This window comes from Schistocerca americana, chromosome 1, assembly GCF_021461395.2.
Source record: "Schistocerca americana isolate TAMUIC-IGC-003095 chromosome 1, iqSchAmer2.1, whole genome shotgun sequence".
NCBI lineage: Eukaryota > Metazoa > Arthropoda > Insecta > Orthoptera > Acrididae > Schistocerca > Schistocerca americana.
In genome coordinates this window covers 203,912,359-203,984,447 of record NC_060119.1, presented here as the reverse complement: position 1 = coordinate 203,984,447, position 72,089 = coordinate 203,912,359, and positions in this window count along the sequence as shown.

The window sequence follows — 72,089 nt, the reverse complement described above, 5'->3', positions numbered from 1 at the left end:
TTTGTTGCGAAACGAAACAAATTCGCCTCCTGTATCAAACCACTTTATCTCAGAGCTACACCTGCACCCAATGTCATCAGTTACCTATCGCTTCTATTCCGATCTCTATCTTCCCGTAAAGGTTTTACCTTCTACAGTTCAGTCCCACCAGAGTTATTCCTTCATGTCTTAAAACACTTCTTATCATCCAGGGATTTATCTTTGTCTATGTTTTTTAAATTCTTCTCTCCCTCCAAATTCTGTGTAAAATCTCATTTCTTGGCAGTCCATCTAATATTCGGCATCGTTCTATTGTACTACAACTCATATGCTTCGATTATATCCTTTTCCGATAGCGCCACAGACCGTAATTCAGTTGCATACAAAAGTATTTTCCCGAGAAATTTATTCCTTAAGTTAAGACCGATATTCTTCTGACCAGTAACCCTCTAGTCAGATTTTTACTTACGAGGGGGTACCCAAAAGTCACAGAAGGTTTTTGTGGGCAGGGATGTTGTACTACTGCCTTTCCCGGTTAGGGGCGCATAGAGAGAATATTGCAGGTAGCCAGAAAGACGAGTGGCATCGCTGAATAAGTCAAGACTAGTTTCAACAGTGTTTATAGTGACAACTGTTTTGTGTGATTGTCGTTTCTGCAATGGCTGATTTTCGTGAACGGCGTCCACCAGTGAAATTCTACTTTTTTCTCGTAAAAAGTGAAACAGAAACGCTTGAAACGTTAAAAACGGCATAAAAGAACTATGCTAAGGGGAAATCTGAAGTGTTTGAGTGGTTTTCCTGTTTTGGAAATGGTGAAATGTCAATTTGTGACAAACCTCGTTCTGGTCGTCCTTCCACGACTCGAACCCATGAAAATGTGGAAAACATTCGCGCTATCTTCAACGAAGGCCGACGACGGACCACTCGAAACATCGTCTAGCTGTCTGGAGTGACCTGAAGTTCAGTGCAGCGTACTGTGATATAAAAGTTTGGAATGAAAAGACTGGCTGGAAAATTTTTGCCACGACTGCTGACTGCTGAACAAAAAACAAGGTCGCGTAGGAGCACGCTGTGCTTCGAAATAAGAATCCTGAAATGATCAAAACCTTTTTCAAAAATTATCACAGGTGAAGAAATTTGGCGCTATGCTCATGATCCTGAATCGAAGAAACAATCAAGCCAGTGGAAGACATCAAGTTCGCCTCTCCCCAGTGAAGCTCACCATGTGTAATCAAACATTTACACTGATTTTTTTCGACGTGTCAGGACTCTTCCATTCAGAGTTTCTTCAAAAGGTCACACAGTTAACCATGCTTCCTTCTTGGAAGGTTTGGAGGTTCGAGTGGCCTGATTTATGGCAGTCAGGTGACTGGTATGTCCAGTGAGACAATGCAACTGGCCACACAGCCTTTCTGTACGACCGTTCTTGACCAAAAATGGTATGTCCCCTGAACCTCACCCACTTCCCCCCCTCCCCCCCCCCCCTTACGCAATACTCACCCGACCTTGCCCCGTGTGACTTTCGTTTCTTTCCTGGAATGAAAAGAGGCATGGTAGGTAAGCGTTTTGCTGAAGCTGGTGAGGTGAAGAAAGAAACGAAGGAAGCGCTGACAAGCATCACAAAAGATGAATTTAAAAAATGTTTTGAACAATGGAATAAAAGATTATACAAGTGTATTAGTGCAAGTGGAGAGTACTTTGAGTTGAATTGAAGGTTTCTGTTCAAATTGTGAATAAATAAGTTCAAAAAAGGTAATTTCATGTTCTTTTTGGTACCCACTCGTATGCCTTGCCCATCCATCCCGTGTTATTTTACCTCCGAGGGACCACAATCAGTTCGCTTCGTTTACTTTGTTATTTGCTGGCATCTGTGACGGTTCAGACAGCAGCTGGATACATAAGGGCATACCTGCAGCACTCCACATAGTCACTATACAATTTACCACGAAACTTTTGCCATTCTCTACAATACTATCCTCTACACAGGTCATTACTCAAAGCTGAGGAAAGTATTCAGAGCCGCGCTTTTGCTGAAACTTGATGGAACTACCTTTTCAGACCTTGTCTTATCGACTAGTCAGCCCCGATTCACTTTTCATTAAAATTATTCAAACTATACCTACCCAATGAATCCATCAGCACATTGAAATCCACTTACGCAAACTCAGCGCCCAACCATTCCACTACTCATGTAGTCTCCCGTCATCTAAATAAACCAAAACGAGCTTTGCTTGTCTCCTTCGCATGTTAAAAGCCTTTGATAGTGTATGGCATCCTGGACTGCTCTTCGCTTTACACTCCCAGTTAATTAGATGCGCCTTTCAGCATCCTTCTTTCAGTGTCGTCCCAGTTTTGTCTCACGGCTCTGTTCTGTCAACCGACCTTTACGTCTTGTGCACCGCAGACATTCCGAAACCACGTTGACTTCAACACTGCATCCTTCAACTCTCACATGCCTCGCTACAGTGCCACTTGAATCTCCTGGTTAAATGTTGTCATAGGTGGAAACGTAAAATAAATTCACGGGAAAGCGAAATCACCATCTTTTTGTAGCACCATTCGGGGTTTTCAAATGCGCATTTTTCCATTTACGACCAACATGTAACTCTCACGCAATACAGTATTTACGACTAACTCTCGACGGAAAACTAAATTGTTATGCAAACTGCCTTACCGTCCAACACAAAGCCCGAAACCGACTACAAATACTAACAGGCTTCAACTGCGGTCTACATTTTTCTACCATTATTCTCACCGATAAATCCTTCACCCGACTCACTTCTTACGACAACGCTGTCTGGACCTCTACCTCCCTTATATTCTACAAGTCCCTTGAAATCCTGGAGAGGCATGCACTCTGCCTCGCCTTCCGCTTCCGCTTATCTTCCCAGACTCGCATCCTTTACGAATCATTCATCACCCACACTTTCCTCCTTTCCTAACGCACTTTCGGATCCAATACATTAATCCCACTACTCAATCCCAGCACCCCGTACCCTTCCCAACAGTCAACAATCCAGGTACTCAACTGCGCCAATACATCCGTAATCCACCTTCCGTGTACCTTCAAGCCTTATCCATCCTCCCCGCAGGAATTTTAATCCAGTCCTCAACGATAAAATCGGTGCCGAGAGAAACTGCTATTTCGAACCGTTGTCACAAACCATCATCTCGCACCGTCCTTCCATTTTTCTGTCTCCCCCTTTCTCAACTTTGTCGACTTTTAGTCCTTACTTACAGTTACAGAGAGTGCTATCGTCATACACATCATTCCACTTACACTAAGACATGAGCATTTTCGTGCTTCACTGGCATCGTCATAACATCGTAGCATAGTTCAAAGTTTCATCAGTTGTTATACTTTTAGTGTAACATAAAACGATCTGCAAAGTTTTAAAAGTCATAAATATTGTCCACCAATATATTTTTTAAGGAAACATCATTCATTGTTAGCAGTTTTCGTGAGCTGATCTAAAATATTGCCTCTATATGTGTTTTTTTACAAAAACATTATTTATTGCCATCTGTTTCTACGTATTTTAAACCATTTTTAAAATATATTTCACCTTTGACTGAAAGAAAAGAAATCAACAGTCATTCCTCCTAATTTTAATCACTTTGCACGACTGGAGACCCAGCTCATTTTATCGGACGGTCAATGTTGTTACCTTACAGAAGGTACTTGAGAAATCTAGTTCCAGAAATTGAGTCGGTAAATTATTATAAAGGCGTAAAACAGATCGCTCTGCTTTATAAAATAAACCTAATACGCATTGTCTAACAATAACGTCTATTTTTCCACGGATAATATTTTGAAAATATTCGGAGTAACGACTGCTGTGCTGCTATGAATAAATACCACGTTCTGCTTTCACGACGCCCATACCGAAAGCTTATTCAAGGTCGATGTCTGTTTAAAGATTTGTAACAGTTTTCCTTGTAGTATTAATTTTTCGTATTTCAGATCTCAGTGTTTGTCACTAGCTAAACGAGTTATCCGCAGCAGGTTGTTAGACGCAAGTGGGCACGGGTAGCACAGCACACACTGCGCCCAAATAGCCTCCGCTTTGCTTCCTTTCTGCTTCTTCCCGTAATAGGGAACGATATCGGGCTTAACATCTCGCGTCTTTCCTCTGCACGTAGCGCGTTTATGGTACATCCAACGACTTACCCTTGTAGAACGAACAGGTAACATGTTAACGATTAGAGCGACGTGTCTGGAATTTTTAGTTCACTATCTGACACTGGGTATTCAGTCGACATTTCGCGGTTGTAAAAGAGCACAGTGGAAAAAATTCATCCCCATGCAGCTGCCAAAACGATTTTAACTATGTTTTTCAAGTTTCAGTCTCTTTGGTACAATTTTTCAGTCTCAGGCAGTAACTAAATTTTGTAGCTGTTGTTTTCCACAACAAAGAAAGAAACTGAATATTTTCTCATATTTAGTTCCAACGTTCAAATAATAAAAGTTTTCTACTTATTTTTTAAACAGGAATAACAGGGTGTAGCCATCAGACTTGCCGGGTCGTGTTACGTTGAAATTAGACGTGAATAACACAGTTACTTTTATACATTGTACTTTTACTGAAAGTATCTGCATGGTAGGCTTAACATCTGAGAATGTGAGAGATTTGTCTCATTTGTGAAGAATATTTGAGGTATGAGATTGCGTAAGACTGATTTTATCAGTTTTTTAATAACCATCTCCAACTTTAATAGAAAAATAGCATTTTAACTGGGAAGTCCGCAACTTCACTTGTGATTTGGAAAATATGAAATTTCTCAAATTCAGTAATTGGACTTCATACAATTAAGGTAGTATTCTTCTCAGTTTCGGCAAATTTCAGCTTTTGGCGACTATGACAAGAGACTAGTATTTACAGAAGACTTTGAGATGATGACTCACTGCAAAGTCACCTTGTGTCATTTGTGCAGGCTTGCAAAGCTGTATTTTGTATCCACTGACTGAGAGGAATTTGTAAGAACTTCAGCTGAATAGTACAAACGCACTACCGTAGATACTGTGTCTAATGTTTCTTTCTGAATTGTTTCTAGATACCATCACCATAACTTTTTCACCATAATGTAAAATCGTTATCTTCCATGACGGACAAATGAAACAAAGACAACATCGTTTGTCCAGCATTCAGCGCACAGTCTGCAGTTTTGCTTTATCATGTAATTACCAGAGATGCTTAGTTATCAGTCAGACTTGTGTTTAATTTCAGTAGTTAAACAAGTACGAAATTTTAGCAGTGCTTTTATTCATGTATTATTTTTTTCGTCCTAATGCAAATAAAAGAAAAATATGCCTTTATATCACAAAATGTTTGTAAAAGTTTTTCTTTTACTCGTTCTTTTCATTTTGTATTAAAATTCGGCATTGTTGATAACGTAAGACACATCTTCTAAAACAATTTAAGCACAAATTGATGATGTTGTAAATTAAAAATTCTTGATCGTAACTATCCAAATATCTGCACTGACTACCCCAGGCGATAAGTATGATTTTTTCAGTTCGGCGCACAGTTGCTCGTATTAAGCTGTCTTGTAATTCACCAGGCACAAATGAGAAAGGGTTACCACAAGCTACAGGTATTTCGTTACACATAGATACGAAGGTTTTCATAAAAGAGGCTCGCTTAGAATTTTTCCGAGCAGTAGTATTAAAGATTTTTACTGGCTTCTTTGTTGTTACCACTTGAAACTTCTAAGTTTTTTTACTGAAACTGCTGAATGCTTACTGAATGTTCTTAACCTGCTGAGTGCAACTCAACGTATTGTCTCGTTACTTATATTTTATCATTTCAACATTGATCTATAGAATTTTCCCTGACAAGAAAGACTGAAGCTAAACCTATTCATTTATTACCCACAATATACAAACGCAACGCAATCTGACTGCAAATAATTAACACAAAAGAATGGTCCTGAATTAGAAGATATCATAACAATAACCCACACATTCCATAACTCACTTACCTCACAGAAAATATTCATGACACGAACTACGGCATATACAGCAGGCAGCATGTACAGCCAGCTAAATAAAAAGTTTCTACCTACTATAGGTTCTAACTGCTGATAGGCATGTGGTTAGCAAAGGAAAGATTTTGTTGCAGAGCAAACAACGTATTTAGAGGATTTTACTCTAATCGAAAATGATATGATTGTCGGAAGGACAAACTCAGCATACAGGAGAGTCAAAACAACCTTTGGTGACATTAAAAGCAAATGTGGTAACATTAAGAGTGCAACGGGAATTCCACTGTTAAATGCAGAGGAGAGAGCAGATAGGTGGAAAGAATACATTGAAAGCCTCTATGAGGGTGAAGATTTGTCTGATGTGATAGAAGAAGAAACAGGAGTCGATTTAGAAGAGATAGGAGATCCAGTATTATAATCGGAATTTAAAAGAGCTTTGGAGGACTTACGGTCAAATAAGGCAGAAGGGATAGATAATATTCCATCAGAATTTCTAAAATCATTGGGGGAAGTGGCAACAAAACGACTGTTCACGTTGGTGTGTAGAATATATGAGTCTGACGATATACCATCTGACTTTCGGAAAAGCATCATCCACACAATTCCGAAGACGGCAAGAGCTGACAAGTGCGAGAATTATCGCACAATCAGCTTAACAGCTCATGCATCGAAGCTGCTTACAAGAATAATATACAGAAGAATGGAAAAAGAAAATTGAGAATGCGCTAGGTGACGATCAGTTTGGCTTTAGGAAAAGTAAAGGGACGAGATAGGCAATTCTGACGTTACGGCTAATAATGGAAGCAAGGCTAAAGAAAAATCAAGACACTTTCATAGGATTTGTCGACCTGGAAAAAGCGTTCGACAGTATATAATGGTGCAAGCTGTTCGAGATTCTGAAAAAAGTAGGGGTAAGCTATAGGGAGAGACGGGTCATATAAAATATGTACAACAACCAAGAGGGAATAATAAGAGTGAAGCGGTGGTCTCGCGGTTCTAGGCGCGCAGTCCGGAACCGTGCGACTGCTACGGTCGCAGATTCGAATCCTGCCTCGGGCATGGATGTGTGTGATGTCCATAGGTTGGTTAGGTTTAAGTAGTTCTAAGTTCTAGGGGACTGATGACCACAGCAGTTGAGTCCCATAGTGCTCAGAGCCATTTGAACCATTTTTTAGCCAATAAGAGTGGACGATCAAGAACGAAGTGCTCGTATTAAGAAGGGTGTAAAACAAGGCTGTAGCCTTTCGCCCCTACTCTTCAATCTGTACATCGAGGAAGCAATGGTGGAAATAAAAGAAAAGTTCAGAAGTGGAATTAAAACACAAGGTGATACGATATCAATGATACGATTCGCTGATGACATTGATATCCTGAGTGAAAGTGTACAAGAATTAAATGATCTGCTGAACGGAATGAACAGTCTAATGAGTACACAGTATGGTTTGAGAGTAAATCGGAGAAAGACGAAGGTAATGAGAAGTAGTAGAAATGAGAATAGCGAGAAACTTAACATGAGGATTGATGGTCACGAAGTCAATGAAGTTAAGGAATTCTGCTACCTAGGCAGCAAAATAACCAATGACGGACGGAGCAAGGAGGACATCAAAAGCAGACTCGCTATGGCAAAAAAGGCATTTCTGGCCAAGAGAAGTCTACTAATATCAAATACACGCCTTAATTTGAGGAAGAAATTTCTGAGGCTGTACGTCTGGAGTACAGCATTGTATGGTAGTGAAACATGGACTGTGGGAAAACCGGAACAGAAGAGAATCGAAGCATTTGAGATGTGGTGGTATAGACGAATGTTGAAAATTACGTGGACTGATAAGGTAAGGAATGCGGAGGTTCTAATCGGAGAGGAAAGGAATATGTGGAAAACACTGATAAGGAGACGGGACAGGATGATAGGACATCTGCTAAGACATGAGGGAATGACTTCCATGGTACTAGAGGGAGCTGTAGAGGGCAAAAACTGTATAGGAAGACAGAGATTGGAATACGTGAAGCAAATAATTGAGGACGGAGGTTGCAAGTGCTACTCTGAGATGAAGAGGTTAGCACAGGAAAGGAATTCGTGGCGGGCCGCATCAAACCAGTCAGTAGACCGTTGGGAAAAAAAAAAAAAAAAAAAAAAAAAAAAAAAAAAAAAAAAAAAAAAAAAAATGTTTTCTGATTTCCTGAACACAAAGGCACGCTATCACACCCTGCCTAGGCTGCAAACTCACTCTTTGCTAATGCCACAGAAAATACCTGGAACTACAATACTGGCCATTGTAATTGATACACCAAGAAGAAATGCAGCTGATAAACGGATATTCATTGGACAAATATATTATACTAGAACTGACATGTGATTACATTTTCACGCAATTTTGATGCATAGATCGTGAGAAATCAGTACCCAGAACAACCACCTCTGGCCGTAATAACGGCCTTGATACGCCTGGGCATTGAGTCAAACAGAGCTTGGATGGCGTGTACATGTACAGCTGCCCATGCAGCTTCGACACGATGCCAACGATACAGTTCATCAAGAGTAGTGACTGGCGTACTGTGACGTGCCAGTTGCTCGGCCACCATTGGCCAGACGTTTCAAACTAGGATCTGGAGAATGTGCTGGCCAGGGCAGTAGTCGCACATTTTCTGTATCCAGAAAGGCCCGTACAGGACCTGCAACATGCGGCCGCGCATTATCCTGCTGAAATGTACGGTTTCGCAGGGATCGAATGAAGGTTACAGCCACGGGTCGTAACACATCTGGAATGTAACGTCCACTGTTCAAAGTGCCGTCAATGCGAACAAGAGGTGACCGATACGTGTAACCAATGGCACTCCGTACCATCACGCCGGGTGAGACGCCAGTATGGCAATGACGAATACACGCTTCTAATGTGCGTTCACCGCGATGTCGCCAAACACGGATGCGACCATCATGATGCTGTAAACAGAACCTGCGTTCATCCGCAAAAATGACATTTTGCCATTCATGCACCCACGTTCGTCGTTGAGTACACCATCGCAGGCGCTCCTGTCTGTGATGCAGCGTCAAGGGAACCGCAGCCATGGTCTCCGAGCTGATAGTCCATGCCGCTGCATGGGATCCAGCACGGCGTTCCGTATTACCCTCCTGAACCCACCGATCCCATATTCTGCTAACAGTCATTGGAGCTCGACCAACGCGAGCAGCAATGTCGCGATACGATAAACCGCAATCGCGATAGGCTACAATCCGACCTTTATCAAAGTCGGAAACGTGATGGTACTCATTTCTCCTCCTTACACGAGACTTCACAATAACGTTTCACCAGGCAACGCCGGTCAACTGCTGTTTGTGTATGAGGAATCGGTTGGAAACTTTCCTCATGTGAGTCGTAGTAGGTGTCGTCACCGGCGCCAACCTTGTGTGAATGCACTGAAAAGCTAATCATTTGCATGTCACAGCATCTTTTTCCTGTCGGTTAAATTTCGCGTCTGTAGCATGTCATCTTCGTGGTGTATCACTTTTAATGGCCAGTAGTGTATTTGTATGAGCGCGTGAAATTTAGCAGCCCTTTAATTTTTCAGGTCTACGTGATCTACTGAATACGGCATACGTGAAGAAAATTGTGATTCTCTTCGTTGCTTGACAGGACAGGAGCGTCACAGCAGAGTAGAAAAATTCTCACAAAAATCACGATTTTAGACCAACTGGCCATTTAATTAAAGTCAATTATAATTAATTATCCTGGTAATTGCAGACACTTTGGTAGGATGGAGGGTGAGGGATGTATCCTTGCACGAATAACATGTCCATACAAACGGAAGCCTATATGTGCTATGCTTTTAGATTAACGGTGGAAAAACTTCTTACAAAGTTATCGAATCAGAAACTCGTACCCCATTTTTCAAAGTACCCGCACTTACTTCTAAGTCCTCATGCATTTGTTGAATCGTTGACGGCTGTGACCTTCCAAATACCGCATGACGTCTACCGCAGGGCCTGTAATTGTTTTAGATAGACTCACAAAAAATATTCCCAAAAATTACGGTTGTTAAATCTGAAATTTACCTAAGAGTTTTCATCCGCCCAAAAATGTTACAGGATAGAGTGCATGTCTAGCTACAAGCTCAAGATATTTTAAAAATTTGTTATATGTGTCTGACTAATTTTTTTGAAAAATCTTGCTTAGGTTGTGCTCCAAAATTCGTACAAAGTACCTATTAAAGTATACCACAAAGCTGCTAAAAATGCGACAGCTAGTTTCGAGCAGATATCATTATCTGGCAGGCAGTATTATTTTAAAACAGAGTATGCCATTTCTTCGTAATTTTAAAACATGTTACAAATCTATTTAGTGGTATGAAAGATATTCTTTCATTAATAACCCGAAAACGAAGGATACTTGAACATTTATATTGTATTTGTATACCTCTAATATTCGAAAAACTATGGCACTCTCTGCACACTGGACGTTTCTACATCACACGCCCACCTATTGTGCAGGAATAGTATAATATTGCACACAGCAAACCTTTGTGGGCCGATAATTTTATGAAACGTGTATCAGTGGCCATTATAATAGCGACAGAGTAAAGCACCCTGCTCAGCATTTACGTATCTCATCTGTTATTACCTGAATGACAAGTCAAAATTGCCTCGTTTCCCAAACGGTGTTCAAAACAAGTGCCCGAGCGCGCCCACACTAGACATAAATTAAGCTGATACTGCTGATGTGACACCCGTTTAACAGAGCAGCGTTTTACGCGACCACTTTAACGGCGAGCCGAAATTTACGGACAAACATAATCATATCAATGGAAGGAAATTAAATTTCCGGCGTGGCACCGCGGTTAGTGCGTCACTGCTGATTCTGCATTAAGCGCGTCCATCTTCGTGTAGTCGTGGTTCATTCACACCACATGCCGGCGCCAGAGAACTTGTCTTCTGTTGGTATTCTCTTGTAATAATGTCACCAGAACTACGGAATTTCCGGGGTAAAGTCAAATAATTTACACACATACTGCCAACTCTTTCTACAATAATTTACTAAAATCGCCATTGGGCGCACTGATGGTGTATGTGAGGGGCCAGTATTTCTCTTTCACATTTCTGCAGTTCCTTTTGGTGGCCTTAATATTGCGGAAGACACGTCTAACAAGCTATGGCCTTGTACAAAACATTGTACGAAAAAATTAACAACCTTTTATATGTTTGTGATTCAGCTAATTTATGATGTAATTGAGGTTTGCCTCGGTGCTTGACGCAGCACCATAATGTTGAAAAGGATACACCTTCCTAGTGTTCTGAAAAATTACTTGAAATCACCAGGAAATTATTTTATGTTTACGATTGTTTTCGTTGATATCACTGAGCACGTAATGGTGCCTAAGTGTGATCCGTGCATAGTTTATTTTCATGAGCTCTATGTAAGCCGTCTGAAGACGGATGAACTGAGAATTCAAGGATTTTATTGGCACTAACATCGGCAACAATTAGAGTTCACTATGGGAAGTGAGAGGACGCCAACAAATACCAGCAAGTTAGCGAAACAGAAATAAATGAGAAAGATGTATCATCGAGTCTCCAAAGGACAGTGTACAGTTCGCATATTATGGTTTAAGCACGAACCAGCGAAAGACAGAAATGTGGATAATAATGAAAGTTCACGTACTTTCCACAGGCTAGGATTATCTCAGCACTAACAATAAGCATAGCGTACTGCACATGTTAGTAACGTTACAGAACTCACACTAGGATTTGTGATGTAACAAAATAAAAGTGATGTTGTTATTCAATGGGAAAGTTGGAATTTGAGATTTCGCTTACTGTTTTATCAATCACAACTGGCGTAAGAATCATGGATTGACCATTGTCATAAAATATTGCATTATGAAATGTGAATAGTCTTTACTTGCAGTTTCGCGTGGCTTGAAGCAGTCACAGCTAGCGTGCTATTGATTAAGAAATTGCATTATCGTCTTTCTAATTACTTCATGATCGTAGATACGATCGTACCCGGTCGTGAAGTTATTGTTATGATTAAAGAATTTCCTAGGGGACCAGAAAGTTCTTAAGGGCACAAAAACAACTGTAACATCTCACAAAACGGAAATTCAATATTAAAGCTGATGCAAGAATACGATAAAACAGTTTTCTTTTTGTCAGTGTAACACTGCTGATCTTGGTGTGTGTAATCCTGGCAAAATGCATAATTAAAATGAAAATAATACTGAGGAGATGATAGGAATGAGCACTGCTAAATGATACAATATTTCCAGAACAAGTATTTACTATAAGTAACACATATATCGTACCTTATGCTTAATACTACAATGACGGTAGATTTTTATGATCGTTTCCTGTCCATTGAGCGCTCTTTTTTATAGCCACTGTCCTCTTGAGTCGCTCGTGCGTCGTCACGATAAGTTATAACAGTTCTTCTTTTTACACTTCACTCAAACTTAAACAGAACACGTTTTTATTTATTTAGTAAAAAGATCAGACCGCCACAAATCTGCGTCCGTCTTACTTAAGAAAAACAGTACAAGTGTTTAGCGCTCAAGGCTTCATTTGTTCTCCTGCGAACAAAATAGTGAAGGACCGCATATGTATCCGTATTCTTCAGTTTATGTTGCCGCCCAAAGACGACGAATTGCATTATTTAGGAAATTTCACCATCGCCATGCGACGACTTATTATACAGGGTGATTCAAAAAGAATACCACAACTTTAGGAATTTAAAACTCTGCAACGACAATAGGCAGAGCTAAGCACTATCTGTCGGCGAATTAAGGGAGCTATAAAGTTTCATTTAGTTGTACATTTGTTCGCCATTTCAGCCAATAAAGTTTTTGGTCCCTTTTTCTTCGAAGGTGCTACTGTAACTGGACTACAGTATCTGGAAATGTTAGAGAATTGGCTGTTCCCTCAGCTCGAACAAGAAGCACAACAATTCATATTTCAGCAGGATGGAGCGCCACCACATTGGCACTTATCTGTCCGTAACTACCTGAACGTCAACTACCCGAGGCGATGGATCGGCCGCCAGGCAGCCCGTGACAGAGCACGTCATCACTGGCCTCCAAGAAGCCCTGATCTTACCCCCTGTGATTTTTTCTTATGGGGGTATGTTAAGGATATGGTGATTCGGCCACCTCTCCCAGCCACCATTGATGATTTGAAACGAGAAATAACAGCAGCTATTCAAACTGTTACGCCTGATATGCTACAGAGAGTGTGGAACGAGTTGGAGTATCGGGTTGATATTGCTCGTGTGTCTGGAGGGGGCCATATTGAACATCTCTGAACTTGTTTTTGAGTGAAAAAAAAACCTTTTTAAATACTCTTTGTAATGATGTATAACAGAAGGTTATATTATGTTTCTTTCATTAAATACACATTTTTAAAGTTGTGGTATTTTTTTTGAATCACCCTGTATATTAATCATACTTTATAAACAAGTATTTTCCTTCTGCCTGAAAGTATTAACTATTTGCTGTTTTAATGAAGCCAAAAATAGCGAATATCACAGATTGTCACGGAACTTTTGTATGATATTGTTGGTTTACATTTTGGACTAAGACCAGAACTTTACCATTACACTAATTTGCCTAGGTGTTACACATTTATTTATTATAAACAGCAATGGAAAATAATAGTTTCATCAACCGATGCTTATTGAAATATGAAAGAACGAAAAGTGACTTTTCATATACGAGAACTACAAACATATGAGGCCTCGCTGAAAAGTAATACCTCCGACTTTTTAATGTGAAGAGTCTTAAAGATTTTAAAATTCTTCATGTCTACAAGTATGCAGCCGTCTGCCGCCGTAAGGCTCCGAACTGTAACGTGCAGCATTGCGGCGTGGAACGCAAACATGTTGGTCGTGAGAAACAGCGTTCTATAATCGAGTTTCGAATTCTAAGAGTTCATCTACACATGGAACACCCCCTCCTTCAGCATCACAATGCCAATCTACACACGAGCGCTGCGACATCTTCAGAAATCTCACACCATGAGTTCATTGTCATCGATCATCATCCAAAACGGTCCGGCTTAGCCCCATCGGATTTTCATCTGTTTCCAGAACGTAAAGAACACCATCGAGGACTTTGATAGTGACGAAGCGGTGCAAGTAGAGGTGCGGCTGTGTCTCCGTCAGCAAAGTCAAGCATTCTAGAGTGATGGATCCACAAACTGGTCTGTCGTTCCGAGAGTGTGTTCGTCGCCAGGGTAACTATGTTTAGAAATAAATATGTAGGCATGAAGAATAAAGCTATATAATGTTAATAACAGCCGCACGGGGTAGATGCACGGTCTCAGCCGTTTGTCACGGTCCGAGTGGCTCCCCACACCGTCGGAGGTTCGAGTCCTCCCTCGGGCATGGGTGAATGTGTCGACCATAGCGTAAGTTAAAGTTAGATTAAATAGTGTGACCTCAGCAGTTTGGTCCCATAAGACCTTACCAAAAATTTCTAATGTTAACAACGCTTGTGTTATTGAAAAAGCCTTAAGAATTTTTCATTTCTCAGTTACACTACTGGCCATTAAAATCGCTACACCAAGAATAAATGCAGATGAATACCCGTTTATTGGACAAATATATTATACTAGAACTGACATGTGATTACATTTTCACGCAATTTTGATGCATAGATCGTGAGAAATCAGTACCCAGAACAACCGCCTCTGGCCGTAATAACGGCCTTGATACGCCTGGGCATTGAGTCAAACAGAGCTTGGATGGCGTGTACAGGTACAGCTGCCCATGCAGCTTCAACACGATGCCACAGTTCATTAAGAGTAGTGACTGGCGTATTGTGACGAGCCAGTCGCTAGGCCACCATTGATCAGACGTTTCCAATTGGTGAGAGATCTGGAGAATGCACGGGCCAGGGCAGCAGTCGAACATTTTCTGTAACCAGAAAGGCCCGTACAAGATCTCCAACATGCGGTCGTGCTGAAATGTAGGGTTTCACAGGGATCGAATGAACGGTAGAGCCACGGGTCGTAACACATCTCAAACGGAAAATCCACTGTTCAAAGTGCCGTCAATGCGAACAAGAGGTGACCGAGACGTGTAACCAATGGCACCCATCACGCCGAGTGATACGCTAGAATGGCGATGAAGAAAACACGCTTCCAATGTGCCTTCACCGCGATGCTCCAAACACGGATGCGACCATCATGATAATGTAAACAGAACCTGGATTCATCCGAAAAAATGACGTTTTGCTATTCGTGCACCTATGTTCGTCGTTGAGTACACCATCGCAGGCGTTCCTGACTGTGATGCAGCGTGAAGGGTAACCACCGCCATGGTCTCCAAGCTGAGAGTCCATGCTGCTGCAAACGTCGTCGAACTGTTCGTGCAGATGCTTGTTGTCTTGCAAACGTCACCATCTGTTGACTCAGGGATCGAGACGTGGCTGCACGATTCGTTACAGCTATGCGGATAAGATGCCTGTCATCTCGACTGCTAGTGATACGAGGCCGTTGGGATCCAGCACGGCGTTCCGTATTACCCTCCTGAACCCACAGATTCCATATTCTGCTAACAGTCATTGGATCTCGACCAAAGCGAGCAGCAATGTCGCGATACGGTAAACCGCAATCGCGGTAGGCTACAATCCGACCATTATCAAATTCGGAAACGTGATGATACGCGTTTCACCTCCTTACACGAGGCATCACAACAATGTTTCACCAGGCAATGCCGGTCAATTGCTGTTTGTGTACGAGAAATCGGTTGGACACTTTCCTCATGTGAGCACGTTGTAGGTGTCACCACCTTGTGTGAATGTTCTGAAAAGCTAATCATTTGCATATCACAGCATCTTCTTCCTGTCGGTTAAATTTCGCGCCTGTAGCACGTCATCTTCGTGGTGTAGCATTTTTAATGGCCAGTAGTGTATTCAACTTTGCATATTTTACCGTCTGCCTACACAGTTATACGACTACTAGCTTGTGTACCCAGCTTCGCTCAGGGAGTTGATATGAGACAGTGTGGTTGTTGGATTAAGAGTTTAAGCTTTAAACCTATTGAAAATATATTCTAACTGTTTACAATACCTGTTTATGAACAACATTTTTCATTTTGTTATTCGAGGTATAAATGTCCAAAAATTTTCGAAATTTCTACTCCAGAGCATGCTACGTGCAGTTGACCGTGAAAGAAGCAGGAATCTTTGAGCTTCGTGCCGCAATGTTTTAATGTTTGTCCTTGCGGTTTGTTAATTGTAAAACTGTAAGATAATTTGATTGAAAACTGCAATATTTTATATTGGAATGGCAGTTCAATAGCAATCAGTGGTATTCTGGTGACAAATAGTGTGTGTCCTTTGTACTTTCAAGTCATAAGTTCGGCTTCGATGATATTAATCGATACCTGTTTGACGATAGTCCTTGTTCCATTACACAGTTTTGGTGACTTGAGGTTTCTGAGTAGTATGATCACACATTCAATTTTAGGTCGAAGCCAGGGTAATGGCATTCCTTTTACTTGCTAAGAGTTCACAAATTCTGTGGGGAAGTTCACGCTTTCTTTAACATTTACCGTCATGTCGATCGATTTGTACAATCTCCCTTCACCGGGAATTTTCGTTTGAAAAGTTGATACTCTCGACAATATTATTTTTAGTTGCCAAAATTGTCATTTCTAATAGCCAGTCCGGATTGGTATAGTTGCGAATAATGTTTGGCTAATTTTGGCCGATGATTTCGTTTTCAGAAGTGGCTATGTGGCGGAAATCACTGTCGAGTTTGATGAGGGAGGTAGTCTGGTCAGTAGGACATATGTATTCATCTATTAGTAAAAGTTGTTGAGCAAAATGTGCTGCTGTGTCTTATTTTGATAGTCCAGCTTGCACACTTTTTGTTAGTCGCAGCATTTGTATGTGTGACCAGAGATGTGATTTTGTTAAACGTTCATTGATGTCCGCTGTTGGTGTTGACTTGGAGATAAACTATGTGATCAAAAGTATCTGGACACCCCCAAACACACACGTTTTTCGTATTAGGTGCATTGCGCTGCTACCCGCTGCCAGGTATTCCATGCCAGTGACCTTAGTAGCCATTAGACATCGTGAGAAAGCAGAATGGGTCACTCCACGGAACTCACGGACTTCGAACGTGGTCGGGTGTTTGGGTGTCATTTTTGTCATACGTATGTACGCTTTGATTTCCACACTCCTTAACCAAAAGAATACTGTGTGAGGTCACCAAAACCCTGGACCATCTGAGACAAGCATGTGAAACCGAGGTCGACAACCTAGAAACACGAGTAAAGGCGACGATAACTGACATCCAAGTGCGAATAGACGAGCAAGGTAAATCTTCTAAGGAAAGACAAACAAGAGTGTCGGGCCTCTAGGCAGAAAATGTCTCCGATACGACAATATGATGTCCCTCCAACCCACGTCAGGTTAACGAACTTGTGGGCCGCATTCCCGATGCTCGGGGTGGACTTACTACAGTCTAAGTTCGGTCGAACGTGCAGTACCCACCCGAACGCATACCAGAAGAATTAAGACGCGTATCTGCCTGAAAGAGGAGTAGCGGAACGTAATGCCTTACTTGTTGCTCGGAAAACACTCGAGCAGGAAAAGGCAGCTTAGTTCGACCGAACGTAGGCAGTGGTAAGTCCACGTCGTGCTTCGGGAATGCTGTTCGTCGGCGTGACCTGCGTTCGAAGGACATTACATTGTCGTAGTGCACACTTTCAAGCCACAGTCCTGACGCTCTTGTTTGCGTTTCCTTAGACGAATTACTTTGCTCGTCCATGAGCGCGGAGATGTCAGTTTCCATAGTGTTTACTGCACAAATTTACAAATCAGACAGGAGTAACGTCATCTACATTTTGTATATTAGGCAGTATTATGTTGCCGATTTCTCATTCAAAAGTCGCTTTTGATATCGTTTGTTCGTGGCAAAATCGTGTTGTGCTTGATGTAAGGAGAAAACTCTACCAACAAATGTCGGAATGGACAGCGGGAGGATAGAGGCCTTCCGAGAGTACGGTCCGTCGTTTCGCGTTGGTTTTAATTTGGTAAGTATCATAAGAATGTAGAATATATGGATTCACGAAGGATATATTGAGCGCCATGTTGGATCTCAATGGCCACACGTGACACTCATCTTGAGGACAGACATGTTGTTCAGATAGCTCTGAGCACTATGGGACTTAACAACTGAGGTCATCGTCCCCTAGACTTAGATCTACTTAAACCTAAGGACATCACACACATCCATGCGCGAGGCAGGATTGAAACCTGCAACCGTAGAAGTACCGCGATTCCGGACTGAAGTGCCTAGAACCGCTCGGTCACTGCGGCCGCCTCGTCGTATACCTTGACCTAGGTAATGGGTTTCTCTGCAATAATACTAGACGAATACATACAGAGAGTGTTTCACTATTTCCATATCCAGCAAATTCTCCAAAACAACCACTGAAAACATCTGATCACGAGTTGCCAAAGGACTGGCACGTAACCACTCTCCAGTCACTACAATTGGGGAATGCTGGTCTAGAGTTTACGCACCATGACGTACCCATGTCTATCATCCGATCGCAGTTGAACTCTATGTGCAAAAGACTGAGAGTCAGAGCCCTGTACAGAACGAAATCACGTATAAATTCAATGACGTTTTCCTTCTCCTACACTCTATACGGAAAAGTTAAGTTTCACTATTTGTCATTATTCGTGATGTTACAATTTTAATGGGCAGAAGTTTAGTTAACTTTTTACATATTTTGCGAATAAAACGACCTAGATCGCTTATTAATATTTCTTTATTTTACTACTTTTCAGCTACTGCCACCATCAGGCATCTGCAGTTAAGCTGAAAAGAACACAGAGACACAGGTGGTTGTTATACAGTAAAATGCCAATAAAAGATAATAAGTTAAACGGCAGAATTCTTTAAAAATATATTTACCAATAGGGTAAGAACTTATAAAAGAAGGTTCTGTGTGACTAATAAAACCAATGCATAACGATTCTTAGTCGAAAGTGTCGCTAATCTTGGGTACGTTGATTTCAGATTTTATTTTGGAATTTTGTGGTAAGTTCCTATGGGATCAATCTAGGCTTACGCACTACTTAAACTAACTTACGCTAGCAACAACAAACACACATATTTTATTTTATTATTTATATTTTTACGTTTCTTCAAACGTACGAAACGACAGATCGTCATTAAAATATGAGTATGAATATACAAATAATTTGAAGAAAACTTCCCTCATTCTAGCGACAGCTGTCGACTGCGGCTCAGACCTTTGTAACATTTTGTAAACCAGGTTGTTATTTGACGTTCCCAATTAGGTATAGGTGTTAGCAACTGACGTTAACTCCACAGGCCTTGATCGCTAGAAAAGCATTTTATTGGATTATTGGTTTCGACAGAGCTACGCTGTCATCACGAGATCTTATGCTACTGAATTTTTACAACATATTATTCGTCAGTGTTAAAAATCACTTCATGTGGCATAAGCACTTCGCTCTACCAATGACATCACCACACATCGGCATGTATTAAGCCCAAAAATAAGCATAACCATATTGCGGCGATTGCAAATGGTCATGGTGCCTACCAGCTGTCGCACGCAGCTCGCTTGAGCGTTTCTCCTCAGCCCCTGGCGTCAGCGTTCCCCAGGGCGGGCGCCGCAACCAACTACAGGACTGTGCAGGCAACCAGCTTTCCTCAGCGTCTCCACACCCGTTGTATACAGCAGAGCGTTTTACTACCGATAAAGTGCCTTCACTAATAAAATTTACGTTTAATCAAAAATGTTTTCACATTGATATGTTGAACGGTTGCCACTGCTCCTGTCACCCCGCCCAGGGTGGTGAACTATTAGCTACTGACACTAACAAATCGGCCCAACCACTCGTTGCAGTGGCCATGCACTGCCAGCTATTACTGTCTCAATTGATGGCGATTTCTACGGTGCTATTGCACGGTGTGAGGATGTCTACGACACACTAAGCTAATTACCGTCAGGCAATACTACATGACTTTTCACGGGCAATTCAAAATGGAGACAAGCACTTACAATAGTGTGGTAGGACTGATACATATTAACTACAATGTATGTTATATCTTTATGTGTTTGATGTAATTACTGACTCTACAAATCTAGAGATGCCAATTATCATGTCTTCCTCTGACTGACGGAACGTTACATGCTAATTTTCATTGTTTCCTTGTCTTTTTTGTGTGCATCTGATGGTCCAGTGCTAAAGCGCATGCCTGGAAACCGTGAAGCCACGGCATCGAATGTGTGACATAGCACGGAATGTTTCCGTCTGCCTTTAACCCAGCCCTCACTAGGAACAGTGATGTGAAAATTCACCAGGAACGGCTCGCGCTTCGTATTCTACACTAAACTGTAGGTTCCCCTTCCGCAGTGGAATCACTGGGGCAGGCTAGGGACATGCACGTCGCCTACGTGGAGGCTGATTTAAAGACTTTCACAACGATACTGAGCCACACGGAATTATTATTATCAGCTTAATTGTAGGTAATGTACTTTTTAGGGCAGCGCAAGAAATATCGTAAGAAATCGTTTCACAGTATTGTGCAAAGTGCCATTGTGCGCTTGACTATGAAAAAGTATGCTCCTGGTAGCTCAGTGGTAAAAAAAAATTTAAAAAATAAAAAAAAGTGGTCAGCGCGACGGAATGTCATATCTAATGGCCCAGGTTCGATTACCGGCTGGGTCGTAGATTTTCTCGGCTCAGGGACTGGGTGTTGTGTTGTCCTTATTATCATCGTTTCATCCCCATCGACACGCAAGTCGCCGGAGTGGCGTGAACTCGAAAGACTTGCACCAGGCGAACGGTTTACCCGCCGGGAGACCCTAGCAGTTCCGCATTTCCATTTCACTATGAAAAAGACTTTTCTTCTGTGTACAAGATTCATGTTAAGTGAGAACACGTACTTAAGTATTTACCATGATATTAAAAATGATTAGAATCATTTTCTTGGTAGCATTATGATCCCAACATCAGCGTGCATGTTTCCATGCAACGTACATATTTATTTTTAACGTTTCTATAGATTAAAATGAAATATTTCTGTAGTAAGAACGTTTATTTCATAGGTGTACGGTGGCGGTAACGCCTATAAAACAAAGTGCGTGGAGACAGGCAGGAGATAAAAGTATTACATATCTATGGGGATGTGGAGGTTAGCGTACATCACAACGCGCGGTATTGAAGCCTTCCCTGTTAACTAGACTTAGCATGAATCCTGGTTGTGGTCTGTGAAGACTTATACAAACATTGTTCGTAATGTGTGACATCAGTAATTAGGAAATTTGTGGGAGAAAATTACCAGAGTTTTACTATTTGGATCAACGTACAGTATGACGATTTGGAATAGCTTGGACCGGCCTGGACTGTCATGAATAGAGCTGGAATGAAGTTTTGAGTTCCACTTTGATATTTTATCATTAATCGTGCATTGTGTTCTGCACTCATAATTTGGTTCATGGGAACTACTTTTGACTAAAATATTCAGGAAAATCACCTGCAGACTTAATGGCATTCGACTAAGTTGCAAATATGAATGCTGCTTAATTTCAAGGATATCTTAAGTGTATAGTGAGAAGCCTTTAGGGTGCAAATGTGACCTCTCATATTACGTCCTCAGTTCATCTTTTCCATCTTGAATGAATGAAATGACAGACTGTTGCCAGAGATATCCGCATATCACTGACAACTTATTACAGAAAGGTGTACTGTAGCATTGGATTTAGCAATGATTGCAAAATATTTTTCTGTAGTATGTACGTTCTATCTACAACGAGTATGTACTTGCATACAAGCAACTATTCCAACACTAATTTCATTGAATACCTATGTATTTTATGTAAATAAGCCCTGTACGTGTGGTGCACGCTGAATACCAATAAACTCAGTTAATAATCTGAATTAATTAGCTGACAGACACTTGCTTGCTAATATATTTGACTCGTATTCAGAACAAAGGTGACTGAAACTACTATCCAGCTATCTCTAAATCGTGTAACGTAAATGCCGCAATGGTTCCTTTGAAAATTATTTCCTTCCCAGTCCATCCCCAGAATGAGCATAGCATCTAATGGCCACTTTAAATGTAAATTTAATCTTCCTGTCATTTCATTCATTGCGTACAAACGTCTGTAATAATGTGCTGCTAACAAAGCCATCACGCAGTTTGGCAACGGGCGACCAAGTTACAGAAGTTTTTGTAAAAGCATTGTAGTACCTCCAAGCAGTCTAGGCCACCCAAAAAAAAAGTTATCTGCGTCCTCGTCTTCTTTATAAGAGCAGGAAGTAGTCTCTATGATTTACAGCCTGTGTAGATGTTTACGGAAACACCCGTGGTTAAATTTGGGTCTAGATATTAGATAAGCGAGGGGACAAGCCACTGAACTTGTAAGAGATTTCTTGGAATAGGGAACCGACCGGTGAATTGCTGCGTATTTTTTGTCTTTGTCTTGTTATTTCCTCCCGTCCAGTCTGGTATCATGAAACTGTCAACAACTAAAATATTCATTCAGTTGTAGTTGACCTTGAAACCTATACAGTCGCCAGTGAACATATGTTTACGGGATAAATTAGTTGGTAGAACGTCCATATCTGTGACTTCCCTGGATTGTAATTAAAACGTTATATCACGGAGCAACTAATGCGTCTACGAACATGATCAAAATTCTCCTCTCCTAAACTTCAAATAATCCTCTCTGTTTTTCATTACTTCCCACACCGTCCGTTCCTACATATTTCCTCATTTTCCTGTATTCACTGAGTTCTTTTATTTTATTGAAATGTCTAGTTTCAACTATTAACGCTTTATTTTGACTGGTAGTTGTATTAATTTCCAGGTTTAACACCTCTTGTAGCTGTCTCATCAAGTATTGTTTTTATTTTACTTGGTTCATTTATTTAATGCAAACTGTTGCTTAGGGACAGTTTTGAGGGTAGTGTTAATATTTTCTCTGTTTGCTCCTTTTTTGTTTGTGTATTGTTCAGTCTTCTTTACCTTTTAAAATGCAGCACCACCATACTCTCAAAGATTGCATTAACTGCATTTCCCCTTACACTCCTCCATTTTCCTGCATTTATTCATTTCTATTTATCTTATGAATATTGTTTGAGTCCCCTATATTTTGTAGTTACCTTGATAATTCTTTCTTCTTTTAATTGATTTGTGTATGTGCACTCTCCATGTTTTATAAGTCCTGAAGTAGCCTTGTCAAGTAATAATTTTATTTTATTTTATTGTTTTTGTTTGGTAATATTAACTGTTATGTGGGCTTGGTGTTCCTCTTTTCTATTAAAGTTTTTTCCTATTTACTCCGTTTTTGTTTATTCACTGTACAACTTTTTACTTTTTACATTTAATTACCACCACAATGTCAAAGATGTTATTTACTATACGTTTCTGCTTCAACCTAGACGTGTAACTTCTCTTCCAATGTTGTTTACAAACAATGTAACTTCTTTCGTGACAATACTCAGTAAACGTCTGAAGGTGGACTTGTAAGCCGGAAACTGGTTAATACAACAAAATTAATATTGTACAACTAAAGCAAACTAACGCTTTTATGATCAAAATACTTCATAGTGATGTGACATGAAAATCCCATTGTTTTAATTTAGAAAATCTTCATATATTCTGCAGCAATTTTGGATGTGTCGAACTTTGCATATTGTAATTTAAAAGCCCATTATAGCCCACGCAAATGCGCATTTCTCTCAAGTACCACGCACTGAAAGTCTTTTGCAAGCCCACTGAAACCCTGAAGAAGAAACTGTGCGTCGAAATATACAGTGATGTATAAACTACGCTACCAAAGCGATGTACAGAGACCTTAGTAAACTTTGTTATCATGTCTGATTTTAAGCTCTCAGTTTTTCTCCACATTCCCACTACAGCTACTACAGAAAATTTAAAAAAAAATGGCTGTGTGACACCACAACACTTCTTTATAGTGAACTATACTTTTGTTTCAGTGTAATGCACGTCGCTATCCGCCGAATCTTCAGGAGTAAGAGCTTTGTCCGTACATCAGTGCTTGAAGAGCACAGGTAAAACTTTCAGTTTTCCTATAGATTCCAGAAGCGATAAAACGGGAAGTGATGGCGTCGGAGGTCACTTATTTTATGACAGCCACAAAACTTTACTGCGCCCTCATCTCAGCGACTTTACGACTCGCCCTTCGTGACGCTCTTCGGCAGCGTCATCCCAGGAGTCCAGCGATGCACTGCGATTATAACGGGATTGCAGGATGGATGACGCTCCAGGGAAGCGAGAAGCCAGATTTTCTACCCTAATTGCAACTCAGTTCTTGATATATGACTTAATCTCTGTAATCAAGGAGCCATACTCCGTCAGTTGCCGTACTTCATGGTGAAGCCTCTGGCATTCACAGATGTAAAGCTGAGAGCGCTGATGTTTCCTACAGCATGTGTGGGAGCATTGCAGTTGTGGATTCCTCATTATACTCATACGTCAGTGTCTCTATGGTTACAGGTAGTGACAAGCATGATAATTATTAGTGCGTGGAATCAACGTTTTGCCAGGTGAAAGACACGAAAACATGTGCGGCGGCGGGTAAAATTATTATAAAGAGAGTTGGTTCGTTGCACGCCATCTTTTTTCACGCGAGCCTGACAATTAATTTTGTGGCCAGCCAGAAAGCGATGGAGGCGGCCGCTGTGACTGAGCAGTTCTAGGCACTTCAGTCCGGAACCGCGCTGCTGCTACGGTCGCTGGTTCGAATCCTACCTCGGGCATGGATGTTAATGATGACCTTAGGTTGGTTAGGTTTAAGTCTAGGGGACTGATGACCTCAGAAGTTAAGTCCCATAGTGCTTAGAGCTATTTGAACCATTTGAACCGGAAAGCGATGGGGAACATACTGACCTTAGTTTCCAGTCTGTATGGACACATTTTGGTCCAGCCCACTGTAAGAAATATTTCCATTCTCCTTCTACTTAGCGGGATCAGGACTATGAGTTTAAATGAAAGTATAAAGTTCTAGTTCATACATATATTGAGTAAAGTCGCTCACGTACAACATTTTGAAAATTCACAATGTTTAATTGACAGTAAATCTTTCGATCACAAATAGCACAACAAGCAGCTCAGAGGAGACTAAATGAAAAATAATATTCACAAGTTGCCACGCGGATTTGTAATTACCACAGACGACACACTAGGAGTTACTTTAGCGAATTCCAAGCGATCCAGGACGGCGTACAGTCCTCACGAGCTCACTATCCGTTTTTATCGCAAATACACGATTAGTAACAGTCCGTCTCTAACGTCATCCGAGGCAGAGCACGATCCGACGTTTAACAGACGTGGACCTTACATTGGCTGAATGCGAAGTGAACCTTCTTCCTGCCTCTCGGACTGTATTTATATAGATGCAGCAGCGGACGGCCGAGGGAACATCTGTTGTCTACTGACTTATCACATGGCAGCAGCCTCAGATGACAGCTTCCTCGGACACATAATATTTAATAACATAGTTATGAATTAATTTAGAACCTTCTTAATTTTTAAATGTATTTAGGTAAGTTGTTTGAAAGCACAGAAAAAGTTTGAGCTTGCTTGAATAAAAACTTTGACTCCCAGAATTTTTATATTGGAACTAACGATGGATCGTTACGTCTGAACCATACCCTTACTACAACTTGTATTGAATGTTATTGTTATTAAAGTTCTAAATTTTGGTATAGCTCTATTGTTGAGTAGGGATTACCATGTGCTGTAACCGAAAATCTCTACCAGGTACTTATCCTACAAACGGATATATTTTAGTTACAAATCTAGCTTTTATTAAATTACTCAATAACTACAACAGGTAGCTTAACGTGGTCTCTCAGTTATTATTTTTAGGGTGAACAGAAGCATAAAACAATTTTTTACGTTTGTAAGTCCAATTTTTAGCGCTTTTCATTTTTCTTCAACACGTGGATTCCGGTCGTAATCTTCATTCTTTAGCTTTGAAACTTGGTCCACGTATTTATGAGCTCTATAGGCACCTTCTGGCCGAATTCTGGATTTCTAGCTTTATGCTTCTTCTTTCGTTTAACCATCTTTGGGGTACGCGGGATCCATCATTTCTTTGTGCGTTGTTCTTTTCTTAGGGCCCAGTATTTCTTCATTCTTTCTCATCTTCATTTCCTCTCTTCTTCCGAAATGAAGGGTTTGGACTTTTGTGTAGATGTTTTCATCTTTAGTAATTAATTTAGCTATTCCATCAATAAGTGAATTTTCTGAAATCTTTAATTTTACTAGGCCTTTCTCAGTTTCTTTAAACCATTTGGGTTTCGTTATGCGGTTACGGAAAAAGTCAAAGATTTCTTTAGTTAATCTGTTGGAATTCATTCTGAGAAGATGACCATAAAAAATTTATTCTCCTTTTTCGCATAGTATCTGAAAGTTTTTCAATTTTCTTGTAGAGTTTCATTTTTGATGTATACAATCTTATTGTCTTGAAATTTTGGCCCTATGATTTTTCCTAAAATTTTTCTATCCATTAGCTCAAGTTTCTCCATTTGGCCTTTGAAATTCATGCTGCGTACAGTGATTCTGGCTTAATCACTGTCTTGTAATGTGTAATTTTGGACCCCCCATGAAAGGAATTTTTTGTTGTCTGTATTTTTTCTTAGTTGGAAGGCCACTTATTTTTTTCTTAAAACGGCATTTTTACGTGAACTATCAACTCTAGGTACATAAAGAGTTGATAGTTGAAACGTTATTACAATAAAATATATCTTAACGAAGTTTTAAACGTAAATATTGACTTTTAATTTTATACTTAACTGTGGTCCAACGCTTGTGCGCTACGCGCAGACGCGTGAAAGTGATGTGGCGCTACTGGCAGTGGACTGGGGTAAATCCCAGCACACACGCTGGACTCTGTATCTCACACACGATACGGCGCTTATTTTGCTTCAAACAAACCGACAGTGTTTACGAAAATTCATATCATTTCAGTTTACCTCTTACCTTACGCCGACGAAAGTGGTAAGCGTTACAGCTTCAACACCTTCACCGAATGGCTCTAAACTAATACTAGAGTATATTTATGCCTGTAGGATATGATGATTAACATTTCGTCCATGTGTGAGCTTCTTTTGATATTTCAAATACATATCCGCATATGAAGAATGATGTGAGTGTATGATGACCATTCAGTGAGACTAAGGCTGCTGAAATTTTTCAGCTCGAGACAAATATACTGCATGCCCAGAAAATGTGTGCGTGCTTCTTAGCGCCATCTTTCGAATTTTGAGGAGGGACGAATCATTGGAGTGATGGATGTGAGAACATCATACCGACAGATCGCCCGTGTAGTCTGCAGTAATGTATTGAGTTCAAAACGGTTGCTTTCGCGGTGCGCTCAGGGCGACAGTAAGGCACTAATGATGGACACGAGAAGATCGTAGAACTGGTTTATATATTGATCGGATACAGAATCAGAGGAACGGTGTATGCTCTTATCCACACGACAATCTGATACGTGAAGAATACTAGCGAACCATGTGCACAAGTTCCTGTTCAAAGACGTACCGACAACTGAAACGAATCGGTGTGGTTGCTATAAAAACAGAAGACATACCTCACACGCTGGATTCATGAATTCTCAGATGGCATATTTATGAAAGTTACGTAAACTCTTCGAGCATAACATTTGCAAACTCCTTCCTAATAACTTGTAACGTCTCCTCGAACCTTGACAACAACAACAACCATTCCATCTGGAATACATGGAATTAGTTTATTTTAGGATCATCAGTGTTTTGCTTGTTTTCATGTAGCCCGCCACAATTTCCTCTCCTGTGCAACCTGTTCATCTCACAATAGGATTTAGATCAAGCCATTTCAATTTTTACATATTCCGGTCTCTGTTTTTGCCCTGTAGGGCTCCCTCTAGTACTATCAAACTTATTACATGATGTCTTCAAATGGTTCAAATGGCTCTGAGCACTGTGGGACTTAACATCTGAGGTCATCAGTCCCCTAGAACTTAGAACTATTTAAACTTAACCTAAGGACATCACATACATCCATGCCCGAGGCAGGATTCGAACCTGCGACCGTAGCAGTCGCGCGGTTCCAGACTGAAGCGCCTAGAACCGCTCGCCTACTGCGGCCGCCTCATGATGTCTTCATCCATTCATTCATTATGTTACGTTCAGTCAAGAATGAATCTTCACAGATGTGGAACGAGTCTAAATATGCATTACCAAATGACAGCGAAGACTAAAAGACATATTTGTATGCTGTATTAACTATAAACTCTCACTATGTTACTTAATGCTACTCGCAATTTTGGCAGCTAAATTTTATGAATCAGAAATAAAACTTTTTCTTTAAAAAAAGGTTCTGCCTCTTCAGTTATAAACAGAACTGTCATTTTAGTAACTTAATTTTTACTTGTTTACAATGGTGTTTCAGAAGGGACATATTTGACAACGTTATTCTGCTTACAATACATTATTGTGATTCTGTCTCTTCTTATTGTTAGTGTTTCCCACGTTTTCGCTTCCACTAAACTTCTCCTCATCAACATCATAAGTCCTACGCGCATTTGAGGTTCAGTACCCATCGCAATCTGTGCCTATATCTGATTCTGGACACGACTTGCTACCAAATGTATTACTTCTGCATCTCTGTCGCACAGCGATCTAATCTAGTATCTTCCGGCCTTTTCCAAGTATACTTTCCCTGATATGATTTATGTTTGCTGTTACTGGCCGAAATTTACTGCAGGTGTCAAGGAGACATTCTCCAGTGTAGTTCCTATTGCAGAGCTCATGTCTTCCAGTTACTCTGCCTTCTATCCCTCATCCTAGTAAAACATTCCAAAGCTTCTTGAGCATTAGCTTTTCGCTTCCCTGCATGTTCTGATTTGCCCATTCAGTCTCCTCATACGTGATCTTTATCTTCAGCTTGTGTCGTGTCCTAGAACTACATTTGCTTGCGTTGGTTGGCTTTCAATGCTGCTTAAAATAACATTATCACTAAACTGTTCACAGTAACTAACATTTTCCACTACGTTACTATTCATGACGAATCATAATCCCGTTAATCTATTTCCTCATGTCTGTTATATTAATATATTAATCCATATTTTCTTTCCATTTCATTTCACTGGCCCGGCCCAATATCTAGACTCAGTCATTGCCTTTTCCTTTTCATTTCGGGTTCTCTGCCACATTCAGATATCTGATATTCTTTACTCCCACTCGTACAGTTGTTAATTCATTAGTTAGTTATTTATTCATCCATAGATCATTTACAAAATTATATTAGAAACGTCATTTTCGTTGACAAAGGAAACTATTTTTACATTAACTAATTCATGCAGACGATAATATTACCTTTCATACTGTATATTAGTATCGTATCACAAACACACACACACACACACACACACACACACACACACACACACACACACACAAACACATACACACACACATAAATCTTGGAGTTACTGCAGCTTGAGACCACAACGTTTCACACGGAAAGCGAACGCACTGACAACGAAACTACGCACTATTGTTCCATACGTTTAAAAAGTTCTTACATTACATATGTTTCTGAACGTTAGTCACGACTGTTTAAACTATCATCTTTTAAATTTTAATCCTTTTCAACTCATGCTGGTAAAGATGACTTAATTTCCCCTTAAGAATGTTACGTTCCAGGGCCTCAGTAAATCGCCCGTAGGCACACACACATTAGTAATACATTTATTGTGTGTTGTTTGCATCGGAACGTTTTCCCAGCGTTATGGTGGGCACTAGGATGCTGATAGGTAGACATCCATCGAAACGTTATGATATTTCTGGGCTTACTCCTGTGTCCGGTAAAGCGAGGTGACGCAGAGATTCGACGCTGAATTCACATCCTGGAGGACCGCGGTTCAAATCCGCTTCCGGCCATCAAGATTTGGCTTTTCCGTGATCTCCCTACGTGGCTTAAGGGAAATGGCAGAAGGAATTCTTATAAAAGGACGTATCCGATTTCTGGTCCCATCTTTCTTCAGTCGAAGCTTGCACTGCGTCCCATTATAATGTGAAACTCTAGTATTTCTTCGTTCCTTCCCGGCTGAAAACGCTCGAGGCTTTTATCACATAAACACCTCGGTAAAGAATAATCTATTGCTTCCTACGAATGCAGAAAATTAAAGTCAGAGAAATAAAGTAATCGAACACATGTTACTCAGAAGTTGCTGAGTCTCTAACGAGAAAGGTGTGTGGAATTACTGTACCGCAGTGAAGTTTTCTAATTACCTAAACCTGCGCCCCTTTGCGATCTCAATTTTGCTTTCAGCAAGTAATTTGGCAGAATTACGCTCCGTATGAATTAGTACTGCATTCCCACTTTCCTGCGAACTACAGACAGCCGTCTGATTTACGGCGAACAAGGCTGTGTGCGCAGATGCAGTCCCGGAGTTGTTAAACTCTGCAGACGGCCTGTTGGCAAGGTGAATGTTCCAGAAAATACGGTCCGTTATCAAAGTTGTTTGGTTTCCGCATATGCTCTGTGTGTATTGGTGATTTTCTTTGTAGCGTCGAAATACTGTAAACTAATTTCCGCTTTCTTTTGTCGACTAGAAATCCATGTGTGACAGCGTCTGTCTGTAAAGATAGTCTGTACTGCAAAGACATTTTACTGTCACATCTAAAAATATCTGATACACTCTAATAATCACAGTAACGTAATCTAAAATACGGATGTGGATCATTACCACTTATTCTGTGAAGACGATTCTACTGCTGAAAAGCTTGATTTCTAAATGTGAAGCAACTGCATTCTCCTACTGAAAATGAGCTCTACATTTTCCGATTTCTATAAGTACTTAGAAACTTCAACATTCTCCATTTTTGTTGACATTCCTCAAAGATCACAATGGCTAAACGAATTAGGTAAAACAAAATCACAGTTTGTGTAAACACAAGAGACCATCATCATCATCATCTTCAGCCAATTCAGTCAATAAATGATGTGGCCTCTTCGAGTCGTGGATTCAGGTATGCTTTCAGCATTCCTCTCCAAGTGGAACGGTCTTGGGCAGTTCTCTGCCAGGTGCTACGAGCGATCTTCTTGATATCTTTGTCCCATCTGTCCGGTGGTCTTCCTTTAGGTCTCCGATGCTCTCCCAGACTCCACTCCAGTACTAGCTTCGTCCATCTGTTGTCTTTTCTTCTCGCGACGCGGCCAGCCCACTGCCATTTCAAGAAGCCTACTATCTCTAAGATGTCCTTAACCTTCGTCACAGACCGGATGTCATCTGCCCTTTTCGTATCCTTTCTTCTATAGCCCAGCATTGATCTTTCCATGGTTCTCTGTGCTGTCTTAAGTTTCCCTTTTGTAAATGAGTTCAGCGTCCACCTCTCGCATCCATACGTCAGCGCAGGAAGAATGCATTGATGAAATACTGTTTTCTTCAGATTTACTGGCATTTTTGATATGAAGACTGTTGAATTCCTCCCAAATGCTTGTCAGCCAAGCATGATGCGCCGATAGATTTCTGGACTTACATCTCGCTTCATTTTTATAATCTGGCCAAGGTAGATATATTCACTGACCTCTTCTAATGGACCGTCCTTCACTTTCACATCTCCATCTGGGACCCATTTCTTGGACATTACTTTTGTTTTGGAAAGGTTCATGTTCAAGTCAACCAACTGACATTCCGATGCAAGATCTGTAACTAAGTTTTGGAGCTCTGCGAAGTCGTTGGCCAGTAAGGCAATATCATCAGCATATCTCAAGTTGATACGCCTTCTTCCATTAATTCTAATTCCCTTACCTTCCCTGCTCAGCTTTGACATAGCCATTTCCAGTACAGCCGAGAACAGTTATGGAGAGATGGGATCGCCTTGCTTGACACGCCTCATGATGCGGAATTCTTGAGTTGATTCCACGATATTAACATAAGCTGAAGAAGTCTCGTAGATATTGCTGAGCACTTCAGTGTACGTTGCTTCCACTCCTTGTTCACTCAAAGCTTGGAGGACAGCTGTATGGCTAACGGAGTCAAACGCCTTTCCTAAATCAACAAATGCAATGCAGAGAGGCAGCTGGTATTCATTTGCTCTGCTTATTAATTCACTAACAGTCAGAATGCGGTTGATAGTGCTAAAATTGGGGTATAAGAGAAAAATTATATGAGTGGGTAGGATGCTGATAATCATAGAGACAAACAGCATACTTTAACTACGAAACGCTGTTACACATTTGTGTCACACACCCGACAGCGTTACATATTAAGATACCATTTTTGTTGGCGTAAATTATAATAATTTCATGAAGTAACTTGCTATATTTGAGGGGACTAACAGCCGGAATAGGACAGTGAATTTTCGGCAGGGGAAAACAAGAAACAAGAAACTGCAATCGACATCATTTAGACACAAACCTGTGGATACTTCACATTAAATGTAACCCTACCTTGCAGAAAAGAATTATTTTCAAACCCACTTGCTGCCTCTTGTTTCCCCTACTTAATAGAGCTGTTAGATTATAATTTGGAAAAAAACTAATTCACCTGTAGGAAGTCTGAATTTGCCCAGAATTAAACAAATTTCTAAATGTGAATATTCATGCAGACAGAAGATTTGAAGTTTGCTATTTTCGGACGAAAGAGCAGGAACTACTTGGGTGAAACTGCATCCTGATATTCGATACGCATAACATCGAGGTTAACTAGAGATACATCTTACATTCTTCAGCAATGAAATGACAGACTTTATATAATGTTACGGATCGCAAAATAAGCTGACCATATTCTTATGGTGTTTTGGAAATTGATTCCAGGAATAAATTTATATCCCTTCATAGCTAACTGCTTTATCACAGTACCAAGTACATCTTCTCTGGGGACCCTGAAAGTGAATATTCGTTATAACATGTTAACCTCTCATTATTTCCGCTGTTTCTCCCAGTTAAACGTTGCAGTACTGAATATCAGATTTTTATCCCTCTTCTCGTCCATTATCATTTCTTCGAATTCAGCAAACATAGCTTCTATTTCATTGCCACAATTTCTTAGTGTACAAAAAGTGGTTCAAATGCCTCTGAGCACTATGGGACTTAACCTCTGAGGTAATCAGTCCCCTGGAACTTAGAACTACTTAAACCTAACTAACCTAAGGACATCACACACTTCCATGCCCGAGGCAGGATTAGAACCTGCGACAGTAGCGGTTGCGCAGTCCAGACTGTAGCGCCTAGAACCGCCTGGCCACCACGGCCGGGTCTTGGCGTACGGTAACTGTCTATTTCAGTTGCATTTAACAACTGACTGGATAATTACGTACGTATACAGTCCACCGTAACTCACTTTCATCATGTCGTACTATCCAAAACTATGCTATCGCCAATTATAACCGTTAGTAGCCAGTCTTGTAGTTTCCTTTCTACGTAACTAATCCCTACTGAGTAAGTTTAGCTTGAGACTGTCCTGTTTCTGCCTACTCTCTCTCTCTCTCTCTCTCTCTCTTTCTCTCTCTGGATTTTTCAGCTGCTCACAGCATACCAACTTTAAATATTTCATGTTCCGATTGTCAGAACGTTATTTTAACTTGTCGTCCGTACTTGAGCAATCCTCTCCAGGAGATCCGAACGCCGAGTATTTTAACTATTTATTTTCGAAGGACATCATCGCTTGAATATCTGCACTGGTGTATGTGCACTGTGTGCTTTGATAATAGTAGAGAACTGAACTGAGAAATAGAAAAATAGCGATGTATTAAAAAATCTGGATGTCGAAAAAGCCGAGCAACTTTAATAGTATGTGCTACATGCTTTATTACTAAACTATCAACTAATGCTAATTTCTATATACCTAAAACATCAACATCCGTCTCCATAACTACTCCATTACTCTTCAGATGTACTCTAACCACTAATCTGAGGTGAGCCGATTTCGTTTTGTAGTGAGTAGTCCACGGGTGACATACGACTATAGCTGAACGGAATAATATAGCCGACCAAGTGAACGGAAATTATAGACATAAGAAGCCGATGGCACGTATCAGCACTGTGAAACTGTCTGACAAGTGGATACAAGAGGGTGTTGTCTGAAGCAACAAGACAACAACAACAAACAAGTTCCGTTTGAACTTGCGCCGGGGCATCAGCTATCTGTTTAATAACGTGTCGGGAACTGAGGTCTCTGAAGCAGGCATGGGTCAGACGGCTGATGATAGCGGAACTGAGAATTTGTGGAACGGGATCAAACGGCGGAAGACCGAACCGCGCAGCCCAACTCTAGAGAGCCTATTAAGCATTCTGCGAGCTGAAACAACAGAGCCGTAAGCTGGATTACCCAAACAGTTGCATCGGCTAACTAAGTTACAAGCTGCGTAGCAAGGAGGGCTATACGCGCGTTTGGAAGCAGTCCAAGAAATCACTGTACAGAATTCATGGAGGAGAAGATTGTCTATGATAGAGAAACACAGGTGACTTCATTAAATGACTTGCGAAGAAGAATTTCATGATCAGGAATTGAGAGAGATTCTGCGAAAACGTAGGCTTTTAGAAGCAATGTCCTCTGTTGGTTCCTTATAATACGGAAAAGATAAGAAATACGGTGTGTGCTCCACCTCCTGGTTCCGGTTCTTGGTCTGATTCGGTGAACATCAAGGTACAGTCGCTCTGAACAGGCAGTGTGCACTTTTGTGTTAACCGTCTTGCCACCCACACTTCTCAGGATTCAGAACCAGCCACAGAAGTGTAACGTGAATTGCTTAAATTTCGCTATAACAGTTCACATAGTCAACCATTATTCTTAGAGGAAATAAAAGCTTCCTGTTTACATAAATCGCCCTGCAGCACGCCGAAAATAACCAAGTAACGGCAAGCTAGTTCCACAAGATGTATAGATTCAATATGTCTTTCGGTCGTTCCCGTTATTCATCTCTTTTTCCGAAGGGACAATATTTAATTCCATTGATTTCCCATGTGCTGTATTCCTGCCCACCCAACGGTTTCAATGAAAACACAAGGGAATATTTGACTCTAACATAGTGTACAGAATGTTTCACGTACGCTGCAAGCATTATGCCCATAGTCATGAGACAAGAGAATGGTTTTAACAACTTAATTAACCAGTAAATTATTTTTTCTTTGAGACCAGTTTTTCAGTCTAATGAAATAGCCGAATGAAAATAGTCACTGCGGCCACGTCGGCTATATAAATGTTTTTCACTCTCTCTCCGTGTTTGAGTGGTTTCATTTAACGTGAGACAACCGTCTTACGTAAGTCTCTGACTGTTACGTCAGTTGAACGAATGTTTCCACTCTGTCTCTGGGATTGAGTGGTTTCTATTACGCACTTGTACAGCCTATCTGGTGATATATGATACACAACTAAGTTGCTAAACTTTTCAAACACAAATAACGTATCGTACATCAAGGTGAAATAAAAAATCTATACTGCCGAAAATGAAATCTTCTCACAGTTCATGTATTTACTTAATTTAAAAAAAATTGTCTTACTTATGGCTTTAAATATCAAATTTTACTTAGCTTTCAAAGTTTAATAACTGATACTAGATTCTAAATTAATGTTTATATAAATGGAATATTACTTTTTATTTTAATTTATTGAAGGTTTGCCTTTCTCACTCCACTGGTTGGCAATCTTCACCGATAACTTTTTTTAAATGCTGAGGTGACGTGAACAGAAATGGTATATGATACGACATTTTCTAAGTACTATATATACTGCCACTTACCACAAGTTTTTTTGTGAACTATCTTTTTTTGTGAACAATCCTTCGTACCAATCATTAATTTTCTTTGAATATCGTTAAAATATGATTCAGGGTCTTATAAGAATACGTAATTACCCTCTACCACATCTTGCAGAATTAAAATGTGGCGAAGGTTCTTTCATCATAGATTTGTGGAGTGGTATATTCGATGTACGTCGAAAAGATGAGTAGTAATCTTGAAGTTGAATTCAGAGACAATTTCTCATAACTGAATTGGGTTTATTCAACAATATAGCTCTGTTGCGAATCTGTAACATTACTACGTCCCTGATGATAATCTGTGAGTGAATAGAAAAGTAGCAATCTATTGTAATTTTTGTGATACATAAAATGAAAATATAATGCAAAATGTGGTGAGTTTTACTTGGTCAAGTGTTTTAAATCCTGCAGTGTTGAAAAAAATTCAAATTTCCACAAAGTTTACTTCTATGAAGTGCAGTGAATAACGGGAAGTCATGAAGATATAGGCAGGGTTAGTCAGGAGGAAAGGTACATGCTTTGAGGGGTAATATATGTTAGAATTCTGAACAAAAACATACAGACAAACATATGTCCTTTTCTTAACCGTACCTGACATACAGCTGCCCGAAAATCATTGCCAGCCGCTGCGGCAGAGCGGTTCTATGCGCTTCAGTCTGGAACCGCGCTGCAGCTACTGTCGCAGGTTTGAATCCTGCCTCGGGCATGGATGTGTGTGATGTCCTTATGTTAGTTTGGTTTTAAGAAGTTCTAAGTCTAAGGGGACTGATGACCTCAGATCTTAAGTCCCATAGTGCTTAGAGCCATTTGAACCACTTGAAAATCATTGAAAATCACGGGCGTCAATCTCTCATATCCTTCTTCACGGGCACTCACATGCCAGTACAACCAATGGGACGTGGGCTACGTAGTGACGACTGTACTGACCGTTTCAGTGCCACTTGACTGAAACGCACCCCACTGAAACGTATCCTGCTCGTTGAATCGGTCGCCGCGGTGTCGTTTTTCGGTCAGCGAGGTCACCCGGTCTTACTCCATTAGACTATTGTTTGTAAAGTTGGCAAGAGCGAAGCGGACAAGCGCAGAGTGGACGCGAAGGAGGAACTTCTCGCTCGTATTTTACCTGCTTGTGCTAAAGTAAAGAAAGGACCGTACGAATGAGCTCAGATCAGCAGCTCAGCAGCTGCCTACAAAATCTGCAAAACGCACTGCAGTTGACAGTGGAATTTCTTAACATCTTTAGTGGGGGGAAATGCACTCGATTAAACAAAGCATTAGGTCCCAATGTTCGGTTACTGTCAACTGAATTTGTCCTGTTCCACGCTGTTTTCATTCGTTTCCTCTGAATCTCTTAAGAACAGGACATATGAAGAGCTTATTTCAATAGTGGTACAAGTCCATTACCTCCTTTTCTGCCTATAATGCTTCTGAAATTAATGATCCAAACAAACAGAGAGAAAGGTTCATCTCTAGCAAGAAGCCATATGCTTGAATATTTCTGGTATCTCAAATGCAGATTTTTCAGCTTTCATTTACCTTAAGGACCCTGTTTCTCAAAAGGAACAAAAATGGACTTGTACCACTATTGAAATAAGCCCTTCATATGCTCATATGATGTTTTTTGTTCATAATTAGTAATACCTGATACCATCAACCCGCAATGCATGATCCTTCGCTCCTGATTCATCTTGTATTCACCAAACAGTGGTTTTATACAATAAAAATGGGTTGCTCTACGTCCTATGCAACGTATCTTACGTGTGACGGAGGCACGACAGCCATGGTAGAATCATGCATTATTACTTAAAAATAAAGTAAATGTGCTTGGTGAAAATTACTACTCGAATTTACTATCATTGATTTTATCATAGTACTTATTACTGTTATAATTTAAAGACAATTATGTCAACACTCTTCAGTAATAACCGTTTGAAAAACAGCAGAACGAGATAGTCACTTTTGTAAGCTCGTACTTCAAGTAAGGAACGTGGCACGTTACTCATCCGTGCTTAAGTTCCAGCGCTATAGCTATAAGATACGATGTTGTTGAAAAACGACTCAGTGAATTCTCAGATGATAGAGAACGATAATGGCGATATTTAGTGATCACGTCACTACATCGAACCAGTAAACTGAAAATGTTGAAAATGTTATAGTCGATGACGATGGAGGAGCTTATTTCTTTGCTAGGAACAGAATTTTCCGATGGAAAAAGGAGCATCCGCCACTTAGCATAAAAATAAGGCAACACGACATCGTCTTGCAGCTGCCTAGACTGTGACAGAAGGTGAGAAGTCTCTGAAAAGATCCTGCTGTTTTGGAAGTTTGGACTCGGTTCCTTATCCAAGGTAATCTAGGCGAAATCATTCCGTGGAAAAATCTGAAAATAGAGCACAGTACGCTAATGATTGTTTATCCTCTCTACAACATGTCTGCGCCATTGAATTCGAGGCACAACTTGGACTTTTACTGTATTCAGCTATTTCATGCTCAGGGAAATAGTCGGTTTACAGATTATTTGCAACCGATGCAACAGGGAGAGATGATTTCAGATTCAATGTTAGTAAAGAAAGATTTTTGTTTTTGTTCTCTGTATTACAATCTGACAACCAGGACATGATCAGGAGGAATGAAAAGAAGTAGACAGGTCTGCCACAATTTCACAAATCTTTTTGCGCTTCATTGAAAATAGTCAGCTTTGCTACTCAGTATGCGCAACAGTGTGTGTCGATGAAATGCTTGTACCTTTCGGTGGAAGGTGTGGATCTAGAAGGTATATGCCGAACAAATAGGCAAAACATAGCTTGAAAACTGAAAGCTTGACCAACGCGTATACATATTACTTGTATAATGCGTACATTTCTTTTGGAAAGTATAGCGATGATCACACCCTTTTGGACCATGAGAAAGGTCACAGTGTTCCCAGACAGGATGTTGTCCAGGGTCGTGTTGAAACCTCAACAAGTATACTGCGACTGGACAGGTGTGTGAGACTATGAATCACGATGACTGATCACAACACCTGGTGGCCATAGTTGGAACTGGACGGTGGCGCTGTGAGGTGTGGAAATCATGCACCCCATAATCTAGACATCAATGCTACCAAGTTTGGTACTCGTACGGTGATTAGTTCCCGTGTTATAACGTCTTATATCTTTCTAGACCATATCTAGATAAACAGTTATATGTCGAATGTGCAATGACTTTATTAGGGCAGCTTTTTCCAGTCTTAGTTACCTTCACACGGCATCATGGAGAAACGCAGCCTCTTTTCATGTTGGCAGTCGGTTGTTACAGCGCCTCCTGGGCTGCGCTGAAGTGACCCACGTGGCTATCCACCATTAGTCTTGCATATGCAGCCACGTTATCTCTTGCCTTGCCTTACATCAACATCGACTTGTTCTGCAGTACCGGTATGACTCTCCCCTGGCGTTCTGTTAAAATTTGGCACTAGGTGTGTACTGATATCTGGTTAGTCGCTTCCAATTATTCATTAACAACATCGATGCCTGTTTCGTTTTTTCCCTTGTTGATAGAATTTCTGTTTGGAACTATCTCTGCGTAACGTTGAGTAATCTTTAGCTGATATCTACTAAAATCAATGTCCAGGTCATTAATTTTATTGTTTCGACGGTCAAAAAATGGTTCAAATGGCTCTGAGCACTATGCGACTTAACTTCTGAGGTCATCAGTCGCCTAGAACTTAGAACTACTTAAACCCAACTAACCTAAGGACATCACATACATCCATGCCCGAGGCAGGATTCGAACCTGCGACCGTAGCGGTCACTCGGTTCGACACTGTAGCGCCTAGAACCGCACGGCCACTCCGGCCGGCTTTCGAAGCTTATCTGTTGGAAAGTACAGAGTAACAAGACTTGAGCTGTATCACTCGGACATGCAGATACGATCTCCTGTATTTAATAGCCGCACTGTTGTACTAGTTTAGGAAACATGTTGTTTAATTGCGACTGTCATAAGAGTTATCTGAAGCTTATCATGCATTCGGAAAATTTAGTCAAAGTTTCCATAAAAAATTCTCAGTTATTTATTTTTTTATAATGAAAAGTGAATTTTCATTGATGCCTCATTTGATACTGAATAACGGTTTAAAAAACTTTGTGACCAAAAAGCATCAATAGGGGCTGGAATAAATGAAAATAGACACCCATTAATGTATAAACGCAAAACTTTGCACAAAACTGACTTACGTAAGCACTTTCGTAAGATACAGCACTGCTTCAAAACATTAACCTGGAAAAAATTACTGTGATGGTAGTGCATTCTACTTCTTTTTTTCTGGTTCTTGAAAAATTTCTGTTCTAATTAACTATTACCGATTTTATGAAAGTATTGACCATTGTTATAACGCAAAGATAATTGGATCAACACCTTACAGTAATAATATTTTGCAAATAGTAGAACTAAATAAACTCTGTTGTAATGTCAGAGATAAAATAAGGAACGACGCACGTTACGCGCTCTTGCTTCATCACTGTATTTATAAGATAGTGTTGCCTTTCTCCCGGAGACGTTTCTTACAAGAGTAATTACAAAATATAAATACTATGTTATTTCCTTTTAAACAGTATTAATATTGAGCACTATGAGGCGACATTGCGACGCAAATTTTATGTTTAAAATCTGGAAACAGTTAAGTCAACATGAAGTTGAAACTACGCCTGGGAGTCGTATTGGGAAAAGATGAACTGATTTAAGTTCGTACCTTCCATGGTCAGTGTCACCTTGGTTAAAATTATTTTGTTTATTAGGACGCCTCATTAAGAAAGAGGAAAACAAATATAATGCCGACGTCTCCACCGACTTTATTTCTGAGCGACTGAAGATGGACACCGAAAAATTGGTCACAATATCGGCATTTTGGTTATTTTAATGTTTCATAATGACGCGGGCTAATACGCAAAGTGGTTTCACTCAAACTAAATTAATGTATTCTAATGGCAAAACAATTTTCAGTGCGTTTGATATTTAATGAATTGAGAAATACTGAACATAAGTGCTACTTATACTTTGTATAGATTTAATATTGTCGTGAATATAAACTTTTCAGTCGATGCTCTGAATAAAGACTAAACTTTCTGAGTAGAAATGAAATGTATTTTACAACAAGCATGCTTTCAGTAACAGTCCACGTAGATCAGTCAAAATCCTATGCTCTGTGTAACTTCTTGTAAAAAGTGAACGTTGTACAACAAAAAATGGTTCAAATGGTTCTGAGCACTACAGGACTTAAATTCTGAGGTCATCAGTTCCCTATAACTTAGAACTACTTAAACCTAACTAACCTAAGGACATCACGCACATCCATGCCCGAGGCAGGAGTCGAACCTGCGACCGATGCGGTCGCGCGGTTCCAGACTGCAGCGCCTAGAACCGCTCGGCCACACCGGCCGGCGTTGCACAACAGCTTGATAAGTTTTACTAAATAGTACAAGCTAGTATTTCATGTGTGTCCGCCGATTTCGCGAACCAGTAACGTACGAAGACATTACTTGGCAAATCCTTAATCTCGCACTTCTGTTCTGCTCTACAGTACACTGGATAATCTTTTTCTATTGTATGCGCATACTTTAATTGCATAAAGGCAGTTCATACTTCGAGTTCGTTCATCCTTCTAGAACGTTATAAAAGCGCGTACTTTCAGAGTAAAAAATTTCACGAACTGTTGCTTCTACTTTACTATACAAAGAGCTTATTGCTATTACAATGCTCTCAACAGAAAAATGATATACAGAATTAACAAAATTTTGGTACAAAATCTATATAGTCACGACAATACATAATACTCAGATCCAGCCTCATAGATGCACAAAGTATGATTAAAAGAAACTGCGAGGTGTGACGTCGTCCGACCATATGTTACTGAGGCTGCATAGCAAATGAGTTAGCGCTGTTTCCTTTCTCAAGCACTAAAGATCACAACTTTCCTAATTTCAGGTGTCCTTCTGTAACAGAAACATGTAGGACAGTTCTACCAAAAAGAATATTTATCGGCAGTATCTAGCCGCTAAACTATAGAATTATTGTAAAATTGATATGAAAAGTTAGTGGCATTCCCACGTTATGAGCATCGTGGCAAGTGTTTAGTATGAGTTGCGACAAGAAATATAATTAGTAGGAAAGAGTAACATAAAAATCTGATTAAATGTTTTACTGTTTGTTGGATGAAAACATCTGATTAAATACCCAGTTTTAACCACAGTGCTCCACCATATTAACAACCCGCGTGACACATTCATTATCTCGGACCTTCAAAGCATCGCCATCTGCAAAGGCACTAGCGCTGAATTTGTAGATAAAGCGAACTGACGACAGCTAGGGGATGCGCATTGATCGCTACGTAGAGGTACACTATGTGCTCAAAAGTATCCGGACACCTGGCTGAAAATGACTTACAAGTTCGTGGCGCTCTCCATTGTTAATGCAGCAATTCAGTATGGTGTTGGCCCACCCTTAGCCTTGATGACAGCTTCCACTCTCGCAGGCATACCGTCAATCACGTGCTGGAAGGTTTGTTGGGGAATGGCAGCCCATTCTTCATGGAGTGCTGCACTGAGGAGAGGTATCTATGTCGGTCCGTGATGCATGGCTCGAAGTCGGTGTTCCAAAACCTCCCAAAGGTGTTCTATAGGATTCAGATCATGACTCTGTCCAGGCCAGTCCATTACAAGAATGTTAATGTCATGTAACCATTCCGCCACAGGCTGTGCATTATGAACAGTTGCAGGCGCCATCCCCGAATTGCTCTTCAAGAGTGGGTAGCAAGAAGGTGCTTAAAACATCAGTGTAGGCTTGTGCTGTGATAGTGCCACGCAAAACAACAACAGGTGCAAGCCCCTTCCATAACACCACCGCCTCCGAATTTTACTGTTGGCGCTACTCACTCTGGCAGATGACGTTCACCGTGCATTCGTGATACCCACACCCTGCCATCGGATCGCTACTTTGTGGACTGCGATTCGTCACTCCATATAACGTTTTTCCACAGTTCAATTGTCCTATGTTTACGCTCCTTGCACCAAGCGAGGCGAAGTTTGACATTTACCTGCGTGATGTGTGGCTTATGAGCAGCAGCTCGACCATGAAATCCAAGGTTTATCACCTCCCGGCAGACTGTCAAAGTATTTGCAGTGGATCCTGATGCAGTTTGTAATTCCTATGTGATGGTCTGGATAGATTTCCGCCTATTACACATTACTTCTCTCTTCAACTGTCGGTGGCCTCTGTTAGTCAAAAGACGAGGTCGGCTTGTCCGCTTTTGTGCTGTACGTGTCCCTTCACGTTTCCACTTCACAATGACGTCGGAAACAGTGCACCTAGGGATATTTAGGAGTGCAGAAATCTAGTGCACAGACGTATGACACAAGTGACACCCAGTTGCCTGACCACGTCAGCGCACCAGTCTGCTCTCTCATGATGTCTAATGACTACTGAGGCCGCTCATATGGAGTACCTTGGAGTAGGTGTCAGCACAATGCGCCTAATTTGAAAATGATATGTTTTTGGGGGTGTCCGGATAGTTTTGATCACATAGTGTATGTCTGTCACAGACTTAACCTGACAAGTTCTAAGTTCACACCAACATTTGACATAAAAATCATTAAGGTCAACAGTGATAGCAATGCGACATCTACTACATGAGACGCAAACATTAAACATTTTCCTGGCTTGTGCAGACAGCCACCATTGATCAGAAAATGCAGTAACGTCCTGTGATTACAAAGGGGCTCTATATTTGTAGGGTATTATAAATCTCTTTACAGACCCTCTTGATGCAATATGCTCAATCGGAAGGGATGAACAAAGACCGACGACGTAATGAAGTGTGTAGAAATGATATTAGAAAGCCGGCCGTTGTGGCCGAGTGGTTCTAGGCGCTTCAGTCTGGAACCGCGCAACCGCTACGGTCGCAGGTTCGAATCCTGCCTCGGGCATTGATGTGTGTGATGTCCTTAGGTTAGTTAGGTTTAAGTAGCTCTAAGTTCTAGGGGACTAATGACCTCAGATATAAAGTCCCATAGTGCTCAGAGCCATTTGAACCATTTTTTTAATATTAGAAAGCAATGCGAATCCGAAGGCAGTAACGCAGTGTGAATTCCGGATGTGACACAAGAAACTTCTGGAGGCTGGAAATTCAAGGACACATGTACTGTTATTGAACAAGTAATATGTGCGCTACTGAAGCAGATACAGCGTCTTCTGACAATGCCAGAATTAATACTGAGAGTACAAAAAGGGTAACGAAATCTTTGACTCATCTGTGGGCCGGTATAGTTAATTAATTAAAAATTAATGTACTAGTCACTAAAATGTGCTTAATGTGTGCCGAGTTTTAAACTACGCTTTCTGAGGCATTCTGCGTTCTATCATATTACTTTAATCTCTTTTGTGCGCTACACTTGTTAGTAACTAATTTATTTCAATTGTTGATACAACAGCGTCTTTTCTATGTGAACAGTAGTACGCAAAATAAAAGATCGACAAATGAAATGAACACGCAAGGTACATAAAGAAACTGGGGGAACACACATTATTGGACAGTGGCTTGTGGTTCAAATAGAAAGCTTCTGAAATTGAAGTTGTGCATCAAGTACATAACATTTTGCGAAACTGAATTGTGTGCAGTTAGAAAAAGAAAACAGTAAACTTCTGAAACGCGCTGTAAAAGATATGTGTAGACGCTTTATTGCGAATGCAGTTTTATTCAAGTAAAGAACAAAACTTATAATTGTTACTTTGCAACGTACGAGTATGTGAGACGAGTAACAGATCAAAATGACAGTTTCAGATACTGCTTCTCATTAGAAAGAGTCGCTTTTCCAGTTTCAATACATTCTATTGTTGAGCTGTTTTCTAGCACTAGTTGATGGGGCGAACATGGGTCGGTAGGGATATAATAATTATTATTGATGCTGTTAGGTACAACAGCACGATTCATATACACTTCGTAACTGTGTATTTTGGCCAAGATGGAGGTTGCGAGGCAGGACCACTCACGCAAAGTTTAAATGTGGGACCATTAGCCGAAGTTACTGGGAGCAAGTGCGAAACTTGGAAGCCAATGTTGGCGGGAAATTCACCTCTTGGCGCCATCCTCGCCCGAAGCCCACCTACGGGAAGTTTGGAACGCAGTTCTGAGGCTATCTCAGATGGCAGAGATCGTTTACACATCAACATGACACTTATTGTTTTACAGCTTAATTGGGCAATGTTCCTATTTTAATCACGCATAGAACTTTTTTCCTGGAGAAGATAATGGAGTCTACTGGGGTACACTTGCATGCCGCACCCGAATATTGTAATGATACTAATGTAAACCAAAATGAAATTTTTATATTGTAAACGATGTATGTCTTTGATGGACTCTATAAAGCGAATTGCTGACTTTGCACGACCGCAGCTTAGAGATACTTTTTCTGGTCTGAGACTTGTACCGGAGTGAGTATGTAGCAGTCTGTGAGCGAAAAGGATGCAGTAGACAGTTTTTGTAGTGTGCTCTGTAAAGCCACCAAGTGTTAGGGTAGACAATATATAAGTTGCTCGAACAGTCCACGGGTATACTGCCGGTTCATAGTGTCCAACGGGCACAATATTTCGGCGATCAGACATGTCGCCATCGTCAGGTGCGCTGAACTCAGTTCGTCAGCGCATGTCTGATCGCCGAAATATTGTGCCCGTTGGACACTATGAACCGGCAGTATACCCGTGCACTGTTCGAGCAACAAATACGCCGGGAGAAAGTGAAGAATCACAATATATAAGTTTTCTCATACCAATATTTTGTGTTACAGAGCATGTAAAATAGGTACTTAAAACTGATGAGTGATTTTATAATCGAATGTTAAGTTAAACGTTGAAATCTAAATTTAATTGTGACAAGAAAGGATTACTCGATTGATATTACAAAGAAGCTTTACGGGTATAAGTATTATTCAAAATATCATTGTGGAAGCTGAAGTCTTCTCGCCGTTGAGGTAACAAAATTATTTTTTTTATTACTTTCCTTTTACCAGCGATTAGTGCAAATGAGTTGGCTGATAATTTGTAACAGTGAGTTCTATGTTGAGTAACCCTAGAATATACGTAAACTGACTTGATGTATAGGCTAGTTAGATATTTCGCTTCTGTAACGTTTGTAAGATTTGTATGTAATTTATACGTATGTATGTAATTTATATGTAATTTGATGATTTGTCTTTATGCTTTTTAGTGATGTTAGACAATACTTGCTTCAAAAGTGTCGCTGTTTGTCGCTGAGTCAGCAAAGATAGGTGATTATTTAGCAAAAAGGATGTAATTTTCCCGATGTTTTGAAAAGCCAAAGTTAACTCCAGATACAACTTTAGTATTGAAAAATCAGTGTTAGTGATTCACCCAAATCATATCGCCTCCCTGTCGAGGTCAAACGTTTTTCAAAGACATCGAGTTTTTCTTAAATGTTTTCATTTATCAGCCAAAAGAATTTCATGTATATTTCAAAGCATTACGGTCAGCATTGCACACCGCTGAGGCTGTAGCTTCTTCATGAGAGAGCAGGATATAACGCGATCCACCGTTGCTGCGTTAGAGGTAAGACAATTTTGTTTACTTGTTATATGCACAGGGACCAAAGTTATCAGTTTTGTACGGTGACAGAGGATTCAGTACCTAAGGGACTGAATGTATTTTGGAGTGACTGTATTTCTGATCGGTACTGGGAATTGCATTGCCCAATCAGTTCGTATGAATTTGCTAACGATAACACAAAGTGAGCACACCACTTTTACTTACAAAACGCGACACGAGAGTTCCAGTTTTGTATTCATTCCCTGTTTAGGCATTCATTCAAGTATTTCACTAAAAACAGATAACGTTACACTTAAATATAGGAATATAATTTTTAAAGAACGTTACATTTAAGTATTTCACTAAAATTTTTAATGAACATTATAAAAATCGTCCTATTTTGAAGGGTTTATGGGTTTATGGGTTAGTATTTGCAACGTTCGGCTACTTTTTACAGTTTAGGTTAGGACAAAAGTTTTAATCTATCGTTCACAAATGTCCGACATGCCCTCTTCATGAAGCACGACAAACTTCAAGATTGTAATCGAACTCGTTTCATACCTTTGCGAGCATTTCTGCATTTGGTGCATTCACTGCTATTGAAACGTCCCCTTTCAACAATTATACATGACTGTGCTTAAACTGACACACAATATTTTGTTAGCGCAACGCGATCTGACTTTCAAAATTCCCTACAAAAGAATGGCCCTGACTAACATTAAACTATACCTTTCACAAATCACTTACTTCACAAAAATCTTCGCTGCCCAAGCTACTGCAATACAGCGAGCGCAACTACTGCCAGCTAAATAAAAGATTCAAACTATGGAAGGCACTAACTACTGATAGGGATAGTTAGCAAATGAAAGATGTTAATAGAGAACAAACAATGTATTTACCTTGATATTATCATATATAAATATAGCAGTTCATGACAAATTTCAAAACTCCGCCATCTCTCTCCCCACATCCACCACTGCTGGCGGCTCACCTCCAACTGCGCAACGCTACGCGCTGTTCACATCCAGCTGTCGCTGCCCAACACTACAATGGCAGACAACAATGCAAACCAGCCACAGACCGCACACAGCACAGCCAGTGATTTTCATATTGAGCGCTACGTAACGTTGCCAATAAGAAAACATAAACAGCCTACTTACATAGAGAAAACATAAACAGCCTACTTACATAGAGAAAACATAAACAGCCTACTTACATAGAGAAAACATAAACAGCCTACTTACATAGCCCCCATGCTCCCCACAAAAATTTTTACAAATGGTGTTGGGCACTGGCCAATACAGATTTGACAAAAATTTTTCACAATTACAGTAACAAAGATATAAAATGCACTCACTTATTGATACATTGTTGGCCAAAAGCTAAAAATTTCTCACAGTCCATAAAGACAGTCCACATTGTTCATCACAGTGAAACTGCCGTTTCTTTTCTCAAAGTCTGAACAGTAAAAGACAATGCACACAGAAGTAGTGGATTTCCATGCAGTCTTGAAGAAGTAGTGTTGTCCTTCCAATGGAAAGACAGTGCTGACGCTTGACATGCTGACAGGTAATGGGCCACAATGGAGCAAACCCACAGCAGAGTCATTCGACGTTTTGAAGAATATTGGTAGGTAGATCATCACAGAGCAGACCCACTGGAGTCCTGGTAGAGATTACGGTATTGGTGCAGACCCACTGCAGTCCTTGTAGAAATAATGGTATTGATGGATCATCAAAGATGTAGACCCACTGTAGTCCTTGTAGAGATAATGGTATTGGTGGGCCACCAGAGGTGCAGACCCACTGTAGTCCTTGTAGAGATGGCCAGCAGCCATCTGTTGTGACTGTGCAGGTGCACAATCACCATTGAAGAGTCTTGCGGATAATATAGCAAGTCCATAAACCACCACTTGTGCACTCACAAAGTTTTTGGAATTGTCCTTAGAACCAGCAATGCTGTTATCCAGTCCCTTGCAGAATTAGTAACACACGTGCAAACACTAACAGTCCCTACTTCTCACATATTGTCCATATACTATGACCAACAGAAACGAGTGCAGTGAAATGTAACTTACAAGTTAATAATATCATGAACTGATGACAATTACAATTTTATAACAGAAGAATACAATAACAAAGGTACAAAATACATCATTAAAGAACATAACAATACAGATAACATTTGTAGTAAAACAGGTGTTACAAAAGAATAGAAATAGACATATACGTCAGTGTTACAGGAATTATGACATGAGTACATACATAAAAGATCACAATAACTTTTGAAACATCAACTTCACACATTAGCATTAACACAAAATAGAGTAAATAATGTCTAAACATCTTTACAAAGTAAATAACATATTATTAATGCCAATTATATTCGAGGATAACAGTATTCCTCATCATAGTGAATGTAGCTTAATATTAAAAGAAGAAAAAAATTCTATGAAACTGTACACAGAGACAGGAAGAAAACAAATACACAAGGGTACACAAACATATAGTGGGATAACACAAAAGGGAAAGGACAGGGTTCATTTTCAGTGTAACATGTGGTACTGCAGTCCAACCCAAAACTTCATATATCTTTCCTCTTATTTCATCCTTTGTTTCCACCCAAAAAATTCTATCTAAGCATGCTTTCTGTATTTATATGTTCATACATTTCTTACCTCAACATTTATTTCCAAGAAAATCCTACCTAAACCTGTTTTCTCAATGCATTTCTTAACCTATTCTCCATAGTCAGTTTCTTACATAGTCTACCCCCTCTTAAGCTAACTTAAATCTACTGAGCTCAGATGCTAAACTAAGGGACGAGGCAATGCAGCAGCACAAAACAATTAACACAAGCAGCAATGACAAAAAATACAGATTGGCAAAGCTAGCAGCATAAATGAGCAAAAGTCAAATTCAATAACACTATGCCTGGCAAACAGCAGCAACTTATACCTAAACATGACATAGCGAAAGCAGAAAAAATATTACACTAAAATGGCCATGTCTAATACCTATGTCACATCTTAACATTAGAGTGATGCATCACAATTTATTCTACAAAAGAAATTACCAAGTACTTGAAAAGAAAATTATAGATGCAGTTACTGGTATTAGTCCCTTCTTATTGTTCTCTCCATTCCAAGTGCTCCTTTTTTAAAGAATGTGGATCATAAAATAATTATTTAATAGATCTGTTGACAGAAAGTGTTCACATTAGCAAATGCATTTCATTTTATAAAAGCAATGCTGCAACACAGCTGGAAACCAGATATCAAATGAAATAAGCAACTATGAAAAGCAAAGCATAAAAATATCATTCAGTAGTCATGTGACATTTCATAAGTTAGTAGAAATTCTCTCAACTCTCATAGAAAGACGCTTGTCATAATCAGGTGTGCAGATGTACGAATATTTCCCATCAATTCATAAGCATTTCAGTAATTAGCACAAAGTGCGAGTAATCATATGTTTTCAAGTAACGAGGGTGTCGCATTAGCGATGAAAGGCACACCCTAATGGCTTGTTCTCCAGGTGTTTGACACGTCCCACGTCCCCTTTTTTTTTCTACCTGTGCCGCTGAAAAGGGCTCGCAATAATGGCTTTTTCTCCAGGCGTCTGACACAGCTGGGTGCCCGCGACGCATTACGTGCAGGTGGTCACTTAACTTTCGTACGGAAATATTTACGACAGGAGATTCTGCTACCGTTGCAGTCTCATTTAAAAATATTTCACAGGTCAAGAATTAGCGTTGCAAATCTGTAGAAACAAAATCCTATAAATATAAGTGTCCAAAAAAAAATATTCGTCAGCATTGTGATACAGTCACACATTTCATAACTCTTAAAGTACGTTTCTTGGTTTCCAACATCCTTTTCATAAATCAGAGTCCCTAAACACTAATCATTATTCCTTACCTCATTATACATATACATATTCGTCGACACTTCTTCAATATTTCATCGTGAGAAATACGTAGCATAATAAACATTCCTCAACAACATAATACACATCGTCGTCGTAATAATAACATCATAACACTTCAGTCAAATCTCAAAATCGTCGTAACTTCCTCCAATAATTAAAAAAATTCTCTGCTCATTTCAATAGTGTCATCTACTTCAAACGTACTTTAAAATCATGAATCCATACCAAATACATCATTCAAAGCTCTCATAGTATCACAATGGTTCCAAAAAAAAATATGAACAGTTTACAAAGTACAGACAAAATACAGTTTCATAAGTGTGAAGTTATCCAACTGTGTAATTACGTAAACATCTGTCACTGATATAGTAAAAAGAATGTTTGTTTCTCTGTCAAATAATCAGATAGCTGTGTAATTCTGTGTTAGAGAAATATGGTACCGACGTGTAAAGTTGTATAAGCAAATACCATATTAGCTAGGGTTCCTTGTGGTTGCCACACACATGGTACACAAAGTAAGCGTGTACCCCCCTGAGGATTAATGTAATTATACCCTCAGGTGTTACAGATTACAGCAATGGAATGAAATGTATCACGCAAAACTTTCTTTGTAATTCAAAAATCTTTAAAAATAAATGTTTTAAGTATAAAATTGATCACTCAAATACGTGTACTGTAGCGCTAAACTGTGCGTCTTGTAACATAATCTCTGTGGAAGTGTCGTAGTTATCGTCCTCCGAAAGCTAAGTTGTGCAGAAGTCAATGTACTTACCTCATGATAAACAAAAGTGAAATGCTTTGCGTATAGATATCATAGTTATTATGGTTATTGGCGTGATGAAGAAAGTACTGTACAGTAACGTATTGTTGTGCCACAAAAAAGGCTGTCTCATTGTTGCTATACCACAAAAGTTACTACTAAAACCTGTTTTACTTTCCAGAAGAATTCAGAAAAACTGTGCAGATATAAAACAGATACACCGCAAAAGCAACATTGTAAATTGTCACTCATTAGTAGCGTCGTGATAAAACCGTGTAGTTGTCACTTAAACTAACCACTGTGCCGTCTGGTATCTCACAGAAAGTACATTAAACCCAGAATGTATTTTCAAGTAAACCAAAATGTTGCATTAAAATCTCATTAGCAGTACTGGTATAGGTTCTTAGTATGTAAGCCTGATAGTCGTTACGTAATCGTGCAACTAACAAGCAAGAATGTACAAATACAATAACACTGTGACGTCTGTTCACTATAACAATGCAATCGTAATTCCTGTTTAAAAATGTTCCCTAGGTTCTAGACTGGATATTTAACTTCAAACATTGTTGCATGTTAACAGTTTCTTAAGTCTGACAAAGCATACTAGTAATGTGAAGTGAAAAGTTTTATGGCAAAGACAAAGTTAAAAAGCAGATTATCTTTCAATAAACGGTTTTACATGTGAAACGTGGTGTAAACCTTTACTCTTCATAGTACTCAGAGTTTGAACTTGAATGCAATTGTCATGCGGTATACGTCGGCAAAGAATAGTGGAATTTTTCTCAAGGTTAGCGTCTATGTTATTTTTCTCTGAGCCAGCCGTCGCACGTGGGTGCCTGCGGCGCGAGTCATTGTCTGTTCCTTTGTTGGCGCGCGTCGTTATTGGGATTAGGAGACCTAACTTCTACAAATTCACCGTGACGAGAGGGCCCTGCCCTGTTTAAATCCCGCCAGTTCTGATGCAATTCAGGTCTGTCGTTACGATCACATCGTCTGTCGTCATGTCGATAGTTCCTGTAGTTTCTTTCTTGTCCGTTAAGTGGTGGAGAATTTCTCCCTGAATCGTAACTGCGCGCTGGACCGTTGCGTCTAAAGTTATTCTGTCTCCCTTGATAATGATTGTTTTGGTTCCCATATTGTCTGTTTCTCTGATTGTCTCTGTGATAGTCATTACCACAGAGAGGTGATCTTTCCCTGTAGTTATTACTACTCTGCCAACGGTTGTCGTACGGGTGGTGTCTATTTTGGTCACGATTTGCGTTGTAAGAATAGACCAGTCGTGTCCGGTTATTGTTTCTGTCGTCACGGAATTGTGACGGATGTGACCTGTAATTGTTGTGTCCTTGTTTTCGCGTTCCGCGATTATCAGTGTCAATTTCTAGTTCTTGTAACAGTCGCTGAAAAGCTTCAATGTCGTCTTTGCAACGTCCTGCTAAAATAATATGCCGTAAATGTTCAGGTAATTTGATTAAGCAAATGCTGATGAGTTCTGAGGGGCTGTATGGGTTTGAAAGATACTGATTCTTATGCAACATGTCTTCAAAATATTTCATAAGACTGGAGAATTCAGATTGTTCGAAATGTTTCATCATTATGATACCATGTTTTACGCGGTCTTGTGTGGCTTGAGACCAATACGCTGAGAGGAAGGCATGATAAAATTCTCCTTCACTGTGACAATCGTGAATGACCGATCGCATTCTTACAGCTGGTTCATTCTCCAAGTAGCCACACATAAATTCTAATCTGTGTTCTAACGACCAGTTGGGAGGAAAACAATGAGAGAATTGATGGAGCCATGCTTGTGGATGAATGTCGTTGCCAGAATTTTTAAATGTTTTGAATTTACGTGTAGTAATGAACAGCTTATAGTCAAAATCGTCATGTCGGCGTGTCGCATATCGGTCATTGTTAGGTCGTGTCGGCCGTTCCATCTCAAAATTCGGTGCACATTGCCAATTTCTTTCATAACTTCCGAAATGCCCTGTGTTATTATTTTGCGGCTTTTCCGTGTTTCTAAGTCCCTCTTCCCGTGTTGGAGCGCGAGTGTCCTCTGAAATACGTAATTCTTGTATTACCTGTGTCAGCTGATCTTGTACTTCCCGGATTTCTCTTTGGTGTTGTGTATTAATTTGATTCTGATTTTGTTTGAATTTTCTTATTTGTTCATACTCTTCTGTGTCAGTGAAGGCTACGGGTCTTGTGTCATTCAGATCATCATCTACCTTTGTAGATAAGTTAGTGACCTGATCCGAAAGTTCGGCTACTTTCTCCGATAGTGTACTTATTTCTTCAGTGTGTTTTTCTGAACCAAGTTTCAGAGTATCTACTGTGTCCTTAAAGTTTTCCTGAGTTTTTGCAAGTTGCGTAACCGAATCGGTAGATGCAACTGAGTCAAATTTAGCTTGCAAGGTCTCATGATTTTCATGAACAATAATTTGCAGTTCTTTTATGGCTGCTTCGTGATTCTGTAATGCATTTTCATGCCGCGAAAAAATAGGTTGAAAATGCTCACAAATTTGTGTTTTTACGTCATTACAGACTTTTTGACATTTCGATTCAATGTGATGTAACTCAGTAGTTAAATCTTCACGTGTTTGTTCAAGTGTTTGTTCCAATGAGTCTAACTTTTTAAGATTTTGTTCCACTGTGTCTAACTTTTTGAGATTTTGTTCCACTGTGTCTAACTGTTGCTGTGTTTGTCTCTGATTTTGTTCCATTTGTTGCATTAATTGCAATAATAATGTATTAGTGTCTGGAATCTGTTTCTCTACGCTTTTCGGCAGTGCATTTGCACCGACAACATTCACATTTTGACAAGCAGAAAATGTGTCTTGACTTATTTGAGAAAACGGTGATGACCCAAAACCTGAATCTACAGTATTTGCGAAATTGTGTCCTGTCATTTCGGATTCCTGAGGCGAGCTGTTGCCGACCGATCGATCGATAATGCGTCCCTCTTCCCTAATTGTTTCACTGTCCACGCCATTGTTTGCCGCCTGCTCCATTTCCCTATGAACAGTTACCAAATTACTACTTTGAACATCAGTTAATTCATTACTCGGTGGCGCTAACACACTGCTTTCATTTTCACTGTCATTTCTCAGTTTACTTTGGAGCCTAGTATTACGTTTTTCACACGCCATTATTGTCACAGTATTTCACACGACAACACAGAAAAACACAATTTGAAGATCAAAAATAAGAGAACACATTAACATAGCACTGAAAATAATATCTAGTTAATTGCAAGCGCAGCTGCGAAATACTTGGTGCAAATCTACATGCATGCCACAACTGTTTTACTGTACAACAATGAAAAACTACAACTACAAAGGAAATTCTCTCTATGATTACGCGCTACCAATAAACAAAATCTACACTAATTACACAAACTACAACAAAAATCAGAAGATTCCAGTGAGGTATCCTAGGCTAAGGGTCGACATATGAAACGTCCCCTTTGAACAATTTATACAAGACTGTGCTTAAACTGACACACAATATTTTGTTAGCGCAACGCGATCTGACTTTCAAAATTCCCTACAAAAGAATGGCCCTGACTAACATTAAACTATACCTTTCACAAATCACTTACTTCACAAAAATCTTCGCTGCCCAAGCTACTGCAATACAGCGAGCGCAACTACTGCCAGCTAAATAAAAGATTCAAACTATGGAAGGCACTAACTACTGATAGGGATAGTTAGCAAATGAAAGATGTTAATAGAGAACAAACAATGTATTTACCTTGATATTATCATATATAAATATAGCAGTTCATGACAAATTTCAAAACTCCGCCATCTCTCTCCCCACATCCACCACTGCTGGCGGCTCACCTCCAACTGCGCAACGCTACGCGCTGTTCACATCCAGCTGTCGCTGCCCAACACTACAATGGCAGACAACAATGCAAACCAGCCACAGACCGCACACAGCACAGCCAGTGATTTTCATATTGAGCGCTACGTAACGTTGCCAATAAGAAAACATAAACAGCCTACTTACATAGAGAAAACATAAACAGCCTACTTACATAGAGAAAACATAAACAGCCTACTTACATAGAGAAAACATAAACAGCCTACTTACACTATTCATACCCGCCGCAGGAGTGTATCCAAATTTTTTTAAAGGACGGGCACTTAAATGGAGTCTTTCACAACACTTAAGAGAAGCCATAAATCGTGAGATCTGGAGAAGTTGTAGGCCAATGGTGTGGTGTGAGACTCACAGGAGCCATTATTGAGGCATTTCGACACAAAGAAATCATCTTACACGTAGGTGCCAGTGCCACCGTGCTTCGTACTGTTCAAACATGAAATTTTAGGGATATTCTAACTGTTCTGGAAGAATACAGACGTTCGCTATATCCGAGTATATGATTGCTGCAAGTGTCTTTGCTGGAAAAGATATTTTCCTCCATTACGACGCCACATGAAACATAAAAGACTCTCTCTCATGATCGAATGTGCAATGTGGCTACAGTGCCCCACATTTAGCGATGCGGCGGGTTCCTTTTCAACTTATGTCCAACTTAGTCTCATTACTGAACACTAAATTGAAATAAAATTACCCTCCTCTCCAAACCCTCAATTAATTCACGAAAATTTTTATCACAGTCATGAATATTTTGAAACAAACACATCGCTGCAAAAAACGTCAGACAGACTTATGAGCAAACTGTGACTACGTAGGCTTTCCCGGCGTAATAAGTGGGCGCTATCAGATTGGACACATAGGAGCGCCGTTATCAGACAATCCTCGAAATTTGAACGGCTTCTTTCTCGTTCTACAGCATCAGAAGTGGATAAACGTCGGCGTACTGTGATTAATCTCTCTAACAAGGCGTTGGATGGGCCCACAGTGCCGATATTGGAGAAAGGTTTAAATTTTTCGCCCACTCCCAAGAGACTTCCTATCACAGAGTTCATTTGCTCTGTAGAACAAGCAGTACACAGCCTACCCGAGGATCATGCAGAGGAAATAAGGCAAGAAGTGTCACACACATTACGTCGGGCTCGACCACCGCGGGATAACATCTCTTCCGCAGAGAGAGCAGCCATTCGTTCCCTTAAGAATGATGACGAAGTAGTAGTTTTACCAGCTGACAAGGGGAATGCCACGGTTGTAATGACGCGGGATGATTATGTCCTAAAAATGGATTTACTTCTCAACGACCCGGCGTACAGAAGACTATCTAATGACCCCACAGAAAGGATCAAACGTACGACACTTTCACTGCTGAAAAAGAGTTCGTTGTCGGATGATTTACGTAAGAAACTTCATCCTGGTGCTGCCGTTCCGCCTAGATTGTATGGTTTGCCTAAGTTGCATAAGGAAGGGGTTCCTCTACGTCCTATTGTTAGTAATTTGGGTGCACCGACCTATAACCTGGCAAAGTATTTATCATCTGCTCTCAGTCCATTTGTTGGCAAATGTGAACACCATATATCCAGTTCGGTGGATTTTATTCGACGATTGGGATCTTTGAAGTTGAGTCCTTCAGATCTGTTAGTGAGTTTCGATGTGGTATCCCTATTTACACGAGTTCCTCTGGAAGAGTCCCTTAGTTTGATCAGTGAAAAACTGGATGAAGAGCGGGTGAAGCTTTGTCGTCATGTGCTGACCTCCACATATTTTTTATTTAACGGTAACATTTTTGAACAGAATGACGGAGTGGCTATGGGTAGTCCTTTGTCACCCATAGTCGCCAATTTATTTATGGAGGACTTTGAGGCTATGGCACTGAGGACTTCAGCTTTGCAACCAACGTGCTTCTGGAGATACGTGGACGATACCTTCTTCGTATGGCCCCATGGACGTGATGCTCTTAACAGGTTTTTGGACCACTTCAACTGTCTTCATCCCCGTATCAAATTTACTATGGAGGTTGAAAATGATGGGATGCTTCCATTTTTAGACGTAATGGTTTATAAAAAACCAGATGGAACTTTGGGACACAGCGTTCACCGAAAGCCGACACACAGAGATTTGTATCTGCACCCTAAGAGTTGTCATCCACCACACCAACGTAGTGGCGTCCTTAGGACTTTGGTACGGAGAGCATATGCCATTTCCGACGCAGACAGCTTAACCCAAGAACTTGAGCATTTGATGACTGTTTTTAAGGAAAATGGATACACAGAGAAACAGATTCGTCGGGCTATGGAATTTGGACCATCTCCGGAGATGTCCGAAGAGGAACATAGATCTGTGGCCTTTCTTCCTTATGCTGTAGGCTTATCGTTTAAGATTGGACGAATTTTAAGGAGTTTTAACATTAAGAGTGTGTTCCGTCCACCCTCTAAGATTAGGGCTCTGCTCGGCTCTGTGAAGGATGATTTGGGACTTAAGAAACCCGGGGTGTACAAAATCCCTTGTCAATGTGGGAAAGCTTACGTTGGCCGTTCTATTCGCACAGTGAATGACAGGTGTGTGGAACATCGCCGTCACACGAGGCTACAACAGCCGGTAAAATCGGCCGTAGCAGAACACTGCCTGAATGAGAGACACAAAATGAAATTTGAGGAAACTGTTGTAATTGCCAATATTTCCGGTTTTTGGAATAGTGTGTATAAAGAGGAGATCGAAATTAGGTTGGCTGATAATTTAATCAACAGGGACAATGGGTTTCCTCTTAGCAAAACGTGGAAACCTGTATTATCTCGCATCAAAACTGAACGTTCTTCGGTGCGGCCTTGATTGCGATATATCGTTGCCAGCAGTGTTTCACTAAGGGCGGCGCCACCTCCCTGTTTTGGAAGTCAGAAACCGTGATGGGCGGCGCATGCGCCGGGTACTGAACGGTGGCCTATATAGGACGTCGAATTGCAATCTTGCGTCAGTTCTCAGCGGGACTCATCAGCAGAAGCAGCATTTCCTGAAGATGGCGAACAGTTGGATCGCCGAAATATCGAGTCAAGTTGATTTTAGGATCCGGCAGCAAACCCGAAAAGACTTTTATGAGCAAACTCCCTGGTGGAACGACAGGCAGACTTCGGGTAGGCTACATGCAGTCTCTCGTGAATGCGATTTACTTCTAGAAGGTTCACACGGAAGAGACCTCTTCGCTGTTCCTGATATAAAAAACTGGTGCTTTGAAACAGCTGGTGTCATCGTCGAATGGTTCGAGTTGCAAAAAATGCAATGCCGTAGGTCAGAGCAAAATAGCGAGTACTTTTGTAACTAAACTGCACATGCTGAAACGCAGGACCTAACAGTCACTTCGGCGTTATATTGTCATCTCGATCTGACGTATAATGCGTAACGATACAGCGTGCGACTCAAGACTTAAGAACAATCAAGTCACTTTCATAGGACTTTGACCTAGAATAAGCGTCTGACTACGGAAAAAGAAGCAAAATGTGTGAAATTCTTTCGAAATCAATTATACCCAATTTGAGAATCGGCTAATATGCAATATACGAAAGAACCAAGAGTGAAAAATACGGAAGAAAGATAAAGGGAGAAATATTCGTCGTAGTTTTTCTCTCCTACTAACACAGAAAAACAGGGCTTTCCTGGCGGAAATGAGTCTACTAGTACCAAACATTGGTCTTAATTTGAGAAAGAAATTGTTGAGAATGTACGCCTGGAGCTCAGCATAGTGTGGAAGTGAATCACGGAATGTGACAAAACTGTTAAAAATGTTAATCGATGCATTTGAGATTTGGTGTTAGAGGAGTGCGCTGAAAATTAAATGGTATAATAAAATCAGAAATGAGGATGTCTGCAGAGACTCTGTGAGGACAGGCATACGCACGTGACAGTGACTATAAGAAGCAATATGGCGATAGGTTGTGTGTTAATACACCAGGGAAAACGGGCAATAACGTTCATGGTATTAGAGGGAGCCAGAGAGAGCAAAAACTGCAGGCTGAGAGAGTCCAATAAATAATCGAAGACGTTGGCCATAAGACCTGCTGTTAGATGGAGAAGCTGGCACAGGTGATTGTCGGATGGCCGTGGGCCAGGGCAAGGGGAAGTGTATATCACACTACTGAAAAGATTGATTACATACCCCCCCTTCCCCTCCCCACCCCCAAGGAAAAAAGATATTAGCAAAGTTGAACCGTAACTTTAGCTGGATTCTAACCTATGATTTGGCAGTCCTTTACGAGGCGTGTTATTGAACGGTCGGGTGCTTGCGGTAAATATTGCGTGGCAGCAACTTTTAGCTGGGGTAGATCACTGCTCCTCCCGGAAATAACCTAATCAAGGCACAGAGGAAATACAGACATTCACTGTGAGCGAGCGTTGATTGAAAGTAGGGAAAGTTGTTATTTGTGCCAGTCTGGGATTCCAACCCGGGTCCCTTGCGAATTAGACAGGTGTGCTGATCACTAAGCTATCTCTTTCTTTTTTCTTCATTTTCCTGGTATTTGTTCTAATCATATGCTCAAGACAACCATCACATGATGACACCCGTTCACGAATGGCTCTGAGCACTATGGGACTCAACTGCTGAGGTCATTAGTCCCCTAGAACTTAGAACTAGTTAAACCTAAGGACATCACAAACATCCATGCCCGAGGCAGGATTCGAACCTGCGCCCGTAGCGGTCTTGCGGTTCCAGACTGCAGCGCCTTTAACCGCACGGCCACTTCGGCCGGCGTTCACGTTTATTACAGTAAGCCATCCACACGCGGTGGTCATTGCAACTACTCGGACTATCCCAGCACACCTCCCACCAGACCCGAAATTTCAGCTTATCCAAACACTATTAATGTAGTGCCCCTTGCCCATTATCCTCATCACTCATAGCTTTTCAATGATTCCCGTAAAAGTTCGAGCCCGGTGTGCATCTGTACTGAAGACATAATTGACCATCTCGTGTTAATTGTATACATAACAGCTTAACTGAAGAGCTTACTTCCAGACTTAAATATGTGCATCTCAGGCTGATATATGTTTTTTAGTGTTAAAAAATTGGCCACGCACCATGTATATTCTTCGTTTCTCAACAGAACGGTTTTTTCTCTTGTTGAAATCGATATCGGAATATCGGTGTCATTTCGAAAGTGACGTATCAGCCTCTGGTGCTTATTTTCAGGCTATGGCATTTCTGTGCAGCCAACAGAAATGTATTCATAGCCAACGTGTTCTGTGTATTCTAGAGTACTGAGAGTCTATTGTTGACGGTGCAGAAGACCAGTAGACATCGAGCAGGCAATTACTTGAGTTTTGAGAGAAATTTTTCATTATTTTTGATGTGAATACGTTTAAATACACCAGAAAGTACTCATATAGAAGCAATACGATAAAAGGTGTCAGTGAAAAATCTATCAGAAGATTACCATGGTTTTCTGGACTTGCTTAACGATGATAAATGTAAGCCTCAGCAGAAGAGTTCCATTAAAAATGCTGTTCTTGTACAGTAGACTGCAAGAAATAGAGGAAACACTGATCAATGGCGACAGTTTTCGCTTTCGGACTCTGTGCATACATGCAGTGGAGATATTTTATACACATGTTGTGATGCCTTTTCCGTTATACACAGGGTGTTAGGAACGGTGGATGATGAGAATCAGCTTTGAAGTAAGTTTGGGATAATTCACGGACATTTTCTAAGCCATTTCTCATGAGGTAGGTTCTTTATAGCCCATCAGAATACTGCTGCCAAGAGATAATGATTCATTTTGCAATTTGTACAAAGTTTCTCCATTTCGGTATTTTCAGCCAATATTTTCTCTTAAGTGCCTTAAATTAAATAGTGTTTAGATGTAAAACGTGTTTGACCATGTTTAATTATTTAGATTAAATACGCAAAAATCACGCTTACTTTTAATGACTGTTTACAGACTGAACCAGTAGTTTTTCTCCAGCCAATGGGTATTACATACGCTATTTGTCCGTACTTATAACGTAAAACTAGAGCCACGTATAAAAAATCGGTCTTAGAAAAGAAAATGAAGTACATTACTAAAATCCAGCACTCCATCCTCGATTCTGTAAAGAATCTAACTTCCTCGTACAAAACGCCTTCAGCATCTGATTACAAAAGAATTAGTGTGTTAAGTGTTTGACATTAAGCATTTAAACGAGACACAGAATAGATAAAGTTTCAAATTATTCATAAAGTTTGCTGTGTTCTCATTATCTAACATTTGGTGAATATAAACTCGGGAACTGGCACACTGGTACAAGCAAAAGTCAGTTTTTCATGCATCTCAAAGTTTATGCCGTCATGTCCCATTCACTATGCGTCGTAAAGTGTTATAATTTTGCTGATACATTCAGTGGCGCGCGTGTCTGTCTGCAAAATACGTTGCGAATACACATAATACCAAAGAAGTCGATGCGGCAGTATTGTTGCATGAACAGCGAAAATGTACAAATCGAGCAACTTTTTTCTTCTCATCATTTTGTGGGAGGTGTTAGCAGAAGTTTAAAATTATGTGTAAAGGTTGTTGTAAGTCGATAAGGGCAGTCATCCTCAGATACTGGATAAATACATACCATTGAACAAAACATACAAATAACTTTTAAATGTAATATTTGTCTTGCTGAGTTAAACCTTTAACACAGTACTATATCTATTAATGACTAGATTGTCACAGCATTTAAAATTTTGAAATTCGGTTACCAATTATATGAAATATTGAATAGTCGAATTTTTTGTTGCCCCTTAATACCATTAGATAGGCAAACTTTAACTGGAATTTTGGACCATAAACCATGACCTTGTTGCCTCCTTAGTAATATAGATATGTGTATCTTGAAAAATTTACGTTTTGTGGTCCGGCTCTTTAGACGAAGTTAATACGTAACATCGTCTATGCTGTCATCTTCTGGTTTTAGTCAGGAGTTTCAAAAGCAGCTGGGACGAGTTAGAGCGCCAATTTGGCAGAATCTTAGTGTGACATCCAACAACCCCGTCGATCATTTCCATGTTCAATAATTCCTTGCATAGGGGCCAGAGGTGGACCAGCATGTTTATGACTTGCTCAATGTGTGGAGCTCTTCGTCTTCAATAAATAGACCATTTTTTCTGAAATTTGTCTTAGAGTATATAATCAACAAGCGTCGTGATGTCTCCAGTACTCCACCACTATGATTATATAATGATTACATTCATCTTATACGCTAGCAATTCCTTCACGCGTGCTTTGTGTGATTCGGTTTCTGTTGTGCCTACAGAAATTTCTTTCTAAGGTTTAGATGACCCTACTATTATTCAAATCTACTGATAATGCCGTGATTGTGAAAATTCATCTACATCTAAATCTACATAGATACTCTGAAAATCACATTTATGTGTCCGGCAGAGGGTTCATCGAATCACCTACACAATTCTCTGTTATTCCAATCTCTTATAGCGCGCGAAAAGAAAGAACAGCTATATCTTTCCGTACGAGCTCTGATTTCCCTTATTTTGTCGTGATGATCGTTTATCCCTGTCTAGGTCGGTGTCAACAAAATATTTTCGCATTCGGAGGAGAAAGTTGGTGATTGGAATCTCGTGAGAAGATTCCGTCGCAACGAAAAACGCCTTTCTTTTAATTATGTCCAGCCCAAATCCTGTATTATTTCAATGACACTCTCTCCCACATTTCGCTATAATACAAAATGTGCTGCACTTCGTTGAACTTTTTCGATGTACTGCGTCAGTCCTATCTGATAAGGATCCCACACCACGCAACAGTATTCTAAAACAGGACGGACAAGTGTAGTGTAGGCAGTCTCCTTAGTAGATCTGTCACATTTTCTACGTATCCTGCCGATAAACGCAGTCTTTGGTTAGCCTTCCCCACAACAATGTGTTCCTTCCGACTTGAGTTGTTCGTAATTGTAATACCTAGGTATTTAGTTGAATTTACGGCTTTTAGATTAGACTGATTTATCGTGTAACCGAAGTTTAACGAGTTTCTTTCGGCACTCATGTAGATGACCTCACACTTTTCATTATTTAGGGTCAACTGCCACTTTTCACATCATTCAGGTATCTTTTCTAAATCGTTTTGCAGTCTGTTTTGATCTTCTGATGCTTTTATTAGTCGATAAACGACAATGTCATATGCAAACAACCGAAGACGGCTGCTCAGATTGTCTGCCAAATCGTTTATACAGATAAGGAACAGCAAAGGGCCTATAGCACTACCTTGGGGAACGCCAGAAATCACTTCTGATTTACTCGATGACTTTCGGTCAATTACTACGAACTGTGACCTCTCTGACAGGAAGCCACAAATCCTGTCATATAGCTGAGACGATATTCGTTTCATTTTCACACCATGCTAAAACAATAAGCACTACTGAAATTATTTAATCATGCAGAAGTCCTTTCTCATAAAGATGAGGCGAAATTAGAGATTGTTAGGAAAGAAGCCTCTCATACTAGCCAATTGTGTATTACTTTCTTTGAATCGTAAGGCAAAAATTGAAAAGTAGATGATATGAACTTTCATCTCGTGATTAAGGTAAATCCATTTATCTCTATGACTGATATTTAATTAAATTATCATTGAATCCTATGGGACAGTGACTTACTGAAACAGTAGGGCTAGAAATTTTTTTTTAATTTAAAAATTGGTAAACGTTGACTTTTATAGCGAATAAACGTTATTTCTACCCTAAAGAACTTACCTATCGGTTCCAAGCAGTGTATAAATTAAGTTGAAACAGTATGTGTAAAATGATTTTGTTTTGGAAAAAGCCCCTAAACAGCTGCTGATAGATTGCCATTACTCGTCCATATTTTACCATTTAAACAAGTTCTCGAAACTGATTACAGCAAATTTCCTGCTAATTTCCATGACAGTACACATACCCACTTAATATCACTCATTTCAAATAGCAATATTACTGTTGCAGTTTTGTGTGTAATAAATATTTCTAAATCTGAAATGATCAAACTTATTGTCCGCCATTACATGGCCTGTGCAGCAAATTACCACAATTTGTAACTTGCTCTAAATGATTAAAAGTTGTAGTATGTGCCGTATAATTTGGGACCGAATGGGTGTTACGCATGTTTATGGTTACATTATTGTGCGAGTTATTTTTTGTTCGACAGTTTACCTTTTTCTTGTAAGTGGGTTTGTTGATCGATGAAACAATATTATGTACTGCATTAGTGAGTAATTGAATTAAGGACCTCGAACAATAACTACACAATTTTTTGGTTCCCTGTTTTCATGGTGGCAAACTGTTTTCGTTCTTTATGAAAGATAACGTGCCCTCTGCATGAAAAACGTTCTGTGGACTTTTAATTGGGCAATAAATTAATCCATGTTTTATACGTGTGGTATCTGTTGTTTCGTACATTTGTTAGTGATCCTTGTTATTGCAGGGATATTTATACATCTGAGTAGAATGGCTGTGGCGATTTTGGCTTATAGTTGAATTACCCACCGTTAACCGGAGGTGCAGTCACCAAGATACAAAATGGCGGTGATTGGAATTCAAAAAATGCATGGTGGCAGAGTTAGTACATTAAAAAACATCCGAGGTAACGGCGGCAGGATATGGAAGATTGAAATATTGTTGTGGTGCGATTTTCAAAAATATTTAAGATAGTGGAACTAACCCAATTTTGCTTTGTAACACCTCTGAGGTCACAATTCAGGCGTCATGTTCAAAAGTGTACCAACGACCGGAATTTTTTATCAAAAGTACGTAAATAGAATGAAATTTGCACTCTACAGCGGAGTGTACGCTGATATGAAACTTCCTGGCAGATTAAAACTGTATGCCAGACCGAGACCCGAACTCGGGACCTCGAGTCTCGGTGCGGCACACAGTTTTAATCCACCAGAGAGTTTCATATCAGCACACCCTTCGCTGTACAGTGAAAATTTCATTCTAGAAACATTCCCCAGACTGTGGCTAAGCCATGTCTCCGCAATATCCTTTCTTCCAGGAGTGCTAGTTCTGCAAGGTTCGCAGGAGAGCTTCTGTGAAGTTTGGAAAGCAGGAGACGGGGTACGGGCGGAATTAAAGCTGTGAGGACGGGGCGTGAGTCGTCCTTGCCCGCGAAAGGCAAAGTCCCGAGTTCGAGTCTCGGTCCGGCACACGGTTTTAATCTACATCTACATCTACATTTATACTCCGCAAGCCACCCAACGGTGTGTGGCGGAGGGCACTTTACGTGCCACTGTCATTACCTCCCTTTTCTGTTCCAGTCGCGTATGGTTCGCGGGAAGAGCGGCTGTCTGAAAGCCTCCGTGCGCGCTCGAATCTCTCTAATTTTATATTCGTGATCTCCTCGGGAGGTATAAGTAGGGGGAAGCAATATATTCGATACCTCATCCAGAAACGCACCCTCTCGAAACCCGGCGAGCAAGCTACAACTCGATGCAGAGCGCCTCTCTTGCAGAGTCTGCCACTTGAGTTTGCTAAACATCTCCGTAACACTATCACGGTTACCAAATAACCCTGTGACGAAACGCGCCGCTCTTCTATATCTCCTCCGTCAACCCGATCTGGTACGGATCCCACGCTGATGAGCAATACTCAAGTATAGGTCGTACAAGTGTTTTGTAAGCCACCTTCTTCGTTGATGGACTACATTTTCTAAGGACCCTCCCAATGATTCTCAACCTGGACCCAGCCTTACCAACAATTAATTTTATATGATCATTCCACTTCAAATCGTTCCGCACGCATACTCCCAGATATTTTACAGAAGTAACTGCTACCAGTGTTTGTTCCGCTATCATATAATCATATAATAAAGGATCCTTCTTTCTATGTATTCGCAATACATTACATTTGTCTATGTTAAGGGTCAGTTGCCACTCCCTGCAGCAAGTGCCTATCCGCTGCAGATCTTCCTGCATTTCGCTACAACTTTCTAATGCTGCAACTTCTCTGTATACTACAGCATCATCCGCGAAAAGCCGCATGGAACTACCGACACTATCTACTAGGTCATTTATATATATTGTGAAAAGCAATGGTCCCATAACACTCCCCTGTGGCATGCCAGAGGCTACTTTAACATCTGTAGACGTCTCTCCATTGAGAACAACATGCTGTGTTCTGTTTGCTAAAAACTCTTCAATCCAGCCACACATCTGGTCTGATATTCCGTAGGCTCTTACTTTGTTTATCAGGCGACAGTGCGGAACTGTATCGAACGCCTTCCGGAAGTCAAGGAAAATAGCATCTACCTGGGAGCCTGTATCTAATATTTTCTGGGTCTCATGAACAAGTAAAGCGAGTTGTGTCTCAGACGATCGCTGTTTCCGGAATCCATGTTGATTCCTACAGAATAGATTAGATTTTGGGTTTCCAAAAACGACATGATACTCGAGCAAAAAACATGTTTTAAAATTCTACAACAGATCGACGTCAAATATATAGGTCTATAGTTTTGCGCATCTGCTCGACGACCCTTCTTGAAGACTGGGACTACCTGTGCTCTTTTCCAATCATTTGGAACCTTCCGTTCCTCTAGAGAATTGCGGTACACGGCTGTTAGAAGGGGGGGCAAGTTCTTTCGCGTACTCTGTGTAGATCTGCCAGGAAGTTTCAGTAGGTAATTATATTGAGAGTACAATAGTAATTCTACACCGAAAATATGAAAACGTCAACAGTAACACACAGTCCTTAGGTCAATGTTATATTCACCTTTAAATGCATAGTGAAACTGAAAATATTCATGTGAGCATGGACAGACACACACACACACACACACACACACACACACACACACACACACACACATACATATCTGAAAGAAATAATATGAATACATCTCCACACTTTTTGCAGCTGGAGACTGGATGACCGAGAGAAAGCATCTGCAAAGGCCTTGACTATCTCAGCAGGAGACATCACAGTTACCTGTGAAGTCTTTTTCAACTCAGCAGCACTAATTTTTGTTTTCATACCATCTGCAAGTGATGCTCTGGAATAAATGCAGAGTGTTACCTGCAGATGAACCAGTAGGCACGCTAGTGATGAGCTAGCTTTTTGCGACGATCTATCATTCTCATTATGGATTTGTTTTTGGGATGACTAAATACCCCAAACAGCCCACAGCCCAAGAGGTTCTTTTTTTTTCAAGCATTAGTTCGAGATCTGTCAGCATTTTATTAGTGGATAACTGATGCTGAGTTCCAGTGTATGATTAAAACTGTGAACACTAAATTTGGTATGAAGCTTCAGTTGTACATTACATTCACGGACTTAGTGCCGGGTTTTTGAGTTCCTGTGTTAGTAAAATCTCACTTTGAATTACTTCAAGATTCTAACTGATTTTGATAGATGTATTCAAGTAAAATATTTCCCTTGGGCATTTATGATTACTGTTGTGTACCTCATCTTCGATCCTCACACGTTTACATCTTTCGAAGAACACATTATTGGTTTGGGGGTAAGAATAGGTCCGCGGTATTCCTGCCTGTCGTAAAAGGCGACTAAAAGGAGTCTCAGACGTGGTGCATTATATATCCATCTTGCCCTAAGATCAGGCTCATTCGTTATTGTCATGGAGTTGGACTCCCACTGAGCTTCCGGGCACATCGGCTGAAGTGTGTTCCGCGTAGCATACATTCCCTCCATTGTGCACTTCCATCTTTGCCCTCGTGATATACATGGATATTCGACACCCGACATCCAGCACGGTAGCCAGTCCGTTGTGGTGGGGTCGTCATGTACCCTCTTGGTGTTAGCCCCCTGACTAAACAGGTATCGCAGTGCTGATGCCTGAGCTGCTACCTCCCCACGTATGCCGAGGAGTAGATGCCTATCCCTCTGTGGCATCAGAACTCCCTGCAAAGGCCATCCTGACAGGTGGCATTTGCTGTGGCTAGGTGGCGCCCGTGGGGAGAGCCCCTGGTCGGAGTGGGTGGAATCAGGGCGGATGACCCGCAATGAAGCGTGGTACATCGTCTCTCGCTGGTGGACCTCCACCAGCAATCTCTAAGCGATCGAGGTCTAACCTCAACGGCAAGAAATACGATCCAAGACCATTTCCCGCCCTGGCCATTCCATGAGAGCAACGTATGGCTAAAGAAGGCAGTGGAGATTATTCACCCCGGTACCTCGTCTGTACGCGAGTTGATGGTGAATCATTTATGTCGACGAAACCTCAGTTTTTTGTGGGTCATATAGACGACACGTTCGGGGAGGTAGAGGGCTTGTCCAAAATGCGCTCTGGTTCAGTTCTCATCAAAACAGCCTCCTCTGCCCAGACACAGAGGTTGCTCGCTTGTCACAAGTTAGGGGATGTTTCAGTTAGCATCACGCCCCGTAAGAGTCTAAACATGATCCACGATATTATCTTCCACAGGGATCTTCTTCTGCAGTCCGACGATGAACTACGCGCCAACCTAGAACGACGAGGTGTTCACTTCGTCCGGCGCGTCCATTGGGGTCCGAGGGATAATCAGGTAGCCACCGGTGCCTTCATCTTGGCCTTCGAGGGTGTTGTCTTACCCGAAAACGTCAAGGTGGTGGTTTACTGCTGTGATGTAAAGCCATATATCCCTCCTCCGATGCGGTTTTAAATGCTGGAAGTTTGGGCATATGTCATCCTGATGTACTTCCGGCATCACATGTCAAGATTGTAGATGTCCTTCGCATCACAATACTCCATGTGCCCCTCCTCCCATCTGTGTTAACTGCAGAGAAAACCATTCCCCCTGCTCGCCGGACTGTAGGATATACCAGAAAGAACAGAACGTAATGGAATATAAGACCTTGGACCACCTGACCTACACCAAGGCTAAGTGGAAGTATGAGAGGCTACATCCAGTGCCAATGACGTCAACCTAAGCCGCTGCTGCAACAACAGTTCTATCATCTCCCATGTCATCATGTGCGGTTGGCTCTATGATCTGTCAAATTCCACCTGCCCACTTGATTGTGGGGGGCCCTTCACTCCCTGTTGCTCCTGCTCCATCTACTTCAGGAGCAACACCCCCCCCCCCCCAAACCATCGGGGTCATCAGTTCCCACTTCCCAGCTGGAGAAGCATAAGGATTCTTCGGCTCCTCTCGCCATGAAGGGGTCCCTTGGGGCCCTCCCATCCCAGGCTTTGCCCAGTGCCAAAGTGGAAGCCCGCAAGTCTCTGAAAAAACCACTGGTCGCTGGTCATAGGGCCTCATGATCGTCTTCCTTCCCTGAGACTGACCCAGTGAGGCCCTCCCAGCCAGTATCACCAAAGGCACAGCACGCAAAGCAGACAAAGAAGAAGGCTCCCAAGAATCCTGACATTGCGGTGGAACCTGTCCCACCGCAACCTTCCAGCTCTGAGTCTGAAGATGTGGAGATTCTGGCGTCCGCTGAGGACCTGGATCTCGCTGGTCCCTCAGATGCAATGGATAGCACTTCCACAGGTGCTCAGTCGGAGGCAGTAGGTGACCCAGCGGCGTAATTTGCGTCCCCAGTCCCTTCACGCCTTTCTCAGCCATGGACAGTATCATCCTCCAGTGGAACTGCAGCGGTTTCTTCCACCATCTTGCTGAGTTCCGACAACTTATCAGTCTTCACCCTTTCCTCTGCATTGCTCTTCAAGAAACTTGGTTTCCGGCAATGCGAACCCCAGCCCTCCGTGACTATCGGGGTTATTATAGGAACCGGGTAGCTTATGAAAGGGTATCTGGTGGTGTCTGCATCTACGTCCTTCACTCCCTTCACAGCGTGTCTGTCCCTCTACAAACACTTTTAGAGGCTGTCGCTGTTCGGGTGTGGACGGCACAGGCTGTTACTATCTGCAGTCTTTATCTTCCACCAGGTGGTGATGTCCCACAGCATGTCCTGGCTGCGCTGATAGCCCAATTGCTGCTCCCCTTTCTGTTACTGGGCGACTTCAATGCCCATAACCCTCTGTGGGGTGGATCAGTGGCGACAGGCCAAAGCGCTACCACTGAGCATGTACTGGCACAGCTCAACCTTTCCCTCTCAAATGATGATGCCTTCACAAATTTCAGTGTGGCACATGGCACCTACTCAGCAATCGACCTTTCGATCTGCAGCCCTAGCCTCTTACCGTGTGTGCATGACGACCTGTGTGGTAGTGACCACTTTCCGATCTTTCTGTCACTGCCACAGCGTCACTCTTCTGTGTGCCCTTGCAGATGGGCTATGAATGAGGCTGACTGGAACTTGTTCTCCTCCACTGCCGCTTTTGAGCATCTTTCTAATGAAGCCATTGATGCGGTGGTTCACTCAGTCACCACCGGCATAGTTACCGCTGCAGAATCTGCTATTTCCCGTTCTCCTGGGTCCCCTCGGCGGAGGACTGTGCCTTGGTGGTCGCCTGTGATCGCCGAGGCGATTAAAGATCGCAGGCGGGCGCTCCAGCGTCACAAGCGTCATCCATCTTTAGAAAACCTCATCGCCTTTAAATGGCTCCGTGCGCTCGCCCGCCGCATCATTCGCCAACACAAGCAGGAGTGCTGGGATTGGTATGTCTCCGCCATTGGCCTCCATATCTCTCCATCGCAGGTCTAAGCCAAGATTAGACGCCTATCGGACCCCTGTCAGCGTCCCTGCGCTGTCACTAAATGGAACAGTTTGTACTGACCCCGACATCATTGCAAACAGCTTAGCATACCATTTTGCTCTCAGTTCCACTTCTGTGAATTACCCGCTGGCGCCGGCCGCGGTGGTCTAGCGGTTCTAGGCGCCCAGTCCGGAACCGCGCGACTGCTACGGTCGCAGGTTCGAATCCTGCCTCGGGCATGGATGTGTGTTATGTCCTTAGGTTAGTTAGGTTTAAGTAGTTCTAAGTTCTAGGGGACTGATGACCACAGCTGTTAAGTCCCATAGTGCTCAGAACCAACCAACCCGCTGGCCTTCCGGTCCATCAAAGAGCGGTTGGAACGTCAGAGCCTTTCATTTCACACCCGCCATCCTGAATCCTACAATGATCCATTTGGTGAGTGGGAATTCCACAGTGCCCTAGGCGCTTGCCTTGATAGAGCTTCTGGGCCAGATCGCATCCACTGTCAGATGTTGAAACACCTCTCAGTGGACTGCCAGCGACGCCTCCTCGACCTTTACAACCGTATCAGGGGCGTGGGTGAGTTTCCGTCGCAATGGCGGGAAAGCATTGTTATCCCCTTTTTGAAGCCTGGCAATAACCCATTGGAGGTGGACAGCTACCGCGCCATTGCTCGAACTCATGGTGAGCCAGAGGTTGAGCTGGGTACTCGAGTCTCGATGCCTTCTGGCTCCGTCTCAGGGTGGCTTCTGTAAAGGCCGCTCTGCCGCCGACAATCTCGTGAGCCTGGAGTCAGCCATCCATACAGCCTTTGCCCACTGCCAGCACCTCGTCGCTGTCTTTTTCGACATGCGGAAGGCATACGATACGACGTGGCGTCATCACATCCTCTCTACACCTCATGGTTGGGGTCTTCGGGGTCCACTGCCGATTTTCCTACGAAATTTTCTATCGCATCGTACCTTCCGCGTGCATGTCACGGCCTCCCATAGTTCCTCCCGAGTTCAGGAGAACAGGATACCACAGGGGTCAGTCCTAAGTGTCTGCCTGTTTTTAATTGCAATTAACGGGCTCGCTGTGGCGGTGGGAACGTCTGCTTCAGTTTCCTTGTATTCTGACGACTTCTGTCTCTGCTATAGTTCCATTGGCATTGCAGATGCTGAACGCCAGCTGCAGGGCGCTATCCACAAGGCGCAGTCTTCGGCTGTAGCGCATGGCTTCCAGTTTTCGGCTGCCAAGACCTGCGTTATGCATTTCGGCCGGCGACGAACAGTTCACCCTGAACCGCAGCTTTATCTTGCCAGCGAACTTCTTGCTGTGGTGGAGACACATCGGTTTTTGGGTGTGGTTTTTTATGCCCAGTTGACTTGGCTCCCACATATTCAGCAGCTTAAACAGATGTGTTGGCAGCATCTTAATGCTTTCCGATGCTTGAGCCACAACAGCTGGGGCGCCGACCGCTCTACCCTCTGGATTATGGCAGCATCCCTATCTGCGTTGCGCGTGCTGGACCCAATCCTTCACAGCGGGATCCGACTTGCCGCTGGTGCTTTCCGAACCAGCTCTGTGGACAGCATACTTGTGGAGACAGGTGTCCCTCCCCTGCAGTTACGGCGCCAACGTTTACTGGCCGCTTATGCTACACATATCTGTAGCTTGCCCGGGCATCCTAATTATAGTCTTCTGTTCCCACAGTCGGTCG